This window comes from Melozone crissalis, unplaced genomic scaffold (assembly GCF_028551555.1).
Source record: "Melozone crissalis strain CALT ecotype California unplaced genomic scaffold, PUWL_Pcris_2 ptg000008l_1, whole genome shotgun sequence".
NCBI lineage: Eukaryota > Metazoa > Chordata > Aves > Passeriformes > Passerellidae > Melozone > Melozone crissalis.
Window position 1 is genome coordinate 8,272,899 of NW_026535786.1, and position 72,089 is coordinate 8,344,987.

The following is a 72,089-nucleotide window of genomic DNA, read 5'->3' on the forward strand; positions in this document are numbered from 1 at the left end:
ACAATGTATAGCAAGTGAAGACAAACAACTTTTTTTCAGTGATACTTTGCCTCTAGTCTCATCACACTCTGATGCACTTCCACACCCAGGCAATCCCTCCTCCTGGTTCTCTACAAGCCTTGGTTGTTCCTTGTGTAGCAGCCCCCCAAGCCCATCTGTACGGTGTGTCCAGGTCCAGCCAGCAGCAGTGCTGGGAATGTCCTGGAGCGCACACAAAGACACACGCGCACGTACTCGGTCCTTACACAGCCCCAACAGCCCAACTGCACAAGCCAAAATCAGCACTTCACTGGCACCACATCTGGTCCAGCAGAAAAATGTATTCATTAGTGGACGCACACTAATGGACAGCTCCATTGGATATCACTGGATAGCTCCAATGGATAGCTGATGGCCCCCAGACATGCAGAGACCAGCTCTGTGGCACCAGTTGCAAGGCCACCGGTTGCAAGGCTCACCTGCAGTCAAGCAGATGAACCTGCAGCCATCTTATTCATGTCTGCTTCCCCTTCTCTGTTTTATATCATGCCCATAATGAGATCTAAAGGGAATACACGTTCCCAAAGGACTTCTGAAAGCATGTGTCTTTCAAATATTGGTTCTTTTACCTTACAAAGTCAGGTGTGACTGGTACAATAATCCTATTTAAAATAACTGGATTTGCATTAGATTTTCTCTGGTTTAGAACAAGGCAAATATGTCCATTTTATAGTAGTTCAAACACCCAAGGAGATGTGGAAAATTGTTTGATCTTCTTGCAGATAGAAATCGGAAAAGAAGAAGTGAAATTAAAAAATATATTTTGGCCATTCATTTTCCAAGTACCTTTGTAAGGCTGTTGCCCATAATTACACAGAGTGTAGTAAGCATGGTTTTGCTAAAGCTGTTTGTTAATTTTGATGTAATTTCTTTTCAAGAGCACATAGTAAGTAATTAAGGTATTTTATAGTCTGAAATCATTAGTGTTATGTGGAAAAACCTGAATTTTTTCTTATTTTAAAGTAACTAAACAAGAACATACTTTAACAAAATGATGATCATCTTAACTATAAAAAGTTTAAATAATACATCCCATTTATTAAATTTAATACTTTCAGAATGATTTATATTTCTGCCATTAAAAGGCTGTGCAAGACAACACAGAGTTAAAATGAATTCCTTTATGCCCAGTCACTAAATCTGTGATATACACATCATTAAAATAAAGTATGGGAGGAAATACATGACTCCATCAGAAACTGAGGTCAATTAGTTACTGATTATGAAAAAGCAGTGAAATTGATTTGTAACTGTATCTCTTCAGGCTGCTGCCATTCTGTAGAGTTAATAATAAAGTCTGAATTCTGACAAGGAGAGTCATTAAAGCACTTCATAGGCAAGAGTTATTCATTACTTTAAAACTTATTATCTTGAATTTATTCCCTTCTGCTAAAAAGATTTGTCATGTCCAAGAGATTAATGATTCTGAATACAAAAGGGATGGCTGACATAAGTTGTAGTTCTCTGTGTTTTCAAGTGATTTACATGCAATCTGGGTGCTTTGTACAGTTTTTAAAAAATTACTGCTCTCAAATTTTACACCTTTATTTATTAATTTCCCTTCAAGAGTGTGGCACCAGAGGGCCTGAAAATCTCCTGCTTATATTTAATAGGGATCTTAGAATGTACTCTATTTCAATCAGTTTTATTTCACTTGAATTTATATTTTAAAATATTCAATTTGTTTAATTTATTATTGACCTAAATATATCAGGAAAACTCAATTTTCATCTCTTTGTCTATGTCTGCCTAGGAAAGCATTCTCTAGATAACACTAGTAAGATTGTAGTGATGTTTTTATCGTTGAATTGCAAAAGTTTTAAGTATGTTGGATGCGTGTTTAAGATTCCTGTGTAAACATCTGTCCAGAATGAAACATTTAATAAAGCAAAAATTAATTCCCATTTAAGCAGAAATTAGCCAAAGCACTGTAAACTTTGGGAAAAATATGAATAACATACTTGTATGGAATTAGAAAATTGCTGGTCAAAAATGCACAGAGAATTTCCTGTTTAGCACTATGGCACTGCATAATGCTGCAATGCTTGATTTTTCCTGCTAAAATATTATTTAATACTGGAATTTTGACTTCTCATTTTTATTAGGTCGTTCATCCATATAGGATATTGACAGCATCTTAATACTCCTAACTAATGAACTGAACTTGTTCAGAAAAGGTGAGTGGCTTTAGCACTCACACTTTGCATTTAATTTCTGCTCTGAACTCAAACAGATCAATTACAATGACACAACACTTCTAATAAAACTATGTATGTAATAGAGTAGGGAGATTAAAAGAAAAGTTTCCTCCCTTGAAATTCCCCCAAATACACTTTGTGTGCATAATGAGGTTCAGTTCCCCACAGCAGTGAATGGTGCTGGTCTCTGACCGGTGCTTTGGGGTTGCACTCAAGAATTGCTTTGCTGTACAAATGTGTAATGAACCCGAAAAAACATGATCTGCAATTTCCAAACTGCTGTAGGGTTGGGAAGAGAAGGGAGAATCCCTGTTTTTCAGATAAAAACATCAGCTGCGTCATCATAGGAAGGACATAGACCTGCTGGAGTGAGGACACAACGAAGATGTTCAGAGGGCTGGAACAATTCTTTCTATCAGGACAGACTGAAAGAACTGGGATTTTTTGACATGGACAAAAGAAGGCTCCAGGGAGACCTTAGAGTGCCTTCCAGTACCTAAAGGGGCTGCAAGAGAACTGGAGAGGGACTTCCAGGAAGGGCTTGTAGTTGTAAGACAAGTAGCAATGGCTTTAAACTGAAAGAGAGGAGGTTTAGATTGGATATTAGAAAGAATTTCTTTACACTGCAGATGGAGAGGCACAGGCACAGGTTGGCCAGAGAAGCTGTGGCTGCCGCATCCCTGGAAGTGTGCAAGTCCAGGCTGGACAACCTGATGTAGTTGAAGGTGTCCCTGCTCATGACAGGGGGATTGGAACTAGAGGGTCTTTAATGTCAATTCCATGAATCTATGACTTTCACAAATCTCATGCTTGAGAGCACCAATTGAAGTATAAACCATACCAAAAATTAGAATCAAGGGCCAAAAGAGTCAGGTGAAGGCAAGAGTTCAGTAGACTCAAGGCCTGAGTGACACCTCTCTCTGCAGGAAGGAAATAGGTTTGATTTCTAGAAGCAAGGCTTGGTGAGTGCCAAGGTAGGAGATTTTAGGACATGTTAAATCACACATTTCATCATAGATAATAATCTCTGAAAGTGCCACCTACTATAGTAATGGACTCTATTTCTTCATAATTATCTGTGAGTGTATGTGCACAAAGGTGTGCATTTCTACATGCACATCTGAGGGCTGACTTGTCCAAACGTGATTTTTAGAGTCTTTTTTTTGTTTAGAGTCTTTTGTGTGGTCTGCAAAGGATGTGGGCAGATCTCTTTACAGGCACTACCTTGGGGCCAGGAAATTTTTTATGCTTGACCACTTGCATTAGAGAGCTGTAAATATTACATATCCTTTTGTGAAAGCTGTCACAGAAAGTAAACAAGGTTTTGGGAGAAATGGTTCCCTTGTGCTGGATATCCATAATGAATACAGACAAAAAATAAAAGCTTGTTCCAGTTTAGAGCTGAATCCTAGTTATAACCCTCTATTCTCTAAGAAGAGTTCTTGGCATCAAGAATCAGCTTTTTTTTCTCTTTTCATAGGTGGTTAGTTCTGTTTTAACAAAAACTTACATTGCATGATCTAGAGCACAGTAATACGATTTTCTTTCGTGTTTCAGAGCATGATGGATTTAGGAAGTGTGAGAGTTTTCTCTTTTGTGAATGTAATTTCTGATTAATTTCTGCATTTTGGTCTTAATGTGAAGCAATCTCTGAGAAAGTTATAGTAAATCTGTCCATGTCACGCAAGATTGCTGTTCCATTAATCTTCTGCAGCAACTTTTCCTCTTACCCTGGTCACCCAAACAAAACAACCCTTCCTGACTCTGAAAATGCACTATTCAGGATTATATATATGAGAGGCAAGTGGCATACTTGAATAGCCCACTGGATTTTAGTTTCAGTAACTGAGAGTAGTTTTTCTGCACTCCTACATGGACGGTCCTAGCATGGAAGATTTTTCAATTTTTAATATCCAGAGTGCCTTTTTCCTTTGAACAAGAAAAACCTTATTCTTAAAATATTAGTCCCTGTACTAGCCTGAGCCTTACTTATTAAAAAATAAGATGATAGAAATCTGTCGGGACCAGATTTCCAAACTCTCAGAACAGCTCAGATACAACGTGAGAAAGAAAGTTAAAGCAGAATAAGAGGAATATATAAAAAGTACACTGTCTCTTCCATACAAACAGCTTGTGAGGGTATTGCCACTTGACTCTTAGGAAGACTTTGGGGGAATTTTTTTATAGATATAAATAAACTATTTTAAATTGCATATAGATGCAATGATACAATAATTTAGTGATTGCACTCTAAGCAACCCCCACATCCTTTTTTTGTGCAGCCTTACTTCTGTCATTTTCTTGTGCTAATTATTCTAGTGGAAAAGTTACTAGTACATTTGCAATAAACTGAAATTTTTGACAAGAACTGGGCCAGAAGTCTGCAAACCTTTGCTTGCAGTGATTGTCTATGGGAAAAAGATGTGCACAAGAGAAAGAAATTATTTTAAAAAATTTATATGAGCTTTATTTACTTAGGGTTTTAAAACAGAACATTTTTGAGATCAGATCTGTGCAGGGAGAGAACAGGAGGCCTATTCAACATGTACTGACCTGTAACTATGATGTGGATGCATTTAAAGTGGAAAAAAATCCAACAGAAGCCAATTATTTGCTTCTTGATTTAATTCTGTCGTAAATATGCTGTTTAACATGGAAGTTTCTCTGTTCATTTGTACCATTTTATTAACAGCTATCAAATCTAACTGCTTACCTTCTGGTATTGTTTCAGTTGACTAATTCCCTTTTAATTAGTAGGACTTTTATGATCATCTTCCTTAACATTTTAGTTAATCAGTTTCCAAATGCCTGGGAAAGTAGCAAGAAGGAGAAAGAAAAGTAGAAATGTACCAACACAATTAATTTTGTTTAGCTTCAGTATCCTCTAAAAGTGTCAAATGGAGAAAGTGTCCTTCAGTAGCCCATTCACCTTCTGTAAAGCACTATCATATCTATATTCTGATATGGTGCTGATTCTAATCAGTGGATTCTATTATAGGCCTTTAAGCAAAAAAAGAAAGTGCTGATGAAGGCCATAAAAATAAATGAGGCTTATTGCTTCTTGACATCTCTAGCACTTTCTGAGGTTTCCTGAGTGAGCAGGGGTAGCAGACAATAGCTGGAAGATTGTGTGTAAGATAATGAGAAAAATAAATGCATCCTTGGAAGCAGCCAGCAGTAACTATGGCTAACATTCATTACACAGCATCTGGGCTGCTCCCAGTAGGATGTTATTAATTTATGGAATGAGCTAAGAGGTGTGAAAGAAAGCTGATGTTTGCTCCTAACCTTCCTGGCCAGCATTTTGAATATTAACAGAGAGGTCAAATGCATTATCTCCTTGAAATCTCCTCTCTCTCTCCCTTTTGTTTTCCTTTGGTAAGAAGTGAAGCAAAACATAGCACTTCAAAGAGAGGGATGTGGGAAACAGCTCCTGCCCTCACTTTGGTCAAAGAAAAAAAAATAGGACTGAAGGGATTATAGGTGACGGACATCAGGATGTGTTTTAGAGATCATATGGGGAGAGAATATTCTTCAAATTCCATCAGTTTTCTTTCCGGGACTGTTCTGGGAGTGAGAGTTTAATAGCAGAATATTTGAGAAAATGAGTATAGTATTTAAATGTGCAGACAGCAAATTCCAATTCTTGTATTCACAGACTCTCAGGAATAATCTGTACCATATCTACTTCAGCCTGTGGGTAGGTCAGTATTTAGTTGTTCTTGGGATGTAGATCAGATTTACTATTTAGTGGGATTTACACTTGTACTTTCATATGTGCTGCATGTATTCATGGCAGCTTCTGTCTGCTGTGGAGTTCATGTAGTTTAATTATTTGTATGAGTTAACTAACCAGAAATAGACTCAGACTGTGATTACTGACATAGCAAAAGAGCATAATCTTAATCACAATTTGGAGTATTTTGGAAGAAATCAGGTGATTGGTAACTAAATTTACACTGACTATGCATGTAGGTCATTTGGTGTGCTGGTGCAGCACACCAACAGCATGATCAGTGTTGTTGATTTAATAGGCAATTTAGTGAACAGGAATTCTACACCAAAGATATTTTAACTCCTTTCTGTACGGATCTCACAGAGATACACCCACACATTCAGTCTAAAATATACTAAATGACTCTGCTGGCTACACTAGGAATAAGTTTAAAGTTAAGCATACATAATTCCAAATCCAAATATTTTGTTTTAAATAGCTTTACATTCTGATCAGAGAAATTTTACAATCAGAACAAAAGGAAAAAATAATGATATGGTTTATTTTCTGTTTCTTACTCAATTTGCTGTACTTGAACATAAGAAACTAAGGCATAGATGTGGCAAGATGAAGTGCTTCCTTTCCTTTTACATTTGTACCTCTTGATCTTGAAGACCTAACAGGGAATGATAACAGTATGTACAATAAAATGGGACAAAATGTTAACATGTCAACCCTACAAAGGAATGGCTGGGAAAGTGTAAGAGAAATACAGTTCCTTTGCTCACTCATCTAACAGTGATTCTGTTCAACTGACATTAATCTATTTTCTAAAGCAGAGAAAGTGACAAAGGAAGGTATTTTGTCTTTGTTCAAATACTTTGTGACTGTACTTTGGCAGGTTGGTTTTGCTGAGCTGTGGAAGAAGTGTGGATATGCTCTGAATCTGGAATACAGAATGATAAGGAAGCAGTTAATGCTTAGACCAATCAAAATATTTGAGAAAGAAACCCAGTCTTTCCTTGAAGTTTTCTTTCAGTAGTTTTATGTGTTGGTTTTTTGTTGTTGTTGTTGTTGCTGTTTTTTGGGTTTTTTTGTTGTTGTTGTTTGTTTGAGGTCGTTTTTTTGTTTTTGTTTTTGTTGGTTTTTTGGGTGTTTTTTGTTAAAATGCATTCAGGTACCAATTCATACTAATTTGCAAATAAAGTTTACAGAAGTCACAAAAAGCCTTCTTCTCAATGTTTTTGCATAAGAAACCTTAAGTATATCTTTAGAATCTTTTCAAGTTCTTTCTTTACTTTTCTTTTATACTTGTACAAGGTTTAGATTGGAAGCCTAAACCAGCAGTTTCTGCTTCTGATATATTGAACATCTACATATTGAGTCCCAACAATTGATGCTTCTATTCTATTCAAGGAGTCTTCACCACGAAGACCTCAAAGTATTGAGCTTTTTCTTTAATTGCAGATTTTCCATAGTATAATTCGCTGAGATAATACAAAGTCTGTGAGCCACCAATTTAATCATTTTGAAGGAGAAGTGACTGACATTACATAGCAAAAAAAAAAGAGATGATGCAATTTGAGCAATTTGAAGAGGTAGATTATATCAGGCTAGATATCACACTAGATGGCTTTTACTGAAAATTAATTAATAAGCAGAATAAATGTGCTGCTAAATACAGAAAATAATTTGGTTTGGAAGCACATTTAACACATTTAAGATCAAGGCAATATTGCTCAGTGGAGAAACTATAAATGTGGGGAGTTGATAGGAAGCTCAACTGAAAGGGAAACATTAGCCTAGGAGGAAGATACTAATGAAATTTCTCAAAAATCAATTTTGGGAACAGTCATGTTTAATGGTTTTATTTATGATCTTGGCATAGCAGCAAAATTGGGAAGCATCATTTGGAGGACAGGAGAGTATTGCCTCATCATAGTGAAGGAACTAAATGACCTTGACATCAGAGGTAATAGGAACGGGATGAAATTCATAAAGTGCAAGGGGATAGTATAAAATAAACTTGGAAGACTAGTTTCAAACCTGTCCACTATCATCCAGGAATACATTAGTTAGAAAAGGTTGGAAGAGAAAGGCCTTGGTGGCAGGAGCTCATCAATGAAAGACTATTAATTTTCACTGTTCCAGCTGTGAAAAAGTCAAACATCTTAAGATGTACAAGTAATTTTTAACACAGATTTCACAAGATTCATTGTGCATAAATCCAAGGAATTTTCATCTCAAGAAGGGAGTAAAATTCTGATGACATGTATTCAAGAAAGATGTATTAACCTATACAAAGATTTCTTTTTCATTATTACAATGCTCAAATATTTGAACAGTGTCTGTCAAAGCCAGAATCTCAATCCCTGAGATTTTCAAAGCCTGACTAGACTGAGTTCTAAGCAACCTCATCTCATTGACCTTGACCAGGATTTGGGTTGACATCTGGATTTTCTGTTATTTTTTGATTCTAACCATGGTCTTGCAAAAACCATACTTATAAAAAATATTTTTATAACCTAGTGCACTAAAAGTGTCACAAGATCCAACACCCTTGCAGATAAAGCCTGATGAGTTTAAGAAAGGTATTGTATGATTTCTGGCTCTATAAGCTGAGACTTGCTTGGTTGTATTTCCATCAGTTCCTGCTCTAAAATTTCCCTAATGGGTGAGGAATTTATAATGTCAAAGATATAAACAGCTCTTACCAAGAAACCTTCTCTGTAACAAAAATCTTTAGTATTTTGGACATTTTTTGATAGGATTTGATAGGATCCTTCCTGATCCCAGATAAGGCTGTTATTCTGACCCAAAGCATTTATACTAGATGTCCTCATCAGTGAAAAAAGTCACTGTTGTGGGATTTTTGTTTTGTTTTGTTTTCATTAAAATAAACAGAAATAATCAAACCCTAATTCAGTTCTATCCTCAACAATCAATACTGGATGCTTTTATTCCTCTCAACCTCTGTTTAACACAAAGTCTTAAAAGTGTAAAAATAAATATTTTGGGGGCTGGAACAGGATGATTTTTCAGGTCCCTTTCAACCCAGACCGTTCTGTGGTTCTATGAAATCCAACCAACTGCAGTGTGATCTGGTAGAAGTGCATCACTGGGAGATGACAGTAGCAAGAGAATTTGTATTTTCATACAGGCAGTGTGAGAAGTAAGAGGTGAGAATGGGTAGTTGCCATTTTTACAAATCCATATAAAATTTCACAGATTTTTGAAAGAATTGCCATGAAGAAGCCAAGTTACAGCATGTGTTGCCAAAGATAGATTCTTTCAATATAAGTTTGCTGACTGGAAATAAGATAAGTATCTATCCAAAATAAATATTTTCCCATGTTGATAAGAAATTATGCTAAATTGCAAAAGTTAAGATTTTTAACTTTGAAGTCCTACCACTGTGCACTGCATGGTTTACATAGAACCTCTATGAATACATTTATTCTCAAACTCCAACTTTTTTTTTTTTTCCCTAGTTCCTATTTGTTTATGTAAATTAAGCTAATGCTTCTGATCCTGGAGTATATTAATTAACTCTGGAACAGTGATCTGCACTTCTTTCAGGTGTTTTACAGAGATTTAAAACTCCTGCATATGTCATCAGTAAAGGCTTCCTGTTGATGGGCTGTTGACACAAAATGTTCCATGTTGGACTAAATCCCAGCTATTTAGAAGATCTTCTAAAATTGTCATGGAACACCTTTAAGAAAATCTATTCTATCTATTCTATCAAAGCTACTTGCCAACTGGAAGTGAGAATTATTACAAAGTTTGAATACACAATGTGATCTATTTTGTGGTGATTTCTTAAAACATACTAGAGTTTGGGTTCTTTTAAAATTTTTAAATAAAGATGTTGTATGATATTAATTGAAAGCTGCAGAGAAACTGAGGTAAAGAATAACTTAAAGCTATCTAACAGATTGTTGCAACAAAATCTTTCCTGCATGAGAGATGTTTTTCATAAAGATCACAAGAATTAAAGTTTTTTAAAATCTTTGGTTCTTTATTGGTAAAATCATGAATAAAGCATGACTTTATTCACTGTATTTATACAAGTTAAGTAAAATTGTATTTCCATGATTTATGTCTCTTCAGACAAAGTAATTATACTGACTATTATCAATCCCTAGAGGTATTTTCAGTTTACTTGATTGCCAATTCACTGTTACCAATATACCATTACAAAATAAGAATTTAGTTTCAGAAATCTCCTTTAACTAGTTCTCTTGGGACTCATGCTTGTAAGTCAGCTGACTGTGTTGAAAATCTTCATGCACTTTTCCCAGAATTGAGAAACTTTCCTTTTTATCCTTTAAATGGAGAACTCTTTTTTCCTGTTTTGTAACAGATAATAAGGAAAAATATCTGTAGAACATGTCTGTCTTCTGTATTCCTCATGGCAGATTTTTCAACAGCATCTTCTCTTCTACCACAGCTTCCTTTTAGACAAAGGTGCCATCTTTTGACACACAACAGTAGAAAGAAGAATCCAACTTAGGAAAGAATAAATGCAAATAAGACAGGATGAAAAAGATGATAACAATAAGCTCTTTTTCTTTGAAGTACCAAAAATCTGTGGTCATCAAAGACCTGGAAGTGTGTTCAGTGTCATGAGAACAAAGTAATACATTGAAATGATTTTAGTAACTTTGTACAGTCTGTGTATTAAATTTTCCATTTATATATTCATATTATTACAGTCCAGAAAGAGCCATTAGATTATCTTGCCTCTTTTGATGTTGTAAAGTATACATTTCTCTGAGGAGAGTATTATTTTTACTGATGGTCCTTTTTTTTTTTTTAATCTAAATAAGAAAGCAGTTTCCACGCATGAATTTATTGTGCTAAGAAAAGAGTAAAAATCGTAGCTCAGACTAATTTTCCCTAGCACCCATTGTTATTGCTCTCTGGCACAGAAATGCCTACCAGCCAGTCCAAGAGAATGCCAAGACATTATTCATGGGTACACCAGCAACGATATCCAAAAGTAAGCTGGAAAAAAAACCCCAAAACCCACAAAACCCCCCACCTTCTCTAAATTTGTTTTCATTCATCCTCCAATGCCCTCCTTTGTGCTTTTAAACATCCCAAGGTCATTCTGGCATACCTCATAGCATTGTGAGAGCCTATGATAATTCAGATTGGAATTATCTTTGGATCATCTAATTCAGCCTCCTCAGAACATGCAATGCATGGCCACAGATGCATATTACAGAAATCTCAGCCATATTGGCTCCAGAGCAACCCTCAGACTATTTCAAACAGTTTCTGCAATCCTACAAAAAGAGCTCAGAGGAGATCCAGGCCAAATGTCATGTGCTGTGGATGAGGCTAGTCTATGAAGCAGTTCTTATGGCTAAAAGGGTCCCTGCCCTAAAAGGTTTAACATTGTAAAATAGCCCATACTTTTATATATATGAATTGATAGGATAAGGTAGCTCTCTTGGGATTTTTTGTCATTGATTTTGAGAAAAAATATTAGGTTTCTAAATCAGAAGCTCAAACTTCCATATTAGCATTTTATAACTTTTAGATACAGCTGTTCTTTTCACACTTCTAAGTGTTTCTTTCTCCATCGTTATCAGATTTCCTATCTCTTCCTAGATATAATGTACCTCTCACTTGCAATATCTATCTTGGCATTTTGGACACATAGTGCAAATTAATCCAGGAGAAATACCCAGAGAGACCCTGTCAATATATAGGCAGGTCAGATAGGACCTAACTATATTTCTATTTTTCTAAAACACAACTGTAATTTATTTTGAAAGCCAATTCTTTTATAGAAATTGCTCACTGGCTGAAAAATTCAGCTGGGTCTTAATCCTGTCCTCAGAGAACAATCTGAGCAGCCAACCTGTGAGATGGAGAACACTTCATGAAATCATACCCAGGGGCTGTAGATGGAAAACAAATATGGCTGAGTCCATGACTTCAGTCTCATGAGGGAATAGGGAATGGATCAAACAGATGTGGATGCAGAAAATCTCCACATGCACAGCTGACACTTCTCACCACTTACAAAGGTTTGATCTGTAGGAAACTCTCTGCACCCACTTCCATGTGCAGACTGTAACACAAATCAGTATTTATGTTTCTGCATGTTCTCAGTAAGCTTCTTTTTCTGCTTTAAATACATAAGTCAGTAAATGTATATGTATGGGACATAATAGGCAGTCCCATCTAAAATGGTATGATGTGCTATATATTTGAAACCAGTAAATTTCTAGGTTGACTGAATATTCTTTGGGACTTTCTTTAGCAAAATCTCCCTAAGTACATAATATAAATGCAATAAAATTCTAAAAAAGGAACATATGTCTGTATACTGCCTATATATGTCCTATCATATTATATTTATACATAATATTGTGGTTCTGCCTATATTAGTGAATGCACATAGTAAATGTTCTGAAGGGTTTTTTTTCAAATAGTTGGAATTCAAAGGAAATATAGCATTGGTGGCATAATAATAATGCCTATTTTCCTAGAGGTATTTTATTCTATGCTTTCATATAGTGTAGGTTAAGCATATGTCTAGACATCAGATTGAAGCTCTGAACTCTGAACGGATTGCTTTATCAGGGACAGGGAGCAGCCCAAAGCCATAAAAAATATCAAGAGCTAGCCCTAAGGAGCAAACAATGAGCAGCCACCCCAGTGTGGTGTGTATGTGCCATGGACTCTGGCCTTTGCATCATATTTAATATCCAAGACTTAGCATCACACTGGTATAGCTGTGCTGACACTGGTTCTGACACTGGCTACTCTTTGCAATGTGTACTTTGAAACTCCTAAATCACAAACATTTAGGGAGGACTACTTTATGCCTTGAGTTACAGTCTAGAGAAGAGAGTGAGGTCATGAGGTTTTATCCCAGGGGTAACATCAAATGATGCTGCAACTCAAAGGTAGAGATCATCTTGACATCAGCATTCTGTTGTCAGCAACTGGAGAAGAATTATTGCGTGGAACTGCAACCCTCCCTTCCATACAGCCATCCATATTAGGCAGCCCAGGGGACATGGTGACTGACACTACTTCTTGCCTATTTCCATGAAAAAAATGAGGGTTCAATGGTTTGCCTTTTGCTGCAGTTGGAGCCATAATCCAAGAACAACTGCCGTGCAAAAGGGTTGAGAAAATGGTCATTAAGCCAGTATGACTGGCATGTTTTTTATTTCTGACATACATGAAATGAAATTTATTTTGTGTGATTTTCTTCCAAGAGACCAGAAAAGCAGTATTATTTTTCAGGGAGCTGGTGTTCTGTGTATGAGAAAGAAGAAAGGTTGTAACTGTTTTCAGAAGTTCTAATTAGTTCAAATATAGCCTCATTTTCGGTAGTTATAGAAAAAAATAATTCCTTGCCCCTTATTTAATTGTCCCTTTGTACACCTCTGCATTGATTTCACCCAGTCATAATCACAAGAAGGTGTGTGCCGAGAAATTTTCTAAATGGGTCTTTTATTCATTGAATTCATTGCCTGTCTCTTATCAGCATCTGATAGAAGGCTGAGAAAAAAAAAATTAAAGAAAGCCATTCTTTTCCGTTGTTAATTATTTAACATTTACGGCTTTTAATTTGTATACCTTCCGTGAATAATATCCTGTGGATGTCTGTTGTATTTATTAGTGATGTACATTTCCCTTACAAGAAAACTTTGATGTGTTTTATATGATTCTATAAAACACACAATGCTGGCAAGTAAATAGACTCCCCAGGGAAAGATTCGTTAATGAGTCCCAATTAGCTAAAAATTGGAAAAACCCAACAAATAATATTGAACATGGAAAAATGACATGGATCAATCTCGCATGGATTAGAGGTTCTTATTCACTGTAGATCTTGCATATGGCCACTTAGGCTTTGCAATACTTTTTTTAAGTCTGCACTTTGGAGTAATTATGAATGTAATAAAATTTCTGTTAAAACTCACTAAAATGTTGCTCATGAACCAAATGACTAAGAAAATTGGTTAATGCAGAATATGACAGATTCATATAAAATTAGACAATTCAGTTCAATATAAAATTAACCAAAAGAAATTGATAAAAATAAAGCTCCAATTTTTCTTCTGATGTTTCAAAAAGACCATCTTCTCATTCAGTTTTAACCAACTATGAACTGTCCACTTAAACAATTCAGTACTGGGTTACAGTAGTATAATGTAGTAACCCACTATTCTACTCTTTTGCAAGTCTGGAGGCTTGTAATGTCATCTGAAAAGGTGAAATCTGAAAAAGTCATCAGTGAATAAAGAATGCAAATTCCCCATGTATTTGGAAACAGAGAGAATGAAAGTCTTCAAGCTCTTCTGTGACTCTGCTTTTGATTTCACAGTGAGGCTGGCTGAGAGAGATTGCTGCACTCCACCTCAGCTTTTTTTTGAATTTCTGTAAAAGAAAGACTATCAAGCAAGCAAAACATAAATGCCTACATGATTGAAGACAGATTGATGCATCTGTACATGAAGCATATTGAAGACACGCACATGTGACTTTAGGTGTTGTACAGATGCTCATGGAGGGAAAGTTGTTAAAAAAATCCCTAGTCTATTTGGATCTTTGCAAAGGATAATGCCTCTATGACGAATAAAATCTCTTGGTTTGGATGGTCAGCCACTATCTGGGTCATGAGCATTCTTTCAATGTTATCTCCAGCAGCATTGGACAGGACTCACCAAAATATTGTTCTGCTGGTTTCCTACATCCAACTGGCCTGAAGTCCTGGGTGTTCATTTCATCACAAACTGCTTCCACTGCTGTTAATGATTTTAAACTATCTGCCACCAGCCCCTAATGATCTTAACTATGTCCAAAAGCCTATTCTGCATGATGATTTCTGCATGTTTAGAAGTTCCTATTGAATATTTGGAAGAATCCTGCCAATGTACAGGATGGTTAGCTCTGGAGTATGAGCACCCTCTGGGATGGCAGTTTCTTCACCGGGTGTATTGTCAGAACCCAGGACATCCCTCTGACTGTCCTGGATGGCTCAAGCCATTTGGTAGGGGGCTCTGAGGCCCTGGCATGAAGCCAAAGGCACCTGTGACTTTGATTTTGACCCATGGAGCAAATTACCAGCTTTGTATAAAGAATTGCAAGTCAGGAGACTTTAAGCAGAATAATTGTCAGCTGTCACAGGGTAAAAAGGTAGAATGTTAAGGTTTTTAGAATGGAGGTTCGGGTCACAAGAGGGAGGAATTTGGGCATGTCTGGTCCTTCTTCTTTCTCCTTCCTAGCCTCCATGTTCTGTGTGATGGATTGGTTTCTGTGTTTTGGATTAGTTTAAAGTAGAGACTAACATAGGTGATAGGTATTGGAAAATAATTGTAAATTAAGTACACATAGTTTTTAGCATAAAATGTTAACACCAGCCCAAGGGTAGGCAGTGTGCCTCAGACTGACCTGCTGAGTGGACCTCAGCAGGCCAGAGAAAGAATGTAATAGATAACAAAAAATAAACATCCTTGAAAACCACAGCTGAAGAATCCTGACTCCTTCTTTGACTGCCAGGCTGGGAAAAGAGATTTTCTAATGCATCTCCGGGTCATTCTGACTGCAGAGATTCTGAGAGTATATGAGTCAATGCAATGGAGAGAAACTGGTTGGCACACAGACATGAGCTACCAAGGGGATTTGTTATCACTGCCTATAATAACTGAGGGCTCCCATAACACTTACTCAGTTCCTTAGTGAATACAGTGGCTCAAGGTTCAGTCCACCACCCTTTCTTAAGCTGGTTCAGTGTTTAAATTGTGACATCAGGGAGATAATTAACTGTTTTTATGTGCAGACACACCCCACACAGACATCTACTTAACAATTATAACTGTAGGACAGACTTGTATTTCATTCTTACATCCCATTTATAACTTAGGTTCTACATCTCTTTTATCACCAAGAGAGATGGCCAGGAGTACTTTAAATGAAAAAGTTTCAACGAAAAAGGACAACTTTCCCAAAGTGTTTGCAAACACTAGAAATGCAAGAATTTTTTTCTTCTGCTTTGTTCTTATTGTATTTGTCATAAATGATGATGTAGGACTAGTGAAATTCTATCAGAAAGAGAGACAGTGGCTTCAGGAGAACCTGGAATGGATCCATAATGAATTATTGTAAGGCTTATAGTCACACTTAATTTTGTCCACAATAATAAGATAAGCAAATTCTGGAACTGATCCAGGCTAAGTACACAGTCAGTAATAGGCCATAAAGATTTGGATTATTTGTGCTTTAGATAAAGGGACAGGACCTTCAAACTAAATCAGAAGGCTTTATCTTCAGGGAAACTCCAGTTATGTGCACATAAGCAGATGCTTAAATATAGAGTCAATATTTAAGGAGCTGGCATCTGTTCCTAACTCATTGCACATTTGTTGTTCTACTCATAGGGATATTACCTACCCAGAACTCACTTTTGCACCTTTAAAGTAAAGCTGGTTCCATTTCTTTGCTGTCTGGTACACTAGAGGTAAATGCACTGTAAGGTGGCAGGGCTTAGAGTCTGCAGGTGCAAGTGGACATGCTGAACATTGCACAAAACTTCAGCAGACTCTGTGATGAGACAGCTTCTCAGTGAAGGGGCATTTTGCTGCCAGACCTTTCTGAAGACGCCAATTTACTAGGCACTTGGCAAAAGCCATGTCCATAGCTTCTATATAAATTAGAAATTTTAGTGAGAATATAAAAATTAGAGTTGCAAAATTAGGCCATGACACAAACTGCAATGTAGAGTCTTCATTTTTTGGTGTCTTCAATGTTTTTGTTTTCATTGTGTTGTCCACAGAGATTTCTGAAATAGTCCGTGTTATTCAGTTCTGTAGAAGTAGAAATAACACATGAAGATTTGAAGAGGTCATTAAAAAAAACTGGATATCAATCTGTGTTTGGGTAGGTTTTTGTTTAATTTTATTCTGACATGCATGACCTGAAGACACTTTACTTTCAAAGTAAACTCTGTAACAATAAAAGAGCTTATGTTCAGTATGGGGATTCACTGATTTTATTTGAATCCTGGCATCCAGATAAGTTTCCTATTCTTTTTCTTGGTACTCTAGGTCTCTATTTTGAATATGGAGTTTGTGTCATTCACCCTTTAGAATTATTTTCTGCTACATTAAAAGCCAAACTTGTTTTCATACTTCATTTTTTCAAACAATTTCTCCCATGAACATTAACTCTGGTAGAACAGTACTAAGGCAGAGAAAATACTCTGGATAATTCATGCACAGACTGAGACAGACTTAGCACATCGTGCTGCATGCAACAATCCTCATATTATAAAGCAAAATAAAGGCCTGTGTGAGGCTACTAAACATAGGTTTCTTTCATGGAGCCTTTCATGGAGACATTATTCTTTGTGTTCCATGACTCAAGTTGAATGAGAAAGGCAGGGTTTATGTAACCTGTTAGTCAATGCAAGTGACATAAAAGCTTGGATGTGTGGTTCCTCTGGAACATTCAGGCTCTCTGCATGTGCATGGACAAATTGTCCCTTCTCTGAACCCAAGCAAGTCTCTGGCAGGCATCCTGGGGACCCTGGAACATGGTACAGTAGTCATCCCTGGAGATCACACCACTCACTCAGACACCCATCTCTCCTGGTTACAAGCACAGACAGGTTCTTGCACTCTGAGGAGACCAAGGGTGACTGGATGTGGCAGCTCTGTCTATTCTTTCTAAACTGGTAGCTATAGACATCTCCTTTAGTTGTCAGGGAGAGATTGTCATTAATAGTGTCCAATTCCTTCAATGCATCTTGGAGGCCAAACACAGAAAACAGCCAGCTCTCTTGACCTCGATGTCAAGAAGACATGAGATAGCTTCATTTAAGAAGCCTTTAGGTGTTTAAATGGACCTCACATGTAATGACAGTCGCTCTTGCAGTGGCTGAAGTCAATGTAAAACTACAACCTATCAAAATAAAAAGACTAATGTTTACATCGTAGAAGCACAGAATTCTGATTTCTACCTAAGCATTGAAGCCAGACAGGTCCCTCAAAGTTTACAAAACCCTTAAACTATATTTGCAAGCATTTTTTTTCACTCTTTTGAAGTGCCTCTGCACATAGTACAAAATGACAGCTCAAGCAGTGTAGCGCTATGTTATAAACAGCCCTGCCCTACATACAGCAACTCAGCTCCATTTGGGAAGGAACAAAACTTTATATTTGCTACATTAAAGCCCATGTTGATTTACAGCCCTCTTTGATCAGATGATCAAAACTCACTTTTACTCTGCTCACAGAACAACCTCACTCCTCTCACATGTATCATTCATAGCTGGCACAGACACTCAGCATCCCAGTGCTTCCTAGACTGTGATGCAGCCTTGGGCATCAAGGATCATAGTTTGCTGTCTAAAGAAAATAATAATAATAAAAACAAAACAGGTTTTCTCAGGACTAATTGTGACAACTTGGCCTAAGCACAAAGATCATGGTTTTTCCTCATGGTGCCTGAATTAAGGCTTAAGTTCAGATTTCAGGTGCTAGTCCCAGGCTAGCATGGACTACTAACTATATAAATTTTTTTATTATATTTCTCTAGTACTGGAAGATAATAATACAGATACTAGAGTAAAATTATAAAGAATAATTGTACGGAATTATAATGAGAAAATAAACAGGAATAAAAGGGCATTCAATGAGTATAATGAAGCAATAACAAATGTAATATTTATTGTAAAAGGGTTACCAGAGATACTTCAAAGTTTTAGATATCGATTTTAAATTGTTGCCTTTTACCTCATCATTCTAGGGTGCTTTATTTAAATGCTGTGTTAAAATCACAAAACATGCTAAAATGTAGGTATTATAAAAAATGAAAATAAAAAAAACCCCCTCAAAATAACAACAAACCAAAACCAACAAACCTCCCCCTATCCCCCCAAAAAACCCAAAGCAACTGAACAAACAAACACTTCCAAAAACAAAACCAATATTGCCACTGAGACTTGGACTCACTGATGAATTGCATCACAAGCACTAAATTGTACAAAATACACTGTGAGTGAATAAATAAGTAAATAAATGGTTATGGGCTGAAGACGTGACAAAGGAAGTCTGTTCCCATCTGGCCACATTGGTTGTTTCATTGAAGTCACTAGCACAGGCGCAGAATGTCAAGGAATGGCTGTAAGGACCTATTTGTACATATTTTCTTTGCTTTGTCACAATCTCTGCTTTTGTGGTGTCACCAAGGAGGCTCTCTGTCACTGATGTAGGTCATCCCCGTGATCATGGCCAAAACTTCTTGAGGTATTTTAGCTGACTCATCACATAACTGGCCTGGAGGCACACAAGTGGCTCCTTGCACTCAGAGTGATGATATCCCCTGCTCCCAGCTATGACTGTCCTTTGTGTGCCACATCTTGTTACTGAAAATGTGGATCTTAATGGAAATGTCTGGATTGCAAACTTCCTGCTGGAGTGCACACACACAGGGCAGTCTGGGTAGAATTGGTTTGCAAAGTACAGATGGAAAATAAGCATTTTAATTAATGCTAACTTTTGTGTACTTGGAGGGCCCTCATGATGTAGATGTGATTCTATCCCATTTGGTCATGTAGAAGCTGATAGCTACTGATGAATTCAGTAATTTTGCCAAAGTGAATTCATAGCTGCCTCTTTTCACCCTGGTACTTTCTTGTAATTACTGTTGTTTGACAGCTGTTGTTCTCATGCAAATTTGACGATGTGGTGCATGTGTCTGTGAGGTGATAATAGCTGTGCAGATCATGCTTAGACAATACAAATAAGAGCAGACAATACCTTCATATTTCTGAGCTGCAATGTGATTTAAAGTGTTTGTCTACTGAATTTTGATTTCTGCATTGTAAACTACTTTCTTACTATAGTATATCACTGCTTCTAAACTATAGGTAGAACACAATAATGGTTGCTGTTTTTCAAATCAAGTTATTATTTCAAAAGATAATAGAATATTATCACTGGAAATGATTTGCAGTAAATAAGAGCATTAATTTTTCAACAACTCAGTTCTTTGTTCCATAGAATCACTGTGTTTCAATATTTGAAAACTCTTTCCTAATGTACAGTCTAAACCTCCCCTGGTACAGCTGCAGGCCATTTCTTCTCATTCCCTTGCTTGTTACCTGAAAGAAGTGGCTGATCCCCACCTCCTTTCACGTAGCTTAGAAAGTGATAAGGTCCTGCTTGAGCCTATTTTTTCTCCAGGCTAAACACCCCCAGCTCCCTCAACTACTCCTCACATGAGTAGAAGAGTCATGCTCCACACTCTTCCCCAGTCTGAGCATGTGTGTCCATGCTCAGACACACACACACACACACACACACACACACACACAGAGTTTGCTTTCTTTTGTGTAACACTTCTCTAAAGTGTAGACTAGAGAGTGTCTTGGATCTGCACTTCATAAGCAGCCAGGCACCCCTTCCCAGTCAGCTGCTGAATAACCAGTCCCTGTTAGCAAAGTCCTGGCTTCCCTTGTCACCCTGTGAGTCTTGCTTCTCTTGCTGAGATGAACTGGTATTTTCAGCTAGGCAAACTAGCATAGCTGGCACAGAATTAATAATTCTTACTATTTCTGAGTGTTCGACTGCAGTTTGTGGGGTAATTACTTTTAGAAATGCCAGTTCAGCACAGCCAGCAACAAGCAGAAAAAGAGATGCAGATTTTCCCAGCAGGGACAGCTGGGGCCGCTGATTAAGGATGGATGAATCTGTTTGGGAAAACAAATCTGCCTAAGCCACAATTCTGCAAAACTTCCGTATTAATTCCTGTGTTTGCCAAAATGTTTGTCTCCCTTCCAGGCAGAGGCCTGGGATTTTTTTGCTTGTTTGTTTTGCATTGTTCCTTTGTTGTTGCCACCATACAGTTTTCTTCCAAGAACTATAGTCTGCTGACAGAAAAATGTTAAATTAGTTGTCTGGTCACATTCATGCAGATTCTCTAATAGTGCTGTTCTCTGACAGCATCTTTGGCAGCCCCATACAACATCTCTCATGAGCAGCAGTAAATGTCATGGCACAGAGAATAATGGTATGCAGTGAACCAGCAGGGAGATTTAGAAACTGCCAACAGCCTACATTGTTTTCTGTTGCATATCTTTATCAAGGATCCCATTAGTGTATTTTATCTTAGAAAAAATACAGTTGCATATTGGGATTCTGAAAACAGAAGACTGCCCAGATGACTGTGAGGAAAAACAAAAGCCCCAACCAACCAGCCCCACCAAATGCAGTAGGTTTTAGTGAAAACTCTCTTGGTACAGCTCATAGAGGTAGCTTCTTCTTGGGTCACACAAAAAGATCCAGTGTCTATTCCTGAAGATCTGGGGATACCTTGCTCACCATCATGTTCAGTATTTGGAAATTGATGTGCTGTCCATCCTGCAGAATCCTCAGTAGTGTGGGGCAGATGTGCTAATGTATGTGTTGATTTCTGGTAATACTCCCCACCAGCCTCACAACTTATCAATCACTTTTGTATCACAGAAGATCTAAAAGGTGATTACAGAACAGAATGAAAACAGTGAGTCCAAGTCAAGCAAGATAAAATACTATTTCATTACCTGAATGGAACAGTTTGGAAGTAATATCTCACATTACTATATTTGGAGTATTAACATTAAACAAGGACAGCAAAATATTTTTAATAGTATTGCCTCTGATTTAAGGGTGCTTCATAACCAGTTATCATGATAAAATATTTTTAGGCAATAAGCTTCTCTGTCATCTATGTTTTCCCATCAGCTTTGACATATAAGGATTGCTCAGAGCCCATATAACCTTTACAGGGGAGGTGGGTTTTGTGTTTTTTTTTTTTTTTTTAGAGATAATATAGCTTAGACAGACTGCATGCATTAATGAAAAGGATTCTAGAGGTCTCACTGGAAGCTAGTGCCTTCAGAAATTATATTTAGCAGATGCAAAGAAATGACACCTCCTTAATGTGCAGGATTATGCTGAATCAGAGCCCTGAGTGAAGGAAGCACTTCAAATGTCCACCTTAATGTAAAGTCAGAATTCTTTGTGTGGGAAGAATGGTGACCAGCTCCTGACACAGCATTTCCCACAAACACAGGAGATGTCTCTGCTTGTTTTATAACCACCTGTTAAATGGAAGTTAAAAGGAAAGGACCAGGATTAACTCAGTCAAAACCCGAGTCAGAGCCTAGCCCATCACACCGTTTGTCAGGATGTTCAAGTGACATCTGTACAATCCTCCTCTGTGCCTCCAAGTTATCAGTGACTCACTTTAGCACTTTTCTTCCCAACCCTTTTTATGCCTCCCATTTCCCAATGAATTTCCTGCATGGCAAATATCATTGCCCATCTGACTCCATGCTGATAGAGGCAAAGGCACTTCTGATTTCTGTAATAACTGAACTCTGTGGCAGAACTCCTGCCTGTATGAATTCATATATATAGTTGTGGTTGAGAGCAGCACAGAAACTTGGGCTCTTCTTGCAGACTGGAGGAACCTGACTCAACTAGATATCACAAAGAGACAGAATTAGTAAAATTTTATTTCAAATATACACACACACACAAAAAAAAAAAAAAAAAAGGTATGTTCTAAACCCATTGCGAACCAAAACAAAACCTGAACAAATGCTGCAGAAAATGAAGTCAGGCCTGCAGGACCTAGATGGAGAGAAGAATGAGAACATGTCACCAGGGGGCAAGTTGGTATCCAATAAGAGGATGGATGTTCCCCTGGGAGACAGTGAAATATGGGGACAAGAACATGCCACCACAGGAAGAGAGGCTTAAAAATAACAAGGCAGCCTGGTGAAGCACAGCAGAATGACAAATTGGGTTTCACTGTCCTTAGTCATCAAATTGACCTTCTGGCTCATCTAAAAAAGAGCGTGGAATTGAAGAGGAGCATGTAGCTGCTGTGACTTGATAAGCAATCCCAACTGTAAAAGTCAGACTCAAGCCTTTCCTGAATGAAGGAGATGTGATTGAACCATATCCATAATAAAGGTGCAGAAGGGGAGTGGGGATGGGAGAGAAATAAATATAATGTACTGGCTGTCTGGGTTTCAAACAAACCTCTGGAATTGTTGTATCTATAGCTTAAATCAAAATGCTTCCAGTGTCTCACAAAACAACTCTGTAAGCTCTCAGTCCATAAATTTTTTACTTGATTCAAATCTCTGCCTCTCAAATACACATTGAAAAGTTACCCCTTAAATCACTGTCTGTCTAAGAGTGACAAAAGAAGGGGAGAAATTTCTGTAACTTCTAATATAAGTTTGGTTAATTGAAGCCAACATTAAGCTTCTGAATTGGTGAAATAACACTGTTTTAAAACATTAATAAATAAGCTTTTATTTTTGAACCTTATATTTAACCAGCTTTGAATAGAGAATGAAGATAAGTAGAGTGGATGAAAGATGAGTCTGGGATAACAGACAGCTGAGGGTTAGGTTTTAAACAGCATTTAAAAGCTTCCATACAGGGACTGTTATTTTTAATCCATCCAGAATGTGAACACATTGGCCTAAGCGGCTTAGTACACACAGATGGATTCTTGGCCCTACAGCAAAATAACCAAAATGACCTGGTGTCTCCACACAGAGCAGATTGGCTGGATCTACAGCACAGAGCATCTTTCTTGTCTGAGGCCCTGGGGATCTTAAGACAAAATAGTTAATTGGTGCCTGAAGTTGTTTATGAAACACTGTGAGGATTATGTTGCAGCCTGCCAGAAGCTGCTGTTGCATATTTGCGTGGTGCAGTTGTGTCCATCTGTGTGCCCGTGTGCTGTGGATGTAAAGAGCAGCTCCATTTTGCCCTCTCTTCCCCCAGACCCTCTCCAGCCCTGCTCTCAGCTGCACCACATAGGAACTTGCCTCTGGGGCTCATCTCAGTGCTTTCACTGAGCTGATTGAATTTGCTGGGTTTGCAGAATACACATACTTGTTTCGGAGTGTAAATTTTCAGTTCAGTGAAAAAAATCCCCACAATGGGGAACTAGCTGGGCACTAGCTCTGGCATAAGCAAACCAGCATCATCTGGATATGCCAGCATCATGCAGGATAAATAAATCATTCTCTGACATGGGGAGACATTGCACAGTCTCATGTGTATCTGAGCACTAAATTGTGCTTTAATTCTACTTTTTTTATTAATAAATTATCAATGTGTAATCTATGTGCACTGAGACAATCTCAACAATCAGACCTGTCCAGCCATGAAAGCTAATTACAGGTTTTGATATTCAGAATTTGAAAAAAATCTGTCAATGTTTTTGTGGTATTCCTACTCTTTTCTCATCCCAAATAATAATAATAATCTTTAAAAGTTGAAGTCCGGGTAAAGAAAATCTGCAGCAAAGATCCTGGAGAGCATTTTAAGCTTCTTCTTTCCCAGTGAAAGTTATGGATTTAGACAGATGTGCATAGTAAAGCTAAATGCAAAATAGTTGAACACTGTTGGAAATAGCATCTAAAAGAAGAATGAGATGTTCTGCAACAAAATCAATAATTGAGTCTGAATTGAATAACTAATTGCCATTTCTGAAATGAACTTTATTCTCTTGTTTACTACACTGTAAACCAAGAATAATTCCACTGTATTTTACTGCGCTAGTCATACAACTGAATCAGAATTTGAGCTTCTGTTTTATTGTTGGATATGAAGAGCAATGAGTTGAAACAGCAGCGTGAATCTTTCTGAATGAACAGAATTGTTTCATTTGGAAGGCCATTCTGAAGCCAATAAAATTGTAGCTGGAACTAATTTTGTCCGTATGCTACATGGGACAAAACTGCTCTTACTGGTGTGCATGTATTCACAGCCTTTGGTACAATGGGATTAAGCTGTTTTCTGGGATTGAGGTCATGTTCATTTCCTAATCTAAACAGAATCCATCACAGAATCATAGAATGCCAGGTTGGAAGGGGACGTGAAGGATTATCTGGTCCAACCTTCCTTGGCAAAAGCAAAACCACAAGTCTAGACAAGATAGCCCAGCACTCTGTTCAACTAAATCTGCAAAGTGTCCAACATTCAGGAATACACCTCTTACGCAGGCAGATTACTCCAATGGCTGATTTTTCCCACTGTGAAAAATGTTCCTCTAGTGTAAGCCATAATCTCCCCAGGAGTAACTTGTACCCCTCATCTTTTTGATGGCACTTCCTTGTAAGAGGAAGTCTTCTTTGTAGCCAGCCTTTAAATACTGGATTATGGTGACATGTATAAGTCTTGTTTTCTCAAGGCTGAACAAAGCAGTTCTCTCAGACTTTCCTCACATGGCAAACTTTTCCTTGGATAATCATCTTGGCTCTTCTCTGGACCCTTTCCAGCCTGTTCGCACTTTTATTTTTGTATCAAGGGGAAAAAAAAAATCCAGGTGTTGTGTGGAAAGCACTGAGCAGAGTGGTGCAGTGATTTCTTTACCTCTGATGCTGAAGCACTCTTTGATACAGGGTCCTGTTGACTTTATTTGCTGCAGCAGCACCCTATTCACTTAAATGGAGCTCGTGTTCATCAGAAGCTCCTGGTCCCTTTCTACAGAGCTTCTCCACAGCCAGGTATATATACCAGCCTTGCTGCATTCCTGGACTATGTTTTGTCAGGTGCAAGACTTCATTCTTGTTGAACTTCATAAGCTTCTCATTAGTCCACTCTTCCAGCCTATCTTGCAGGATCACTATCCCTTCTGAAGTTCTCCCTTCTACACAGATATAATGGTACCTGTAATTATAGATGTGGCACCAGGGCTATATTTTTTACTTGGACATAACTGAAACCATGATTTATCATAATTTGGAAACTGTTAAAAGATATAATGAGTCAGGATAAGACAGTAGCATTATTTCAGTCACATTGTTTGGGATGAAAGTTCTGCCTTTGCAATTACCTCTCCTTGATAGCCAGCAGAGAGCTAAGGGAAGGTTGCACAAACTGGGCAAATATAAATTCTACTTGCTCCTATTACTCTCCCAGACATTAAACTTTTACAGGAATTATGTGAACCAGAAATGGTTTTTATGTATTTAAGTAACACCCAATTGATTTCATTCCTGTGTGCTAGTCTGTTCATCCTTTGAATCCATGCAGCCTTTTCTTGCAGATATATCTTATGACAAGGAGTTCCACATCTTCCCTCTGTGTTAGGTGGAAAACCACCTTATTTTGTTTGCTTTTAACTTCTTTTTCATCTGATGTCACCTATTTCATGTACTGGAAGAGAAAATAAATCATCAATCCTATTGGTCTTCTTCATATGAGAGTTTTTTATGCACCTACAAATTTTAACCTCCACAACTGACTATTCCCCCTTGCTGAAGAGTTTAGTTAGTACTTCACTTTATGGTAGCATGACTATAACTGTCCCAGGAAAAGTCCATATGCAGAAATTAATTTGTGATTGGATAAATTGATCTTATGTTTTTTGCATTTTAACCTAAAACATAGGAAAAAAATGCAGAAGATTTTTGTGATTTTGAATATATTCCAAGTCAGTCCTAAGAAGAGACCATCATTTGTCTCCATCCTTCTCACCTGGGAAGAATGATATTTTTTGCTCTTTAAATGGAGTAAGCAGATGTGTCATTGCGCTGAGCACTTTCTCAAGGGTTTGTCAGCTCTCTTATTCATACATCATTCACTCCTAGCTCTAGTAATCACACAAAGTAACATTTCATGACTGTGAAATTAAAAAATTAAACAATGAAAAATAATATCTGGACACATTTGTGTTGGGTTTCATTCCACTGAGCTACCCCAAGCAAGTGCTCCCAGCAATGTGATATTTGCTTACTGCAAAATAAGTGACTGAATTGGAGTTTATTTTTTTATTTTCTCTATGTTTGGGAATCCAAACTAAAAACCTGAGTGAACCCAGCCTCAGCATTGTACAAAGACTGTAACTGAGATGGTGTGCATTAAAAAAATATTATCAGGATACACACTTTTTCTTTCTTCATACTGCTTATGAAGAGGAACTCCAATGTGAATTTTTCCACACAGATAACACTCTCTCTCTGCTGGATTCAGTGTTAGTAAGCCACAAAAATCAGGATTAAGTTAAATTTGCATCACAGGTGGTGCAGAGTATTGAAAAAGGGATTTGAATTGCAGTTGGCTGTCAAAATGGCACAGTGGCTATAAAAATATAAGTGAACCCAGCATCAGTCAGTGTGGGGCTGTTTGCCAATGATGCTGAAGTGGTGATGGCCTTCAAAAAGTCTTATGCTCTTAGTACTTACACATACTAAAAGGCACATTTACATTAAAGTTATAGCTTTGGCAAAAGTAAGCACTTAAAATTTTTTAATGAAAAATTATTTATTTGCAGTTGTCTATGCAGCATCCTGATGGTAAATGCTTTAATGATATCATCACACAACATTTTTCACTGAGTGCTTCTATTTGATAGATTCATTGCAACAGGAAGCATAGATTTATATTTTCTCAATTTCAAATATAATTTACAAAGACTACAACAGCATTCCTAAAACAATGTCAAAGACCATTTCTTTTAAGTGTAAAATGATATATGAAGCAGTTTACATGAAACTAATTTACCTGAACATTAAAAAGTATTTTCATGAGGCAGGTTTTTTTACATTTTAGAAAGGGATTTAATTTATCCATGTGTCTCCTTTCTTCAGTCCACCACTACACTATAAAAAGACTAAAGTAATTTTTAGCATTTTATACTTAATTTCTTTTAAATTATGGTTTTTTTATCACTTCCTAGTGCTTTTTTCATTATTCAAGAATAAATAGATAGTGAAGAAAGCCAGCTGACGTGGTAGTGGAAATGAAAAGATGGGTTCTCTTTCATGTGCTTTATCTACACAAACTGTGATTTAGTAAAGTAACCTAAATTGTGACAAAAATCCACTATGAGGATTGTACTTATCTTTGGGCGCTGGCAGTTTATTAGCAATCTTAAGGCAAGGTGTATGCTACAAAGACTGTAATGAATAGATGTAGCTTTTAAGAATGCTATTTCCAAACTGGGGTCATGAAACGGGCAACTGCTGGTGATGGCGGGGTTTCTGAAACAAAACACAAGATGCAGAAACTTGGCTCAAAAAATATGCTCCAATATACAAGTCTGTCACCTGTGTAAGAAATGTGTATTTACTCTTTGGATGAAGCTAAGCACAAATTGTAAGTGCTGAGTCTAGTGCAAGGATCACTGCATGAAGTTCCACTGTAGTCCCTGACAACTTTGTGAACAGGAAAATCCAGTGGTGCGGAAAGCATGCACTAACCATAAAATGTAACGGATATGGAAAATAAGAGCCCTTTACTTGCAGCTATGGTTTGGGAAAATAGAAACCAGAAGCAGCTGTCTAACCTTTCAGTCTAGTTAAGGACATATGAAAAATAATTCATATTTCATCAACAAGAGTTGTTTAAGTCAAAGAGATAAAGCTTCCCTTGAGGAGGGGAAAGAAGAAAGGAAAATTTCCTGAATCCACAGAGTAGCTGGACCAGTGTAGAATACTGTCAAAAAGAAACTCACTAATTGTTCAATAATTTTTCAACTTTTAGTGTGCAATTTTAACATTTTCCTTAATAGGGTAACCAAATTCACAGCCTTTCTTTAATCTTGTTTGATTTGTAGAGAAATTCAGCTCAGTAAAGCACACCATTCCTTTGGACATATTGACTCCCTTAATATCAAGAAACAACACGATCAGAGGAGGTCTACAAACCTTTCACACTTTGTGTCATATAAACCATAAACTCATCTTTACAAATGCTGTCTTGAATTAATGAACATCCATATTAACCTCCTTTTGACCATGTCAAGGAGCAACTGATAACCCTCATTAGCTTGTACCTATTGCCTGCTCCTTGCTTTTGCACTCAAGTGTGTGCATTCTTACCTCTCTAAAATTAAAGTTGCATCTTCCTTTTCATGTGTTTCATATGATTTGATCTTCTTGACCCCTTGCATGAATTTCAGAGGATTCTTTCCATCACTTGAGCCTGTTGGGGTTTCCATCTTGACAGTCATTCCTAAAAGAAACAATAAATAATTTTGTGGTACTGAAATTACCAGTACATTATCTCCAGTACAATAATGACAGCGGCATGACAACTTGCAAATTAATGGTAAAATAGATTATCACCCTTTCACACTCATTTTTGAGATATTTGCAACATTACTTCTTTGTACAATATAAAGTCTGGGATGTGCTAAACAGCGGCATAATTTATTGCTGCTTTCCACAGACAGGATATTTTATTGAGGTTCACAAGTCTTCTATACCTCGTCAAACATCTGAGGAACACTTGCTAAACTATTTTTAAAAGTCTTGAAGATGCAATCAGCCATTAGTAGAACCAAAAATGCTCATTCTGTCCATGTTTGTTAAACACAGATGTTAATGGCTCTCCTAAAATATTTTTGCAAGTTTTCTCTTGTAGGCTAGTTTGTGCATCTTTTACAAGACATATTCTCCCATGTTTTGTTTTACTCAATTAATTTGGTGTAAGGATCTTAATAGCAGCTGTACTTCACTGTCTTATGCTGGTGTTCAGAGGTTTCCATTAGAGATGGACTTTATGATACAATAAATGCTGTGTGCAATTTACTACAGGTTGTAAAAAGCTTATTTGCTAAGGAGCTCATGATGTAGAGGTGAACAAATGTCATGATGCTCTTATAGCCTCTTACACCACCAGAATTTAGTTAAATATGATTGTCTGGAAAGCAGTGTCCTTCCTCCAACACAAAATAAGCAATAACAAATTATTCTCATGCCCTTGTCTCTTTTCATCAGGAAATGGAATCTTTGTGAACAAGGTAATGCTCATTCTTGGTTTCTTGAATTGCTTTGTGAATCCTGCAATTCAGTTTTTGTAGAATTACACACTAGTCATCAGCAGATGGTCAATACTTGCTGAATGAAGTCATAATATCATTAGGATCTAAGTAAAAAGTTAAATTCTTCTATGATTTTTCTCTCTGGATATAATCTCAAAATGAAATTCCAGGATTACATCTGGGTATTCTTTTACCTTCAGATAGGAGACAGGAGGAAGACTACAGGATCCCATCCGTGATGGAATGGAATCATGGAATTATAGAATTATTTGAGTTGAGAGACACTCTAAAGACCACCTAGCTCCAACCCCCACTTCCATGGGCAGGGACACCTTCCAGCAGATCAGGTTGCTCAAAGCTCTATCCAGCCTGACACTGAGTAGTGGCAACAAATTTAAGAGACGAAAAATCCAGTGGGATTGGACACGTTGTAATTTCTTCTATCTTCAAAGAAGCTGCTTTTCACTAAAAATTGTGAAGCTGTGATCATAGTTGGATGATTCATTAGCTGTGATGGTGTTCACAGGGGTCTTTGGATGAGGGAAGAGACGAGGATTTGACTCCATAATTCAGAAGGCTTTATTTATTATTTCATGATATATATTACATTACAACTATACTAAAAGAATAGAATAAAAGGTTTCATCTCAGAAGGCTAGGCTAAGAATAGAAAGGAATGAATGGTAACAAAGGTTTGTGGCTCGGACACTGAGTCCAAGCCAGCTGGACTGTGATTGGTCATTAATTCCAAACATCCACATGAGACCAATCACAAATGCACGTGTTGCATTCCACAGCAGCAGATAACCATTGTTTACATTTTGTCCCTGAGACCTATCAGCTTCTCAGGAGAAAAAAATCCCAAGGAAAGGATTTTCATAAAAAGATATCTGTGGCAATTAGCAACATTTCCAAGGCATGCATTTTTCTGAACAATATCAGATATAAATTACAGTATTGTATTCATGCAATTCTTGCTAACACTAAAATACCAAAATATTTACCAGATACCACTAACTGGTGCATTGTGGATCTTGTATGAGCTGAACAGACTCACAAGATTTGAGCTTCACAAGATTTGAAAACTGCTTGTTCTGCTGCAAAAGTTTCTCTACTACTTCAACAATTAAAACCCTTATATGGATTGTGTGAAGCATATTTATTACTGTTGTTAATTGAAATGCATGAATCAAAGGAGGAAAGGTGCTATCTGTGAGCTGAACCTGACTTCTCTGGGTCTTCTCTATTCTCATAAAGTGAGATTTATGTTTCAAGGGAAATTGTTGTATAAATTCAGACACTTTTCTCTAGTATTTATAATTTGCTCATGCTAACATTGTACTGTGATTATTTTCAAGAAATTATGGTCTGCTTTACTTTGTGACTCAATTGCTCTTATTAGTTCACTCAAGTGCTCTCTCAGAGGGTAAGTTCAAGGCAGTCTGACATATTTTAGGATCTCTTGTGTCTCCTCTGCCAGATAAATCTGGCCTGACCATGATGATTAACTCTGTGGCCCAAAAGGAGGTCTGCTAATGAGCATAAATGTGGCAACCCTATCTGTGAGGTCAGGAAAGAGCAGTAAGGGGAATGAGCACTTTCAAGGATCTGCATACCAGGGGCTGAGATGATAATAATTTCCAGTCTGGACCAGCTTCATGTGTGGTCAAGTTGCAGTGACACACAAACCAGCTTCTTGTATTTTGGTGCCTGCCTGTGTGTGTCACCAGCATCCATGAGTGAACTCATACTCTGGGGAACCCTTGGAGATCATAGCAGTTCGTTGTGGAGCTCCTGAGTTACTGAGGCACAAAGCAAGACAAAATTCAGAAGCCATTCCTGAGAGCAGAGCACATTATACTGAGGTCCCTGACCGAGCACTGAGCAACAGGCTTTTTCCTCTACCTGAGTTGAGGATTAAATATCACTGGGGTGCACAGGTTGAGTGGCAGCTATTTTCTGAAGGAGCTGGTGGGAGTTCACCATGGTGGAATGTTCTTTTGTAGGAACATTACTTTGTTCTCAGCAAATTGCTCCCATTTTGGGGCTCATATACAGGAAAATCAAATAAGCGGGTAGAGCTCAGATATGGTTGTCTTTCAAATTTTCGTTTTTGATACAAAGATAGAACAGAATTTTGGAACTGTTGGAATATCTGACAATTTGCTTCAATCATGCACTTTTCTAGAATGTATTTTCTGGTTTAGATTCTCCCACTTCATAATTGCAGTGCTGTTTTTTCACAAGTACGTAAAAATACAGTGTTACTTTCCTTTGAGAAACTTAAAAACCACATTTTTGAAGTAACTGACTACTATAGTTATGTAATGCACATTCTGTATACAGGAAGCTGTAGGCATATAGCTTTAAAATACACAGCAGTCATTGAGTTAGGCTTTGTGATTTTTTTCCTTAGTAAAATGTGTCTTTTCCACTCTTGAATACTTCTGGTAAAGAATGTTAAAAAATGTAAACATATGAATTTTTTTTCTTTTAAATTTGTTTGTTTGTTCTATTCTTTTAGGCTTTTTAAATCTGAAACTTATACACAATGTTTTGTAAATATGTCTCAATTATTTTTTACAATTTGCAGTGTTGTGATAACAAAAGTATGTTCAGTTTTTAGAGGAAAAAGCTCCTAGTTTTTGAGATTGCAAGGACCGAAAATGAAATCTAAGCTTAATGAAACTTTGATTGACAGAAACAAAAGCTATGAAGATTTTAAATCTAGCTTTTAATTTTAATAAGTTAATGAATAACTATTAACTTATTGTCTTCTTAGAAATTCAACAAAAACTTGAAGCATGAAAGTATTGATAGGAAGCAAATCCAATTGACAATTCTTACCATGTCCAGATTAGAAGCTCAGTCTTTGACTTTGAAAGATTTTACTCTGTAGAGAAATGGACCCCAGAAATATATATCAACTTTCCCACAAAATCAGTAAATATTTTACTGCCAAATGAACTTTAAGACTTTTTCTAGTGGCCGAATGATGTCACCTGCTTTTCACCCTGTAGTTACACTCATCATTGTATTTAATATTTCGTTATTTCATTAAATAATATACCAGCAATATAAATTTTCAAATATTTTATTCATAACTTGGATTCATGAGTCTGGGATTGAGAAGGTGAGGACACACTGTTCTCTAAACTAGACATATTTGTTTATAAATAAGGAATAATGACAGGATGCAGATCAGTAAGGCCCACCATTGTTCTGGACTTTGCTCCTTACAGCATCAGATAAAGACATGGATGAAGATGGATGACACATTTTCAGTCTATAAAGAAGAACAGGTCTAAATTCAGTATCAAACTGTGGCATGCTGGTGAGATAGAAACTGAGACAGTGAAACAGCTGCAGAGAGTGGGATTTTTAACTGGGTTCTGCTAGGTGGACTGCTCTACTTGACTAACCTGTCCTCTGCACATCGGCTACTGTCATCTTTCAATCCCATATATGTGACTACATATAAGAAGGGGTCAGCTAAATGCAGCAATGGTCCTTGGATAAAGACAGCCTTGTTGTCTGGAGTGCTCCTCTAGAATAGGGATGGAGGCTGTGTAATTTTCTCCTTGCTAAAGTGGTTGCAACTAATTGGTCTGGTTATAATTTAATAAACCTTCAATGCAGCCTGAAAGATACTAGTTACAATACAAGACATCCTTGCTGAGATATACTGGTGCCTCTGTTGGGTTTCATGCTGCAACCCCCTCCACACAGTCAGGTACTGCTGTAACCAGAGAGCCACAGGGCTTTCTGTCACTCTAGACAAGAATATAAACAACTGGACACAAGGTGGCTTGTTTAATACAGCTGGCTATCTCACACCCCTAAGTAAAAGCATAGGCAAATCTTATGCATGTAAAAGGTTGGAATTAATTATGAAATCTTTCTCTGCTTTGCACATTCAGGAAAAACATCAATAATTTCTCACTACCATTTCCAGATCTGCTGTCATTTCCAGATGTCATTTTGTTCCTAGATATAAGGTGAGCAGGCAGGAGCTGGGACTAGCCAGATACCATCAGAACTGCTCAACCTCCTGCACAGCTACACAGGCTAATCAGGCAGAAGTGACCAAAGCAGCAAGATGCTGCCACCACTTCTTATTGTTTCAATAAGCATTGTAGCTGTTGAAGTTGTTGTTGGATTTATTGGAAATGGATTTATTACAGCTGTTAATATAATTAATTGGATCAAAAGCAAAAAGACATCTTCTGCTGATATGATCCTGATCTTTCTGAGCATATCAAGATTTATCTTGCAGGTGATGGTTCTGATGCACATCCACAGTCTCTACTTTGCTGACGTGTTCAAGTTGGCTTCAGTGTACAAGGACTTTGCTGCTGTGTGGATGTTTGTAAACCATAGCAGCTTGTGGTTCAGTACCTGGCTCTATGTACTGTACTGTGTAAAAATAGTCAATACCACCCACTGGCTGCTGCTGCAAATCAAGTGCAGAATAGCTGGGATGGTCCCAAGGCTTCTTCTTGGATCGCTGGTGATCTCCTCTATGACTTCTCTTCCTTTGGTATGGATTACACCCAACACTCACCTATGCAGCTCAACAGGAAACTGCAGAGAAAATAGCACAGCTGATATCATGGACTGGGATAGTTCATCTCTCTATTTGCTGCTTCTTTACTTTGTAGGTTGCTTTTTCCCTCTAGTACTCTCTGTGGTGACCTCAGCTCTGTTAATTACTTCTCTGTGGAAACACAGAAAGACAATGCAATCTTATGCAGATACTTTCACGTATGCTATGATAGATGTTCACCTAAATGTTATTAAATCCATTATTTCTTTCTTAATCTTGTATCTTTCCAGTTATGTAGCTCAAATTCTGTTGATACTCTCTACATCTCAAAGTAAAGATCTGGTGAAAGTTGCAGTATCCTTAGTTGTAGCTGAGGCATATCCTTCCGTGCACTCAATTATCCTGATCATAGTCAATTCAAAACTGAAATTGGTGTTTAGGAAAATTTGCTTGCATTTTAAGTGTCATTTGGAAGATAAGCCTCCAAGCCCCAGGCTTGAGAGAAACACTCTCCAGTAAGATACATGAAATCAATTGTTTTACTGTCTAAAACAATATGATTTATCAATCATATTGTTTTACTGGTTTTTTTCTTAAATGGTAACTTTCATCTTCCAGAGACTTTTGTGACTAGTCCTCCTTAACATTTCAGTGCATCTGAAATAAAGTGCATTTTTGCTTTACTTGTGCACCACTCCAGATTCTTCCTTCCTGCTTAATATAGAGTGAGAATAAAAATGTACTGAATGGAAACAATGCACTTAAGTAAGAAACCAGTTTTAGGTTGCTTTGTGATTTCAGATTATCAGTTTAAGACTGAAAGTTTTATGACCTGTTTGAATTGAAAAAAATGGGGACTAAGACAAGAATGTACAGAGCTCACAAGTATCAGCTCTCAGGTAAAGGATTTTTTTTTACCTGAGAAGGTTGAAATTCGACTAAAAACATGTTGTATAAGTCATAGCTGGTGCTACATGGAAAAAGATTGTGCTTTTAGGCTGGAAAAGCTAACTGGATTATAACCTGAGGGAAAATTAAGATTTGGAAGGACACAGACATTTAATATAATCAAATTGCATTCTGAATGAGGTTTATTTGTTATTTGTTAGAATTCCAGTATGTCTGTAACAATGTTAAATACCTATTTATAAATCGATACTTTTGTTTGAAATATATGTTATGCTTATTTGTTTGGTTTTCTTTTAAGTGGATTACCAAGATAGTAATTACAACATAAGGTGATGTACCTGATGTACATGTAGTACATAGAACTACCATTAGGAAATCTCGCTCTTGTTAACTTGACCATTCTGATCATAGATTTGCCTTTATTGTCATGATTTGCTATTGTTTTGAGCAATATTGCTATGAGTTGTTTCTAAGGCTGTTTTCTTTAAAAATTTTATGCTACTTTGAAGTTTCACATGAGGTTGGTGAAATATATTTAGCAAATTCAGTCATGCTTTATCAAATGATGTGTTTGATAAATCTGTTCTAAAGTTCTCAGCTTATAAATTACTGTGGTGAGAGTTTCAGGCCCACCCATAAAATTAATGAGCAGAATGATACACTTATTCTTGGAGTGTTCTCAGTTTTTGAAACATCAGAGTAATAAGTTTATAAAATTCTTTGAAAAACAAATTACTTTTTAACATTATTAGATAAAGAGTGAATATAATGGTTTTAATTGGTACCTTAAATTTTTTTGAAAATTATCTATGTGTTAATAGGATACATAAGGGGATGTCTGTGTGATATGAAATGATATGATTACTAGCATGTGGAAATCACAGGTTCAGACCGCAGAGCATAAGGGAGAGTCATTAACCTCGCAAACACAGCATTTGGAGGCACAGTACGTTGTACTGTAAAACTAAAGCTTCTGTAATGTCCACTGTGGTGGACTACTGTGGTGCTGAATCAAGAGAGACACAGAAGTCCCTCGAGGGAAGCAGGTGGGAACCGTAATGCTCATGTTCCAGCAGCACTCTGCTCTGCTCTGCTCTGCTCTACAGCTGCAAGCCCTGCCAGCATGCAGCAAGGTTAGAGCAGTCACACAGCGATAGCTATTCCAGCTGGCAACATCGTGGAAAGTGTTCTGTAAGAAATGAGTTTGTCTGAGACTGTTTTATTGCGGGGTGTATGATAGGGGTATTTGGCTTTCCGAAGCTGATAATTTCCCCAGTGAGCTCATTTCTCTTCAGGTATTTCCAAACCCGTTTCTAAAGACAGTCTGAAGTAAAGGGATCAGAGCCAAAGATGATAATAACAGCCCTTGCTCAGCTTCTTCACCTTCAGGAGAAGGAGATCTGAGGCAGGCACAATCATTAATAATATCCTCCAGTACTTCCAGGGGAAGAGGAGGACAAAGCTCAAGGACTTGACATCTTTATGTTGTATTGATGAAAGTTTTGTTACACACAGCATAGAGTGAGATAGATGGGTACATAAATTAGAATTTTAAATTACTGGATTGGTAAATAAATTATTAGCTTTGTCCTTTTCCATTCCATCCTTCCCTCAAGCTTCAATTTATTTTCATGACTTCTTCCACAGTATATACAGATTTCTATTTGTTTTTTGATCTTACCCTGCTCTTTGGATTTCATCTTATCCCATCCTAAAATAATCTTCTGCATTCTCTTCGGATCTAGCCTGCTCTTTCAGGTACATTTTAAAACAGCTTTCTCATTATTATTTTACAAAAAAAATCACTCACTAAATTACAATAGACTTGTCTCTATATCTAGTTTATTTCAGAAAGCAGATCAATAAACCCGATGAATATTTTGTCAATTATTATTTGTGCCCCCAAAAATCATAAGAATAACATCATTGAGATTTCATTATCTAAGAAGTGTTTATACGATGATTGCAAATAAGACTGAGCTCACCAGTACATTTCTCGTGGAACTTTTCAAATTACATGAAATAGGAATAACATGAGTAGGAGAATACTGTCTGCAGTTTCTATAAGGCCAGAAATTGTGGCAGCTCCAAGATCATTGTGAGTATGAAGAAAAAAAGTGATTAGTGCAGTTTTTCATACCCACCGCATGAAAAATCAAACCTTGTCTTCATTGTCTTCTCCAATTTTTATTTCTTTTAGTGCCGTTGTTCTTGCTTTTTCTGGGTCAGAATTCATCACAATTTTGTGTCCAGAAAAACCAGTATTTTGTTGGGCAGAAATTAACAGACTTTTGATTGCAATCTCAGTAGCATGTTCACGAAGCTGGCAAGTTTCTCACTATCATTCTCAGCATGAGAATCAGAAAGAACTACCAGAGACATCCTGAGTTTCAGTTGATGAAACTTGCTTTGTCATGTCTTTCCTTTTGCCTGCATTATTCAGAGGCTCTACCCGACCGAATCAGTAGCGGGGTGGTGGATATGAACTCTGCTATCCCTAACCTACTGCCTCTCCTCTGCTAGCCATGCAGTCATCCTTTCCTCTCTGCTAGGAACACAAGCCAGCACTGCCAGCTCCATGGAGCCCAGAAGAGATGTTCTTATAAATGCCACTAAAACTCCAATCGTCACTTTTGCTGGTTTTCTAGTGGTAATCAGGAATCTTTTCACCTTCTTTGCATCTGACAGCACAATGGTGCTAACTTATTCTGAATAATTTTGGGTAATTTGAAAAGTAAAATAAGTGTCAATGGAAATGCCACAGTGTACCTATCTTTTCTTGAAATATGACTTCCCACCTTTGTGCAAGGTCTGGAGAAAACTTTTCCTTCCTGTAAGAGTTTATAATAGGATTATAACCTGGGATTACTTTTATCCCTATTTATTTACTGTCTTTACTGTCATAATACTCAGCCTTCATTTCATTAGTATCACAAGGACAGTTTCTCCAATGTTACAAAACACTTCTGAAGGCTAATCCCCCTTCCTCTTAGTATTTCTTATCCTGTTTGTTCCTCATTTGAGGACATCTGGGAGGGAGGTAGTTGGAGCTTAGTTAGGTGTATAAATAATGTTTAATATAAATCTTCACAGACACATGGGTTTTAAGGTTTATTTAAAAAAAACCTTTATAAATTAATGTGAAAATGGCTTTTAATTCTTATAAATATTAAAAATATAACCTAGGCTCATGTTAATATCACTTCTAAGATTTATTAATTTCCAAGTGCCATTTTTCCCTCCCAATATCTAGGTTTTTTGCAAGGATCCAAACTTTACATTGGCCAAAGTAGTCATAAAGGATATCAATTGCATCAGAGAAGAGCATAGGCCCTCTTGAAACCAGAGTTCCTGATGCTCATAAGCTTTTCAGTAGTCAGAGGCTTTTTCATTCCTAAGTTTTTCTTGTCTCCGCATTGAGATATATCCTTCTTGAGTATTCAGCCTATCTGTGTGTGAAAGGACAGGGATATTTTATCATCAGAAACCAGAGTAGTAGTATGGGTGGTGGCTACAGTGGGATTTAATTGGGCTTTTGAGAGGTGAGGAAAGTGAGGAGAAGTCTCACAGATCCATGAGATTTACTTTGGCTGGTCTCTTTTCCCAGTACAGGTAAACAAACTGGGGCAGCAATGCAGCCTTCAGAAGCTGCTGTTGCTGAACTGGGATCCATGCACTGAATGCTCCACTACAAAACAGCTCTTTTGCTGCCACAGGAAAAGCAGAGGCAAAGTGCTAAACAGGAATAATGACTTGACGTCATCATCTCTTAATTGCCTCTTGGGGGAAAGGGGTAAAATTAAACCCTCTCTGTCCTTTAGGCACTCATATGTGATATTGTGATGAGATTAAGATGTATGATATAATTCCTAAGTTTTAAAAATGATTGGTAGGTAATTATATTCTATATTTTATCTTCTTCCACCCCCTTCTCCAGTGTAATATTTGAATTTCATTTTTTCTCATTTTGTATCTTTTCTTTTTCCCCTCTCCTTTGAATAGTTCTTTTTCTTTTCCTTTTTAGGAAAAAAATAATTATACATTTATCACTCAAATGTCTTCCCACTTCCCCTAAAAATCTCCACTATTTTTGCTGCTATTGCTGCTGTTATTGAAAATATATACCAATGAAATCAAGATGGGTTCATTCACATATTTAGTTTATTATAATGACCACACATTCCAATGCACCTTTTTGGATTTGGCAGACTTATACTTCTTCTTCTGTGATAACACTGCAAATAAAATTTCTCCCTTTCCTTGTGAAGGCATTTAAAAAAACATTAAAAAACCCTCAACAAACAAAACCAAAACTGCTGAGACCCTGAGATATGTAAAGCTTTCCTTTCAAATCCCACTTTAGTCAGTTCTGCTTTGTTGTCCTTTGCCATTTGCTTTCTCTTACTCCAGTGTAGATCCCTTTTTCTTTTACAGACTGGTATTTTCTTTCTCATTTTTCCCTGTCTCCTTTAAGGTCATTCTTAAAGTCTTTACTTTGCTCTGTTTAGTCTTAATCGCCACCTTCAATCCCTCAAACACTTGTTCCTTTCTATGTTTACACTGTTTGTTTCCCTTCCAGAACAGAGATGACCATCCAAATGTTTTCATTGTCTAGGACTGAGATAAGGAAAAAGAAATAGAATGTAGCTGCACGTATGCAAACAGCAAAGTGGAAAACACTGAGTTCAAATACTGCATGTGTAAATTCTACGTTCATGACTAAAATTATTTTAAATGCATCCTGAGAAACTTGCTCACTCTCTTAAAGAAGAAAACAGAAGTCTGCCCATTGGAATTAATTCTCACCAACAGAACAGAAAGAAATCAGCTTTTTTTTTTCCTGAGGAACTTCTCAATCTCCTCCAATAAAGATGTATAACAGGAACTATGAATAGATATTTATTGAGCTCATTTGGTAAATCATAAGAAACACAACATGAGCTTTATATAGCCAAGAGAGGTTCAGAACCCTAACATAGCATGTGGGTATAATTTGACTTTCCATGGTCACAGATATAACGTTTCTCTTGCTTGAGGTACCCAGAGCTTTCTTTAGGAATCTGAAGCAGAGTTATTGCACATGTAGAGAAATATATCTGCCCCTGTTGAATAAGTATCTATCTCTCTGCTAAATTCAGCACAAAAAGGGAAAAGACATAATATAAAAACTTTGTCATTCTTAAGTCACGTTTAGACTACAGCAGCAGCCAGTTTCCTTTTTCATTGCTTTTTTACAACTGGGTGAACTTGTGCATTTTTCTCGTGCCATGGCTCTACTCAGGCATGCAGGAAAAGGGAGAAAATTTCCCAAAAATATCCCTGGGAAAAGGTTATTCTGAGATATAAAATCTCTTGCCTTCAATTCCCTGATGTTGTGAAAAGCTAAAATCTCAGGTCCCCCATCTTTTGGCTCTTACAAAGCCAGTCTGCTATTATTTCAAAAGTCAGCTCCAAAGCACATTCCGTCAAAACAGAGTTTGGCTTTTGGAAAGTGAATGACAACTCAAACTTTGTATTAAGATTGAAACTGGCTGAACACATATATAAAAGCTCTTGATATATGTAGGCATTGGACCAAGGGACTGGGAAGAAGGAGAAGGTTCATTAACTATCTGTAATGAGTCAACCCAAACTTCTCCTTCCCAGTCCCTTGGCCTGCTGCATCTCATCAACATGGACATGACTTGATTTGCCTTACAAGGTCAGTGGGAAAGGTTAAAATCTCAGGCTGGCCTTGTGGAAGCTTCCAGAAATCCCTTGCTTTTCTTGCTGACTGTAGAAACAGTCTGAATACATTACCAAGTTAAGGAATGAGATGCTTAACAGCCTTCAAGTAACCTTCTCTTGGAACCTCTTCACCTCTATGAACATCTTGAGTTCCAAACTGCTGCTCTGACCAAAACTGGGAACTTTTGGATGATTCTCAGATCACCCCTCAGAGCACTGATGGTCTCTTACGTTATTTCTTCTCTCAATACTTTGGCTTATTTTAGCTTTTCCTTCTGTACTTCAGTAATGAATCCTCTAACAGAAATCAGGGTGATAGATGCTGAGGTTTTTCAGCTCTCCATATCATTCCACTGGACACCATTGGGATGTACTTACCTGTCACCATTCCTTTTGAATGTAATCAGTTAGTTATCTCTGTCCTCAAACTTATCAGAAGGAGGAGACAGAAATCTCACAGCTCTGGTAGCTCCAGGACACCTAGGCATGTAAATATCATCCAGTTTCTGTCTTTTCCCCTTTTCCTTCTATGTTTCTACTGTTTTTTATTTGTAATTCAACTGGTGCAGCTAAATCACCAAGATGGCCTTCACTGTCTTTGGGGATCACTGCTTCTTGTTTAATACACTATACTCAGTTTATAACACATTTAAAACAAAACATTGATTTGATGTTGCATATCCTCCTCTAAGTCATTATAACACATAAAATTCCATCCTTATTTTAAGGGGTAAGTTCTAAGAAAAACTTGATACAAAGTAATGCAAACAGAAAAGTAGGAAAATCCCTGGAACAGATCAAGTTCTTATACATCCATACTTTGAGGAGAAGGGCAGCGACGCAAAATACAAAAAATTTAAAATTTGTGAATATGCAGTATATTTTCCTTGCTTATTTTGGAGGCAGAGATAAATACAATTCTATATTTTAGTTTCATGGTGAACTCCTTTGTATCCTTTCATCTTTCAGTTGAGCAGGCTGTTGAGTTTTCATGAGTCAAATTGTTAAATCTCATATTGAAATACTAAGAATCAAATATTTCACTCAAGACACTTTTTCCTATAGGAGCTTTGTGTAGGGGTCTTTTTTTGTATTATAGCCTATTATTTAAAAGTTGACAGCAAAAGCAGTGCAGTTATCTATAAGCCAGCTGTCATAATTTCTTCAGAAAATCACTTTTTGCATTGAACTGATGTTGTGATCATATACTTTGCTGTCGTGTGGCTTGATAAGTGATTGCTTGCTGTGAAGAGCCCACAAACTTCTAGTACTTGAGCTTCTTACAAAATATATTTACATGCAGTTGCAAGCATTGTACTTTCATAGCACTGATAGAACAATCTTCATCCAAATACATTATTCAACAAACGTTTCTATGGAATAACTTCTTTCCAGACTGAATTTAAAAGAAATTATTCTGGCTCTGATCCTTACAAAGTTTAGTAGGTTCTATGAAAAAGCACTGTAAGTAGGGCAAGAGGGACTCATACCTAAGGTGCATCTCAGTTTAGTTCTATTATCTGTGGGGCTTCGAATGATACATCAATCATCTCTATGCTTCATTGTCCTGCAGGAATAAAAAGGTTTTTATTTGCCACTCTAAATTTGTTTGAAATAATACATAGGATTTGCTGTATAAATGCAGAATATTTTATTTCCTATTTTTATTTTGTTTGCCTGCATTTCATACAACCTGATTTATTCCAGGTTGTGTGCTTCAGCCCATGCCTGAAGTGATGTTGCTATACAAACAATTGATTTTCTTGCCTTTCAACAGTGTACCCAAAGAGCCTCCAGTGCGAATCTTATTTGGAGCATTTTCCACATAAATCAAAAGCTTAAAAAAAAAAAAAAATCCTGAATAAACCTTATATTATCTATATAAACCCTATACTGTATAGCAGCTATATATCTCATCCTGAATGTGCTGTATATTTTCATTTGTCACATTTTTGATAGAAACTTACAAGAAAATTGAAGTTTTAAAACAAAAATGCGAAAAGCCTGTGATGCTTCCCTTCTATCATCTCTTTTCCTTTTGAAAAATTTTGGATGTCCAAAGACAGGACAACTGAGAAAAGAAAGCAGCAAACAGACAGAATGATGGTACCTAAGGCTGGTAGTGGTACTTTCCTGCTCCCCACAGTTCTCTGATGACTTCTGTTGGGCTCTGACGATGTTCAACTTTTTGTGGAATTATACTGGGGTGAAAGCACCAAGGAGAGGAAAGGTTCAAAAGTGCAGTTGACTGTCTAAACTTCAGGAAAATTTCACTAGAATATTTCTGTAGGAGACTGAAAGAGTGAAGTAACTCAGGCTAAGAATGTTATCAAAAAGAAAGTCGGTAAGTCCTGCACAGGGAAAAGTTCTCTGGTAGGAAAAGGTTCTTTAAATTGAGCTTATTGAGAATGCAGTGACTGAGAGGTGAAGAAAAACAAAATTAGACTAGGAACAAGGTCCTCATTTCATCTGGAAGTGTAGCTTACCCCCTGGAGCAAAGTGCATTAAATTGTGATAGATTAACTACTATCAGAGCTCTTTTAAGCTAAGGTATAATTCAACATGAGGTTTTACTTTTGATAAAAATTGTTCTTTAGTGAAATTCTGCTCCAAGTGCTGTGCAGAGGAACAGAGTAATTTGTCTTTATAGCCTCATACACTGATGGAAACTCCACTCACCATTCCAGCTCCTAGTCTCTGAGAAACAAGTTCTTGTTCTCCAGAGTGAAGTTAACATACAGAATCACGAGATTAGTTAGCAATGCACACAGGAAATTTCTTTCCTGGTGAGAAACATCCATTCCATTTGTACTCTGGTATAACTTTTTTGTTGTTTTTCAGTCAGCAGAAGTATGGGCAGTTTTGTCCTAATGGGGTTTCACTGGGTAAGAAAATGACTGTGATGTCAATATATTTGTGGAGATTAAAGTACACAATAATCTTATTTCTTTCCATCTGAATTCCTTTTTTACTTTTTGGGGTCAAAATTCTTTAGTAATTCTGGAAAAAATCTAGCAGGATTATATCAGTTACTGCTCAAAAATTGTTATTATTACTGAAAGAGAAGTTGAGACCTTAATCAAGATATAGACTTTTTGTCAGCAAACAGAGGGAAAAATTTTCAATGAGCTAGCAAAAAAAAGTTGGTATTTAGCAGAGTCCAGAAGAGAAGCACTGCACTAGGGATACATAATATCTGATGAGGTTTATTCCTGTAAGGTAAATGAGAATCCTCCATATTGTTGATATTGTGGAATTACTCTTAATTATAACTTATGAAGTCATCTGCAAGCAAAGTCTGTTAACAAACTTAAGTGTGAACAAAAAAGCAAGAGAGAATTTTGGAGAACAGAAGGTTCATGAAAACATGAGCAGCCTAAAGCCACAGTGGAAAAATAGGGATGCTAATTGAAAGATACTGTTGTAAAACAAAATCAAATTAAATAAACCAGACAGAAAGGTACTTGAGTAGCAGCTCCCCATGGAACTCTTGAACTCCTCTCATCTATCAGCTTAAAAAAAAAAAAAAAAAAGATAAAACTCCCAAGAATCTTTCAAACAAAGATCTAATGTCTATAATCTCTACAAGAAATTTAGTGAGCTTGGTTTTGGCTTTTTCCCCCTCATTAAATTCAATTATCATACATTCAAATACAGGAGGAAAAAGAAAGATATGATATGAGAAATCTCTGACCAAGCACAGCTTTATTAATAATTTAGATTTCCTAGTGCCTACACTTATTTTGATTTTAGATAATAGCTTTGTTTTCCTTGTTGCACAGATAAGTCAGGTCACTGAGGTTCAGAGTCTTTAGCCACCACCAAAAAAAGGGGCTGATCCACTTAACAGACTAGAACTTGAAACCTCTCAAACTCAAATTTAATCCAATAAATTATGGCTGTTTTTCCTGTACATCAGATTCACAAGACAAAACTACTGCTTAGCTTCAGAAACTACTGAAATCAGTGTACTACATCCTAATACTTTATTTTCCAGGTCCTCCAAGGGCAAAAAACAAAGAAGTATCTCTGTTGTTAAGGGTTTACTATAAAACCCATTCCTGATCTCTATTTTTCCTGCTTTCAGTTCAGTGTAAACAGAGCAAGACACATATATAACAGACAGGTTACGTCTTCAAAAATTCAGGGTCTCTCAGCAGCATCACAAGTCATAGATCATTATGAGATTTAGGGACCAAGGCATCACATGTATTTGTGTATTATCCCCCAAGTTAATTCCTTCATTCCCAAACACTGAGAGACAAATTTAAATAATCTCTGTGTAGAGAAACCCTGCCCTCCAAGGTTTAAACATGTGCTTTTAGTATCATTCATATGATTTAAGGTTTGCAATCTCTGCCCACAATGGAGATTGGTGCCAGGGGTTTAGTGGTTGTGCCTATCATTTGAAAAGGTGGCCAATACATCTCCAAGAGGAAAAATGGGTCAGGATGGAATCTTGGTGTGCCTTCTCGTGTTTCCATGGGCTGTGTACAATTCTCTTTGATGGTTATCTCTATTTTTTCCTGGTAACCTCTGGTTACTGGACGGTAAATTACAGTCCAGTTCTATACTGGCAGGAGAAAAACTTAAAAATCTTTCTCCTGGTTTATTTTTCTGTCTGTAAAAAAGGGAACCATAGTATTACTATAATTTGAATGGAGTCCTCAGTATAGAGCCAGATTTTGCCAAGATAGAAAACATCTACTCTCAGGTTAATATTTTCTAGATATGCTCAGGCCTATCAAACCCATGCAGTGTTGCTGCTCCTGCTTGATTTGTTTGGAAAATGAAGCTGAAGCACAGTGTGATGGGATTACACCATCAGCACCCACAGCTGTCCAGGAGCACTGGGCACAAACCTTTAAAGGTGAAGGAACAGAAAAGCAGGTAGTGGTGGGTAAAGTACAGAAATATACAGTTGTCTATAAATCAAACCCCACTTACAAAAGTATCAGATTCTTTATTTCCATGGTACATACCTGATAGCTTTTTAAATATTATTATTATTATTATTTTATTGCTGTATTTGTTATGTGGCTTTCACCTAGATTTGACCATTACTGTTTCTTTTCCATTTTTTGTACAGTGTGAATAAACTTCATAATAAGGGTATTTATTACCTGTCATATTCAACACAGGAAAACAATTCTACACAAGTCCTGACATTGGGAAAGTGTTATTTTTGCCATGAACTTTAGAGTTTAAGATGTTCCTCTTCATTGTATGACTGTTACCAACACAGCCATAGTTTCATTTTTAAAACCATTATTTTTTCACTTGGGAGCATATCATACATGTTCAGTTTGTATCACTAGAATTCTTTGCAAACAACTCTATGCAAACTGCTGAGGCTGTGACAAATCACAGCAGCCAACAGTCCATCAACAACCTTTAGCCAAACTCTATGCCATAATGGCTGATAGCACTCTGAATCAGAAATTAAACATAAAGACAAATCCTTGAAGGATGACTAGTGATAAAATGATTCAGTAATTACTGTAATAGATTAGTATTTTGGTAACAAATTAATAAAACAAGCAATGAAGTAATATTGTCAGCACCTGAAGAGGTGTACCTCCTTGAGAAAGTTTCTCATATGTAAGTGAAAAACTTTGATAACTACAAAGAGTTTCATTCAGAGTTATGGACGATGAAGAAATATGCTGATATAGTTATGAGTTACTAATTAAATAAACAAAATAGTATAGCATCTGTAAAACAAAAGTGTATCCCGTCAGAGGCAAGTAAAAAAGCTGAATGCATTTTTGAGGTTGCTTGTGCATCATGCAAATGAAGGAGATTTTGCTGTTCCCGGAGTGGATGAAAGTTCAAGTCAGCTCTATCTCTAGGATTCACTACTTTCATGTTCAGAGTACACTGGATTTTGTTCCTCTGGATACGGAGGAAGATACTTGGGGTACCTGAGTACCATGGTCAATTATTTTCCTGTCCTTGTCATAGATTTTTGTCAGCTCATACAGAAAATAAGAACACAAAAATATATTTTCCTAAGTAATTTCATACCGCTACCTTCTTTGGCTTTCAAGTCAGACAAGCATGTTCTGCTGAACAACATATAATAGGTGGGGTTATCTATTTTTAACTGTAAAGCAGAGCTTTTCATACTGACTGATTGTACTGAAAAGGGAAGAGAAAGGTCACAGATGTCATTTTGTGGTGAAAAGATGCAGAAGTTTATTGTAAGAGATGTCTAGCATGCATTACTTTTCTTATCCTGTTTTATTTTTCTAATTCAATATGAAAGCTACTTACATGATAATTCTCTGAAATTGCATTATCCAACTGAGCCACTGTTATGGCAATAATAACAAAATAGAAAAGACTTTGAAGTCTATTATAAGTCTGCCTTGACCCAATTAAAAGCAATGCAGCTCAGACCTGAGGATAGTCCAAAAAAATAACACATCTCATTGTTCATCATAGGTCATGTCAAGGTCTTGAACTAATATTTTGCTGCAGAGCATTAGACAACAATGAAAAAAATTGCTTTGGAGGTTCAGTACCTAATGCTGTAATTAAAAATGATATTTCTTTTTTTCACCCACTCTATGGGTCAAAAGAAGCACTCCGCTCTTTTTTACTCCTTAGATAACAACATCAACTAAAAGCCTTTCAGTAACGTTATATATTCACCTGATCTATAAAACATTATTAGATGTAATTTCTATTTTCTGTTTGTTTTAAAAGTGACATATTTCACACTTATACATGTTAGATGCAATCACCATGTTTTGAACTCTAAAAGCACGTGATCTATTGAATGAATTGATTGAATCCAATTTGATCATAACAAGGCAAACCTTTAAAGTTGGAGAGTAACCAAATTCCACTGGCTGCAATTTCCTTCTTGTTAATTGTTGTAGCTGTTGGGGGGAGCTTTTAGTTTACTTGTTTTTTATAGTGAGTAAAAGTTACTGTGCCTCATTTGTCCAGGAGCAGCAAGTCCATCTGTCAGTGAAGGGTAAGGATGTTTCATAGCCATGTGTTGTAGCCATAATCTTTTTAATCTTATCATTGTGACCAAAAAGAAAGTTTATCACAAAGCAGCTGATAACAGCCTTTCCTAGTTATTTGCATATATCCTTCAGAACAAGGTATTCACAATAACAGCCAAGCCCTGCTGTAGTGTGGCATAACCAGGAAAGGAATTGAGACAATGATAGTGAAAGCAAAAAGAAGCTATTGGCATAGTTTTAAATCTAATAGTAGAAAAGTTTAGCAATCTTAGAGGACCTGTATGTGGAAATTCCACATAGTCTGTCCTACAGTAGAGGAGCACTGCAGATTTACAGCCTTCATGCTTTTGCTAAGTATGTCTAATGTTACAACATGTAACATCCTCTTATCTTGTTCCCCTTCCACCTTCCTGCTTCTCCCCTTCCTGAGAGTATGAAAAAAAATAGAGAAATTAAAATATCTTTATAACTTCACCAAAATTTGGTGGTTTGTGCTTTAATCCTCTTGATTCTTTTATAAATGGAAAAGAAACTGACTTCAGAGCACAGAGATTGGTGGGAACATCATTTTGGGATCTCTCAGGAGACACTCACAGGCAATCTTTTTTCCTTTCATCTCAATGTGTAGGAGACATCTACAATTTATTCACAGGATGGACAGGGAGGAAGTCCTTCTCTCTACTCTTTTAGTTTTAAGAGGTTATAATTTAGAAAAAGAGGTCTGATGAGAAATTAATTAGTCAGGGTCTTATTCCTCACCAGTTCAGTCTGGACCATGCACCATCTAAGCTAAATGAGTTCCATTTTGTACCTTGCTAGATTTATTTTTACTTCTAATACTGTGATTGGAAGTCTGATCTAAAATCACAGTTTTCCAATGTTTAGACTATCTGATTTTCAACCTATACTTTTTCATATTTGTTCTTACATCAGTTTCTAATCTCACATAACTCATCTAACTCTCTGTTGTTTATCCCATTGGTATAGCTACAAAGAAGAAATATAGCTCCATTTTGCCTCTTGCTTGCCAAACAAAAGCAATCTCTTCTAGCAATATTCCAGAGGCTTCCCAATCCTGGCCTAACCTATTTCTCTCTTTTTAGACTTTTTAGTGAAAAGTACTTTTGGACAAAATAAAATACTAATAGAACAAATTTCAAGTTTGGAGTCTGCTTAAATCTATATAAGAAGACAATGAAAAATTTCCATTGTTGTCCATGGCCTTGGGGTTGGCCCTTTGTTTTCTATGTGGTAGTCACAGGCTTTCAGTTCAAAGTGAGAGAATGGCAATCTCCAATTGCTCCCCTCTCGACATCCAATACATCCCATATGGATATATCCCATGTCTATACTTATCTATGCTTGCCTGGGTTGGATGGCAGACCTCATATAAACCCAGAGCCTAGCTAGACTGGGTTATTCAGTAGACTCCACCAGAAGGCTCAAATACAATAATTCTTCATATTTGATGCATGGATTTGTGGTGAATTCTCAGAGCAGTTGTGATGACATCTATTCCTTTTGAGATGAACTAACTCCTTATAAAGCTGTCTGTAAATGCTCTTTCTGTGTTTGAAGTGCAAACCTGACAGGTTCTGACAGTCTGTCAGCCTCTTGTGTACAGCTCCACTGGAGCCTGCTTTGCTTCCATATATTGTCACCAGTTCATTCATTATTTCTGAAATGTTAACTCTGACTTCTAGCTGACTGACTTGAGGAGGCAATAATCAAGCTAAACAAACTGAGGGTGATGGCATAGCCCACCTGTTACTATACAACATTTATATAACAAAGTTTGAAAGTTTTATTGTGTAGTTTTTCAGTTAGATCATCCACTGTCACAAGTATCTCAGTATATCAGTAGTACAAAATATTGAATATTGGTGTTAGACCATAATACCAGCACAAATGAGATAATTTACATGGAGGTTTTAACACATTGTCATTATGTTATTCACCATAACATAACAGTGAGACCTGTTTTACTTTTAAATTCTTTGAACAAAATCAAAACACTGTTATTCTAGATGAATTAAGAGTCATAAATATAATATCTCAAAAAAACCCTAAACAAACCAAAGTAACAAAACCAAACACAAGAAAACAAACCTTCCAGTTTTAGCTATATACACTTTTATGTCACTTTTATTTTACACTTTTATTCCTCTTCTGACTTTGATAATACAACATTTTGCAATGCCTCCTTTTTTTCTCAAAAACCTAATCCATAACATTTTTTATAATCAATTACAAAACTTATGCAAAAGTAGTGTCAGATTAAGCCCGGTACAAATAATGGTGTTTTTCATATATTGAAAAACCAGGAGATTATGGATCTGTGGAACATTTTGGTCTCTGGGGTTGGACAAAACCTGTACAAAGGGCTTGGGATTGTAGATTTAAACATAAGTGGATACAACCCACTGGAGCTCCAAACATGCCTAAGACTGTTCTTGTGTCTGCAGTTGTGGATTGATCTGTGAAGATCTTAGTAGGATTCCTTACTTGCTACAACCCACTTCCAGAAATTGCTTAAAATATGACTCAAGAAAGGTTAAAGTGTGGAATTCATTCAGACAATGTTGTAAAGCTGTAACGATACATAATATAGGTATTAAGTCATGTTGCCTTATTCCTTTTGAGAGACAACTAGGTCTTGTGTACTCTTTTACTTGTGTACAAATGCCTTTTATCTTTCCCTCTTGTCCTCTGTCATTTGCTGCACTGATTTAGCAATGCAAAAGCGATTCAAAGCACCTGGGCATTTATTAATGCTGGGTAAATAAAAATTTAAGCCCTTTTTAAATGTACTTTTCAACCTTGTTCACTGTCATTATGCTTGCTTTCAGATGAAAATGTTTTTATTGGCAAGAAGATCTGCAGAAAACCCAAGCTCAGTAAACAACAATGGGAACAAGTCTTCCCAAGAGAATTAACTCTGCCAGTTCTGCCCTGACCGTACTAGAAATTTAATGTACATATCTGCATAATACATTTTGCTGAGGGACTGTGAACTTTTTTTCAAGAGGAACATGAGGTTGTGACAGTCACAGTTCTCTGAGGAATGCTTTGAGTGTCCAAGTTCTTGTGTGTCTCTTCCATATGCATCTATTAATCTGCTGAAAGGTCTTACCTCTCACTGCAAACCTCACCCTGCAGGCATAATGTAGTTTGAGTTCTGACCTTGAGAAAGACTTGCTGCTTCTCTGTTGCCACAGGAGTAGTTATCAAAATACATATTAAGAATAACAATAGTGGCCATCAGATACTATGGTAATGTTGAAGTATTCGCATTCATACAGAAGAGTAAATTGTACAAATAAGAAAATCTGAAGAAGTCCTAAGAGACAATAAATAAAGAAACTAACAAACAAATAATTGAGTGCATTGATCATCTGAAAAAGTTTAGAAGGATTTTGTCTCTATGACATGGGCAGCATGACATAATTCTACCTTGAACAGAAAGTCCAACAGTTTACCAAAGACTAGGCCATAAAAATGCCTGAATTACCCACAGACTTATAAAAATTAGTTGCCAGAAGTAATGTAGGATTGTTAAAATTCCTTTTATGTGATTGATGGTATCCATTATGGCAAATACAATAAACCAGCTTCATATTAAACTGCTATGGTTTAAATTAACAGAACCTTGTTATTCCCATACTTCAGCACCTCTGAATATCACCAGCACTAGGTCACTGAAGTGCAGTTTGGTAAGAAAAGGTGACCTGAAGATATTTCCCAGGAAAATTTGCCCTGTAAAAAAATCTATATAAATTAGAGTCAGTATAAATTACCATAATCTGTTATTAATATATATTGAAAAACAACTTAGGAGGTGAAATTTATCTGGCATCATTATCTTATCCATTGAATTATATCTAGTAGAGAAGAAAGAACATGAACTGAAACCTTTTGAGTGAAACATTTACAGATACTTAACGTAATTAAGCAAAATTCTGATTTCTTCTGAACAGTTAACTATTATTTGAAGTGTTGGGAGAGAATGACATGGTAGAGAAGTGGAGTCAAATCACCTAAAAGATATATTTATGTTTTAGTAAAGTGGACAAAAGGCAGTGTTTTCAGGGTACAATTCAACTTTCACTCTATCCAATTAAGTGATATTTAAAATATCGCTGCATCTATAAGAGTAGAGGAAATTAATCTTCCAACAATTCTAAATATCTTCCTTCCCTTGTCCATGAATTCTGCCAGGTTACCTGAGTTAAAGGTCAGATCAGATGTGGAAAATCTTGCTGACAAGCACAAGTCCAAGTGATTCAATGCTCTGCAACGTCCCAAACACATAAAATCCTCAGGATTTGAGGCTGGCTTTGGTTTACTTTTTAATAAAGATGAAGTCAATTTTGAAGATAAAGAGGGGTAGCATGATATATAATCTATCATTTATTTTAGGATTTCATATAAACTCTCTGTAAGAGATTTACTTTCTCCTCCCCCCCCCCCCCCCCCCCCGGCTTTTTTCTTCCTTCTGTAAATTCTGCAGACCAGTAGGAGAATTTTGTTTTGACAGCTTATCTAGTCTCAGCAAATGCAGTTTAATTTACTAATTCATTTGCATAGTTTTACCTTTGCCTAGCAAATTTAAAGCCTGTAAATTTATCAGTAAAAACAACTGGGAGAAAAGAAAAAAAAATAATTCAGAGGAAAAAAGGAAGAAGTTGATGCAATAAAATTTGGAGGCTGGTCTAAACTTTAACAAATCTGTAGATTACTGAAAATTATGAGGAATTTAAGATATGATTTTGATTTCAGTTTCATATTTTCCAAGGGAATACATTTTGTAACATGCAATAATAAAAATGTCAGCTATCAGAAAAAAAATGTGCAGAAAAGAAAACCTCAGATAGCTAGATCCACAGTGAGTCGGAGTTAACCTTTTAGGAAAGCATATTATTAACTTCTTTGGTCAAAGACTATTAATCATGTTGAATTATTTTTGGAAAAGTCTGTTGTCTGCATACATGTACTCCTCAAGCTGGTCTTTAAGAATAGTAATTTATTCAAGAGGCAACCCAACCTAATGTAAATATTTGGCTTTCATGTTGTCTTTGCATTCAAATATTATTATTAAATACAAAATTAATTGCTATCCTTTGAGAGGATATTTTAACAATATTGTTACTCCTTTCTCATAAAGCAGCTATTTTCCTACTTATATAATTTACTAAGGAAATAATATAGAAGTCATACTATATATTTGTGTAGAAATAATAATATTAATCTGTTAAATTTTCAGAACAGAATTTTTTTTTTAATTTGGTAACATTCATTAATGCTGCATTTCCAAGTTCTTAAGAGCCAATGGTTCTCATTCAAGACAATGGAAACCACTGTGCCTGTTTTGTATAATTAGACACGTACCCAACAGGACTGGCTATTCCAAGAGCTCCATAATCTGATTTTTTTATCAATATTATTGCTCAAGCAACTGTGCTATTATAATTTCATTTAAAATACCACCACAGACCTAAGTTTTCATATGAAAAATGCAGGAGGATATAAAGAGTTGGTTATCTTCAGGATAACTAAATCCTTACTTGTAATTTCAATACTGAGGATTAATCTTGAGAATTTAGAAAAACAAGGAAATGTTCCTGTATGTGCCCAAGAATGTTTTGTTTTCTATCCAAAATTTCAGGAGAACATTCATGAATATTTGCTTTACTTCTATTATGTCTTTGTGTGTATTTTTCAGATGTATTTAGCACTTCCTTTAATGGGAAGAAACAAGACCAAGAAAGGTTGATTACCTCCTGTACTCTCAATGCTCTTTTGCCCAGTACTAATGCCCAAACCAAAAATTACAAATTTCATCACAGATTTTTTTTTTTCCTTCAGTAATGTTATGATGCATAAAGTTCAAACGATTATCAATCCTTTGGAATAGCACTGGGACTAGGAATAGTGAGGATTAAGAATACCATCTTCAGAATTTGCATCACCACAATACTTATGAACACAAAATGTTAATTTGCAATCCCTACATGTCTCTGCTTGCAAACCCTGTACTTAGGATATGTGTTCAAACAAGAAGGGAGGAATGTATGGTGTAATGAATTTTTTCCTATTAGACAAATTTTAGGTTTGTTTTGTGCTTAGGTTTGTTTAAGATTTTTAACATTAATCAGAGGAATGGAGAAGTAGCTTTGGCTTTTTCTAGTTCTGAAGGAAATTTTAAAATGTAAAATCTCTCTACATAGAAATCATTTAGGGGGGTTTAACCTTTCAGGCGTGGTATCAGATATCATTATATCTACATAGTACTACAAACAGTTATATGGTCTGGTTTTTAAGAGTTAGAAAAATGTGACAAAGTCAGTTTTCCATGTCATGCTTCTCAGTTAACTAATACTGCACTGCTCAATTGTCTTCTGAGCACTTGGGTTTATAATGATGCTGAATCAGATTTCTCCTTTGTTATGAACTCCCTAACATGCTTTCCAGTGGCAACTCAAACTAGAGATCTAAAGGGAAAAAGAGAGGGTCACTGAGTCCTCCACAGTCTCAGAGAGATCCCCTATGTGCCAAGAGCTTAGTGTTGAAGTAGGGGGCTCTGTGAAGCCCTGCTTCACCTTTGTTACCTCTGAGGAGTTATGTTTTCAAGTACTTATCTATGTTCACTGATAGCTAGCAGGAGATAATAAATCTGCTTAATTCTCTGCACATAGGTCATTAAATAGTGGGTGAAGATGAACAATTTTACCTATGAATTCTACTATTCATAAGCAGAGCTAGGGTTGTCTGGCCCAGCCTTCAAGCTTTTAATACGTGCTCAAGAAAGGCATTGCTTTTCCATCAGGTTCCCTCAGCAACTGACGTTTAGTGAATACTTTGATGGATTCCCTGAAAGGAGTTATTACAATCCAAAGTACAGAAGGATAAATGCCTTGACACATCTCTATTTCTATGAGATTTTTAGACTCAGGTCCCCAGTGAAGCAAAGGGAACATGTTCTCCTTTCTAACATTGTCAACCTTCACTATCACAAGCACCCAAAATTAATAATTGTTTAGCTACTGAACAATTATGATGGATGATTAATTGATCAAAAGGAGCTAGTTCTCATGGTGCTATTAATCAGTATGTCATCAAGCAGAAAGGGAAGGTAAGCAATCTGTATCTGTTACAAATCATGTAAGGGACACATTATTCAGTCAGCATGAAAAGGTCATTGTGGAGCAGAAAGCAGGATGAGGAGACTTAGCCAGATTGATGAGGCAGTGATATTTTGTGTATTTATTATCAAGAAAAAAACTCAAAACAACAGATCTGTCTATACAAACACGGTAAATAACTGGTTTACTGAAACAAAATGCTAAGACAAGGGCAGGTTGCTGAGCTGTCAACAAGGCTTTAGTCTTCTTTTGCTCAAAGATTACCAAATGCGGGATAAGGAAAGAGACATTTCCCTCCTACATCTCTGTGTGCACTTGATAGAATAATGCTCTGCAGCAGTGGCCTCTGGACATGACAAGCCTCTCTCACCTCCTCTCCTGATGATTACCGTGCAACTCATTGGACACTACTTGCTACCATCTGCTGAAGGGAGAAGTCTGTTTGGTAAAGGAGTGCAGGATGAAGACTAGGCTGAGAAAGAAAGAGTAAAAGGGGATTTATAAATAAAGAGTGACTTTTTTTCAAAGTCAAATAGTGGAAGGTAAAGGCGAATGTTTTAAACTGAAAGAAGGTAGGTTTGGATTGCATGTTAGAAAGAAATTCTTCATTGTAAGGCTGGTGGGGCTCTGGAACAGGTGCCCGCAGAAGCTGTGGATGCCCCATCTCTGGAAGTGTTCAAGAACAGGTTGGATGGAGTTTATAAGCAACCTGATCTACTAGATTACATCCCTGCCCATGGCAGGAGGGTTGGAATGAAATGATTTTTAATGTCTCTTCCCAGCCAAAGCGCTCCAGGATTCAATACTTTTTGGAAAGCAGTTACATGTCTTCCATGACGTGCTGGAGTTGCATGCCGATGGGAGAAAACATGAATGGTGTTGACTGTAGGACAGCTTCCTTTCCTCCCAGGTATGACTGTGCACAGCAGCTTCAGGCAGATGTGATCTTTTTCTGCCAGCATTTCAAGCTAACCAGAAGATACTGTGCTAATTGCATGGCAATTAACAATAACCCTGAACCAGGAGGTGATAAAGAATCTTTAAGAATCATTAGAGAAGGGGTGAAGAAGGCTTTGTAAATCTGCCAGGCATTTAACAGCTGTGATATTTTGTACCTGGTGTGGTCTCCAAGGACAAGCGTTTCCTACAGTGCTCTGGATAGCCTGCCTTGGTGGTGGGTGTGGGCACAGCTGATGTTTGTGCTGGATGGAAATAACCATCAGAAAGGTTCTCCCAGGGGTCTACATAAATAAAATTGGGTGGGCATGAATGCCATTGTCTCCATGGCAAAATATATTTGTTTTCAGGCTTCTCTCACCAGGAATTAGTGGCTTAAGGCAGAGGAATACATACTTAGTTTAACCAATACTTACACAATAGCCAGTCTCCCCCTGCAGATAAATTCAGTTCAGCCACTAAAATACAGTATAGATGTCTTATTTGAAAATGGTGTTTGGACTAATTTATTTTGCCAAGAAAATGAATTTGCTTGAGCATCATGCTGTTGCAGACATTGTTTCTAGATGTGGCTGCCACCCAGCTGACTTGGGACAGCAGCAGAAAGAGTCTGTCCTTGATGGATTTGCAAAGCTCCCTTAACTATCCCATAAACTATTTTCTACTTTGTTTTGTACTTCAAAGTGACAGTTTAAGAAAGTATGGGCAATACATGGTAGCTATAGATGAAGAAAAACCTGGGTAAAAGTTTCCAGGTGTGATGTTCTCCAGAGATTACAAGGCTTTTTTTCTGTATTCCTGGAGCTGGTGTGAAAGAGGACAAAAAAGCATGAAAGTACAGAACTTGTTGTTGTGCCTTCTTCAGACAGTTAAGCCAAGCAAATCAGTCAAAGATATGAGACACTTTTCCCTCTCCACTCTTCACCTATTTTAAACTCTAGAAAAAAATATTTTCTTTACTAATTACCTCATCTTGAGTTTCAGATAAGTAGACCATGCTTCTGGTAATTATCTACTCAGTCCATTTATTTACCTATTCAAAATATTAAAAGTATTTCAATTGTCTTAATAAACAGAACTTTAGATTTTTTTTTCTTGTTGAAAATGCCAATTTTACAGGCATTTTTAAATGGAAAATCATTGGCGTATAGAAATTGCATTTTTCATTGATGTAAAATTTCCAAGCAACTCAGTTATTTGCTTATTCATTTCTATCAGACAATTTGTTCACTGAGCATTTTACAAATATTTAGATAGACATCTATAAAAATGATTCTATAACAATTTTAATGATGCTTTCATTATGAAAAGATTTTACTTATCTGCCACTCTCCAGTCAAATAACCTCACATAAAGAGTTCTACTCTTGTTCTTAGATATCATTGTTTAACTTGATCTTCCCTTATCCTTCTAGTCACAAAGGTGTCATAGTGTTTGAAGAAATTTCTGGTGAAGAAAATGCAGCCACTTGCCTCATGGAGTTCATACATCTTCCTCCAGACAGGAATATTCAGAAAGTAAATTAGAAAGACCTTGGAATAAAAATACTAATGAGAATTGTGAAAATACAAAAATATGATCAAATTTGCAAAACACAGACAGGAGAAAAAAGCCTTGAATTCTAAGGACAATCCAGTGATTAAAATTGTAAAGTCAGGAGATGAAGCTTGTAAGCTTTTGGCACAGTGATGGAATGATAGGAGATACATTAAAATCCAAAGGACAAAAAAGCAGCAAGAACAAAGGAGGGATGGGGGGCACTGAGGAGATGACCTGAGATTTGACAAGCATGAATTCTACAGTTTCTGCATTACAAGTTTAGGTGATTCCTGTCAAAGCTGGAGGAGGATTCATTTGCACATACAGACAAATATGAAAGGGCAACTGAATTTGCACATAATCAAATGTCCAACATTGAGCTGACCTGAAAGCTGAGTAAATTATTCCAATTGGAACATGTTTTCATGCTGTGTCCTAACCTAAAGCAGCACAACATCACCTGAAAGTAAGATTATATAAATCACAGTAAGCAATGATGGCAAATTTTATTTTTTATTTCTCAAGTATCAGTTGTCTATAGGTATTACTGATGGGAAATAAACATGGTACTACTTTCTCCAGTTAGGCATTTTAAATTACTAGAATGTGTAATTTCTTTCTTATCAGAAACCCATATGTACGCGGCATCTGCTTTATGTTTCTGTAATGAAATGAACAGGACCTAATTCACCACTTGGCTACTCCAATCTAATATCACTGTAATTCCTCTGATATCTCTGTAATGAAATCAGAAGAGCAGAGGATAACAGACTTGCTGGATTTGCTTAGAAAGAAAAAGATTGTGTATTTTTGAGCTCTTTTACTCAAACTTTTGTTGATATTCCAATCCTTTACATTTCATAGACACAACCTTTCCAGGTAAATAAAATAGATCTATAATGAAACATGATAACCACTTATTTAATTGTTTATCATAAATATAAAATGCTTTAAAGGTTCTTCATTAATAAATAAGACCATGTTATGAGCAGGTAAAGTAACAGAGATCTGCTAAGTATGCTGGTAGGATTTGGCTGCTAAGCTCTCTTCCAAGTCCATATGCTTTTCAGAAGCAGGTGTAGAGGAAGCCATGCAGATGACATGTTACTCAATGATAGGCATTTATGTTACTCAATGATAGGCATATTTTTGTGCTACTGCAATTTGCAGTTTGGAATAAAATGTTAATGTCTACAGAAAAAAAAACAACCCAACCTCAAAATCTGACTTTGAATCTTTTCAAAACAAATCCTTAACAGGAAAAAAAACCTGATAGCTATGTAAATGCTTGGAAAACAGGATCCTATTTGCTGCTCATTTTCTAAAGGGCAAAAGGACTTGTGTCCTTCCTTTCTTGCTAGGGGCAAACTCATATGAAAGCAGAAAAATTGCAATTTATAATCCATCCAATATCGTAATCTTTTAAAACATCACCAGCTGAGGTGCCAGAAACCCAGGCTGATGTGGCTTTAGGTAAGGTATTAACAGCAGGAGCAAATGAACTTTTAAAAAGCCAAGATGCTGTTTTCCTACAGCTTAATTTGCTTCTTTCTAATCCAGAGCATTACTTCTCCAAAATTGTGATGTTTTTCCGTTTTTTAAATTTTTTTTTCCTAAGCACCCGAGGAAGGCATTTAAATTTAATCACATTAAGGTTCAGTACTCATCATGGTGACAGTAAAACAGGTGTGGACTAGGAGGAAGGCAGGATTTGCTGATTTGCGAGATCCTATCACTCAGCATCTGCTAGCCAAATTGCCAGCTAATCACCTGTGGAAAAAAAAAAGTCTTGTTTTGACAAGGAGAGCATTTCATCACCTGTGGAAATTGCCTTTTCAAATCCATAGCCTGGAGCCCTCAAGGCACTGAAAAGAGAAATCCTCATCTGTATTTCTAGGCTCTTCTGTTCAAAATTCAGATGATCAAGAGGATACCCTAGCTGAAAAATTCCCTGTATTTTATTAGTTAGCCGTGCTTTCTGCCCTGAGGGTGGCATTTCTCAGCACACATGAAAGAAAATATCTGCTCCGTAGGGGAAAGTAAAAGAACTTTACCTGTTGTTTTGTACCAATTGAGGCACTCTGCTCGTCCATCATCCAGCCTGGCCAGGCACAAGGCCATTCTGGTCCAGCAGCCGGGCAGTAGCAATGCTAATGAGCCCTGCTGAGACAGCAAGGTCATTATGCATGTTTGAAAGGTCTCAGGCTTGGATCTCGTTCATACATCTCTGGCAAGGAGAGTAGATGGACTTGGGAAGCAGCTGTCTGTGCCCAGCTATAGGAAAATGTCCAGAGACCTGCACAGTTGAACCGGTCACTTTAAAGATTTTGACAATTTTTTATTGTAACGTGAAACAGGAACTTTAAACCAAGGAAAATGACAAAAACAACAAAGCCACACAGTTGTCTGAAACATAACACAGGCACTTCCTAATGGGAAAACTTTAGTAATTTCCACTCTGGCTTCTTCCCCTAAAACATCTGTTATTAGCCACTACACAAAAGAAAACTCTTTACTAGGTGGTGTAGATATTACTGTGTCCCCTTCTCTCTTGGTTTTAACCCCTTTCATCTTCACAGGTACTAGTGTGTGTGAAGAGCAAAATAAATAATACAGGGAAATTCACATTTTATTAGGAGAGAGCAATAACAAGTCCTCCCTCATCAGTTTGCTGTGCTGTGTGCTTTTCTCCCCTCCTGCATGTGTGAGCCCTGAGGAAGTGGCCTAGGTCACTGGTAGCTCTAGTGCTTACACTGAATGAGATGCACAAGAAACCTGGCAGATCCTCAGAACCACAAAAAAGAACATGAGAAGATTCAAGAGAGTTGCTGTGATGAAGTGCACCAGCTTTGTACTTCAGGCAAGTAAAAGACTGAAACCACAAAATGAAGGGGTTCTTCCCTCAGAGCTGGGTATATAGCAGCCAAACTGCCTATGTGAATTAGGACAATATGTTAAATTCCTAAACTTGTCTTCCACAAGCCAGCTGCTCCAGCCCCAGCTTGGCAGATTGGTATAGAGATCAGCTCAGTACAAACATATTCTTTCTGAAAATAGGTATTTCTTTCAAGAATTAAGAGTCTGGCAAGGTGGCATTGCAGACTTTGAGGAATCAATAAAATCTTGTCTATTGTTGAAAAAAACGAATAGCACAACCAGATAAAAGAAGACCTTGCTCAAAATGACAGCTTTGTGCAGCTTCCAGAGAATGACTTCCAACTTTCACATGGATCACTGTGTGGGCCTCTTTACTGCCCAACTAATAGGTTACTCAGCATAAACAAATTTCTCTTACATCTTACACCTCCAAACCCTACCTAAAATGGGGAGGTCTGTAGAAAACAGTTGTGTGGAATATGCACATTTATGAATTTCCAGACAATCTGTTGTTACTCCAAACAGTGGCAGGTAGGAATCACATATGGAGAAGATCTCTGCTCAGAGCAAGTCACGTGAGCTGCTTTTCAATGCTGTACACCCTAGATGAGCTTTGGAAGTTTGCTTAAATACAATTTTTTAATGTTCCTGTTTATCTGTTTATAACTAAAGAAAGAAAATGGGCCTAATGCATAAGTATAGAGGAGTTTTGCAGTTGAAGCTGATGTAAGTAATGAGACTGATCTAATTTATTGGCCATGACCAGCAGATTACTATGTGTTTAGCAAAGAATTTTTCTGAAAAACATGATTGCAGTGTATGTAAATATATTTTTTGATTGTTTCAAATACTTTTACTTTCAGGTTAATTATTTAATTTACATTGTAAGCAGTCTTATGCATGAGAGCCTGTAATGTGAAAAAATTAAACTCATTTACTTCCTTGGGAAAATTTCAACAAGAAAAGATTAACAATGAAAGTACAATGTTATCTGTAATTGATCTCAGTTTCTTTACAAACTCATTCTCCATTTCTCTCTTAAATAAATACAGAATTACAAAAGGTGAGGTTTTTGTTATATTTTTTATCTGTGGTTATTTTTTATTTAAATGCATATTTATTACTCATAAAATTCTCATAAATTTGTTACTATACATTTCAGATTACTAGACAAATGTATTGCATGCATGGTACAGCATGCAATACATTTAATTCCTGAATTTCCAGTTTCCTCAGATGTAAATTTTTATTTAACATGGTTCGTGGTTAACCTGAAGGATTTTGTGCCAGAAGAAGCTGTGTTTCAGCAGTGGCCAAATTCTGTAAAGGGCACAGTATCCTGTGGCTAACATACTCATCTGTGACTCACGAAATCTCTTGATTGATCATAGTCCTTCTATTTCTCTATCTCAAATATCTCATTTTTAGTGTAAAAATAAAAATGTTTTCCAGACTCACAAGGAACTTTTTCAGGAAGTTGCTGGAGGAAGGTGTACATAAATATTGTAGCTTTAGGCAATCATAGAGACAAAACGTTGTATTTCAAAACATGTAACCTGCAGTAAAACTGTATTGCAACAAGTATGTTTTAGCACCATCTAGCTATCTTGTCAGGTAAAATCATAGCTGTAAAACACTCGTGAAATCCAATCCAGTCCTAGCAATAAAACCCACCATGGAATTCTTTTATTTTTTAATATTTAATACTTTTTCCCCAAATTAGTGCAGAGTTGAGACTGAAATACCTGTAAATATTCGTGCACTTACAAATGACCAATATTAAACTGTGTTAGTCCTCAAATTGATGTCTGTGTCTTGGCTTAAGATGAAGGATGCTGAAGTGTTAACAGCTTGCCTCACAGCTGTAAGGATTTAGCAGATATGACTGAAATACAATAGTTTTTGCCATAAAGCACTGCTGCAGCTCAAGCCATGACATTGTTTCAGCAAGCAAAATCAGTGTATGCTCTTTGAATTTGTTTACTGCTGCCCTTTGGTATGACTTTACTCTGATCGAGCTCCCCTGAGAGGCGGGGTGGGGAGGAATAGGATACGTGGGGACTGGTATTCCTACTAAGTTTAACCTCTGTAAACTATGAATAAAATTTAAATAAAATTGTTAATAAGCCAGTGCAGCATCTAAGATCAGTGCTTGTGAGCTTTGCCTCTCTGTTAAGATCAAAGATCAAAGAGTACTTTTAGAGAAATGACCAGATGAACAGCAACTGTCTACACTGAAAACTGAGATGATAGGCAACTGGATAAGAGATGTGCCCTGGTCCAGAGCATAAAAGTATCCAGGTCTCCTTACTACTGCCAGTGAGGAGATGACTAGTAAGTCACATGTGATGGTCTTTGTGTGCAGTGTAGGGGTTGTGAACAAAAAGGGAATTTAAGGCGAAAATATATCTGGTTGACTGGTTTCCTATGATGTGACTTAATGAAAATTATATACAAAAATAGTAAAGCTAAGAAGAATCAGCAGGTGCAAAAAGATGCTGGCACAAATATTGTCAGCTGTATATTTCCTTCCGAGAAGTTTCTGTGTTGATTTGGGAGTTGTGATGTTAATTGTTCTGGGGCCCGATCAAATATTCACTATGTGCATCAAGAATTTCCAGAGACTCAAGTGGCATGGGTTATTTTTATGCAATTTATTCATTTGTATCCTAAGCATTTATTTTAATTTAATAATTGAAATTGCATGGTTAGTTTTGGGACCTACAAAGTAGCTTGGTGGAATCTCTTCAGGCATTGGAAATATAATTGATTTTGTGAACAGCTGAAAAATAAGTGACTCAGTTCAAATACATCCCATTCAAAATTTATTAACGCTGGTTAAATGTCCAATATATTTTAGAATTGCATTTTTTCCAAATAATTATTCCTATAAGTATAGAATGGTTTGGATTAGAAGATTATTTTGTTTCAAGCCCCTTGCCATGGGCAGGGACACCTTCAAATAGACCAGGTTGCTCAGAGCCCCATCCAACCTGGCCTTGAACATTTCCAGGAGTGGGGCAAAAACAGCTTCCTTGGGCTACCTGTGCCAGTGCCTCATCACCTTCACAATAAAGAATTTCTACCTTTTATTTAGTCTAAACCTATTCCATAAGTTTACAGCCATTCTCACTTTTCCTGTCACTACACATCCTTGTAAAAGTCCCTCTCCAGCCCTATTTTAACCACCTTGGGTACTGGAAGGTACTTTAAGGTCTCCCTGGAGACTTCTCCAGGATAAACAACACCAACTCTCTCAGTTTGTCTCCATTGCAAAGGTGTCCCAGCCCTCTGAGGACCTTCATGCCCTGCTCTGAACTTGTTCCAACAGATCCATGTCCTTCTTATGTTGAGACCCCATCACTGGATGCAGCAGTTCCTGGTGAGGTGTCACAAGAGCAGGGTAGAAGAGGAGAATCACCTCCACTGATTTGATTCATAATGGTTCTATGAAATAGCAGTTATGAGCCAGTACTTATTTATTACACTGTTAGCAGTATGTGGGGCAAAGCAGCTGCTGACAGATACAATTGAGACTTCAGTACTCAAAGAGGACTCTAGAAAAAAATCTAAAGGCTCTGAGGCTTCCTGGTCTATTGCTCAGCACAGAAGTAGTTTATACGCTTCTGAGGTCCATCTGTGCTGGTAAATCATCAGGCAAAACCCATCAAGAATATATAAATGAAAGAGTAGCCATCACTTTTCTTCATGAATAAAAACAGGAGGCTCAGCTATAACAATAAAATTGTCTTGGATCAAAGCCCAGTGCTCTTACTTTCTACTGGCATTTCTCTATGTATGTACATTCAAGGGAAATGTTTCTGTTGCTATGTCTTTGATAGTATTCCTTTTTTTATTTGCTTATCTGGATGTTATTTTAGTAGCCTTTTCTTCTCATTCCTCATGTAATCCGTCCAATATCAGCCACCATGCAAAGTTTCCATTCTCAGAGCAGGTGAGCAGGGACAATTCCTATTATTTCACTGTTCCTTTCTGCCTGGAGTTGGTAGATATATTATTATTATTATTATTATTATTATTATTATTATTATTATTGTTGTTGTTGTTGTTGTTGTTGTTGTTGTTGTTGTTGTTATTTCTGGTATTTTATCCTGTGGGAAAATAATGCTGGAATTTTTGTGTTGTGGATTAATTACACTGTATCTGACATTTCACAATTTTTTCAATATGTGATGCCTTCAAACTGTGAGGGATGAAGTACAATGAAACAGGAAGTAAATCCCCATTATACATCGGAGATGTTCCATAGTGTAGAGTGCCCTCATTTTTAGTGTTGGTATAGTGCACTCAGAAAAGCTTTGTTTAGGAAAAAGCAGAAACAAAATACAGAGGACTAATTTTATTTGGGGAAATAATTATATTTAGGTCTCCCTATTAACATACTATTAGACAAAATAGGAGTGGTTTTAGCATACTGGAGAGAGCTAAAATAAATGTAAATAGATTTAGGCTTGCCACATGCTTTGTTTTAGGTCTTTTAAATCCATTTGATAAAGAATATTTTTATTAAGAATGGGAAAGAGGCAGATTATGCAACTGGAAGGGAGTTGCTCTTTCTTCCCCCCTACCTATCCACCTAAATGTTACCTAAGGGAACCTTCTCACCAATTCTTGATCTTATCATTGTTAGACAATCTCAGCTTTGGACCTTTGACGTTAATATCTGCACAACTTCAATACCAAGAGCTTTTTCTGAAGATGAAAACAGCAGTAGCTGCAAAAACTGAGATATCTCCTATTGGCATGCGGTTCCTCTAGATTCCCTCTGAAATCAGCAGAAAGAATAGATGGGCTGAATCCTCCTTTGAATGTGGATGGTCTTCTACTCTGACTGTAGCTTGGTACAGCTACATCGTTGCCTTAGGTTTTTCAGACACTTCCTTGACTTTAGCTGGGATTTGGGTATTATACTCCAAATCCAAACACCACCTATGGGTATAAAAGTGTTTCTGTTACTCCAAACTTGTTCTGAAGACAAAAATGTTAATAATTTTAACTGTGCTTTGGGCATTTTTAAGGTGGTACAATTCTGTTTTGTCCTTAAAAACAAATTTAACATCAATTGAATGGTATTGCCTAGAGAAACTGTGGGCTAAATTAATTTCATGGGGGAACAGAAAAGAGCTGAGCTTTGTGTAGGTTTCAGAACTGATGGAAACAACACAGTTGTTCTTTAGACAAAATAATTTCTGTTCCTTGTGGAATTTATTTGCCTTATGGGGCTTTCATTTATTTCAGCTCCAACACCAATGTATATCTGTTCCTCTCGGGAATTAGCGTGTCTGAAAGAAAACTCAATCTTATCCTTCTCTTTTCTCAGTGGACTGAGATTTTTAAACATGAAAGCTGTTGAGGGTCTTAGTGGGAAAATATAGAATAATTGGGTCACCTAAAAGCTGATTTCATGTTACAGGTATGTAATACAGAGCTCCAGTTGTGAAGCTAAATTTCTTTCCTGTGTATGTACAGTGTATTTTAATAATTTCCTCGGTGCAGTTACTGTTATTGAGCAGAGATTTCTCTGCTGTCAGGATAACTACAGGTTTATAGAAACTCAAAATGCATGTAGTGTCAAATACTTCAGCCACTAAAATGTTAAGCCTGAAGCATTACAAGGCTCATTCATTTCAAATTTGGCAATTCACGTTGTTGCAGTTAACAGAATTTTGCCACATCACGTTGAAACTTTCTGTTACAGCAGCAGATTTCTGAGAGTAGAACTTGCATTCTAAATTATTTTGATTTATTGAAGGTTGGTGAATGATGAAAGAGGGAGGTGTGCTTAAAGAAGCACCTGTTAAGCATATCAGGGAGCTACAGGAGTTATCTTCTTTGGGAAATGAACCAAAAAATGACCACTATTTGTACAGAAATTGCTATTTATATATCGGAACTATTCTCTCGACACTTTAGGAAAGCCAGATAAATCCCATGTCTTAATATGAGACGGTGCTCTTCTTCTGCAAATGGGGAAAAGTGCAAGCCTGTATTTGACAGATTAACAAGCTTGTATTAACTTTGAAGTTCATGGCTCTTATATGGGGAAGAGATAAATCTTTTAAGATAACATTTGTATTTATCATTCTCTTGTCATTAATCTGGTGCACACAAAAGCACTAAAGTAAATACTGGTTAATAGCAGGGAAAATAATATTTCATACGAGAGATCTCAAATGACCCAAACAGCACTATTTGAGCTTGTGTGTCTGACTGAGTTAATTCATGTGGCAGCAATACTTTATTTGAGTATAATGTACTTTATTATATTTCATTTGTTCTGCATTCTGATAGTGTATAGAGGCTGAGGCTGTGTATATGGAACTGTGGGACTTTTACATTGCTCAGAAATACTCTTTGACAAGACTGCACATTAGCAAAATTGGTGCTTTGCAGGTCAATGCATTCACTTCTAATTTTGGGGTGAATTCTCCCACTTAATAAGTACAAACAAGTCCCTACACACCCAGTCATGCACTGTCTCCTGTGGGAGAGACCCCATGTTAGAGCAGGGGAGGGATTTCTCTCTCTGAACAAAGTGAGAAAGAACATGATGAACTCACCATAACATCTATGACATATCTACCTGCTGCATCAGGAGGTTGAGCTGGAAATAAGGGAGGGGCGAGTGGAAATTGGTTTTAAGATTTGTTTTATTTCCCATCATCCTCATCTGATTTTGTTAGTAATAAATTCAATAAATATCTCTAATTCTAGCCTGTTTTTCCCATATTGATGTTTACGAGTGATCTCTCCTGGTCCATATCTCAACCCATAAGCCCCTCATATTTTCTCTCCCCTATCGAGCTGCAGAGAGATAGAGAGGCTTTGGTATGTGCCTGGCATTCAGCTAGGGTGAAACCACTACAGATGAGAGTTTAATTAGTGCAAATATTGTGTCAGGGGAGAGTTGTTGCGCTCATGTGTGGCAAAGAAAGCTTTAACAAATTGCTGCCCTTGCTTAAATAAGTGTTTCCTCTCTCATGCTCACCTATACCTCTTTTAACAACATTATATTGCAAGAACACAGAAGAGAGGGAAAGGTCATTGTACTGAACTATAAGTAGCTGTAATTAGGTATATGTTTAGTAAATATTTATATTGCAAAATTTAATGCATTTGTATATCTAGTAAGTACATATAAGATACAGGTTTAATTTTGATGGGATAATCTTGCTCAAAAAAGGGCCTTCCAACCAAGACAGAGGATAGAAAAGATGCAACAGTCTGCAAAAGATATTAAAAAAAATGGCCCATAAGAATGTTAACTAATTGATTCATTTTGGGAGTAATTTTGCCTGCATCAAACACTGTTTCTGTGCTGTGACAGGCAAACTCTAAGGGGTGTTATGGACTGACCAAGTCCTGAGCCTAGCAGGTGAGTTGTCCAAACCAGAAAATTAATCAACTCCTCAGACTAGAATCTTCTTAAAAATCTTCATGCCATGAACAGAAATGGAAGACTTTGTTAGTGTCAAGATGGTTTTTAAACAGCTGAAAAGAGCTTAAATTGGGATCAAGGAGGATATAAATATATTAATATGTGTAATTTTACTTTTCATTGTAAATTCTTTCCCAAGAAAAATTGCCCTCCAAGCAACATTTCCAAACTATGTGTGTCTCCTACATAAAATTACTTTCAGTGCAAAGTGTACTTTATGCAAATAGCATTTCAACCACTTGTGGCCATTAATCAAATTGAGCTGTCCATATAAAGGAGTTGCATGCCAAGTAAATACAGGACTGCTACCCCAGCAGTTGCCAGTTGCTGATGTCTGCTGATGCACAGCACAAACTGCGCTGGCTCACAGCTATCCAGGCTTTCATGGCTTTTCACAGTGACCCCGTGCTCAGATGTCCCTGGCTGCCCGCTTCCTTTCAGGGTTGTAAAGTCAGATTCACCTCCAAGCTGCTCCATGGGTAGGAGATGTCCTGAGTCTTTCAGGAAAAAAGCAGGCATCATCAAACCAGCATTAAAGGAAACAAAAATTGCTTCCTTTGAGCAACAAATTATACCAGCATTAAGCAACATTTACTGCGATGAAAATTATTGAAGCAGCAAGGTATCAGACAAGCTGTGTACATCTGGTCTGTTCATCTGCTTCTTTGGAGAGCGCTTCATCGACAGAGCACAGTGGTTTTTGTCCTATTTTGCTAGAAGGAAAGGAGAGGATGCTGTTTTCTCTCATTAGGATCAATTTTAGCCTCTTGAAGGAAAAAACTCATGAAGTGTAAACACATCCTTGTTTTTCTGTAAGCACAGGCTAAGCACCTTCATGTTGTAATTGCAGCAGATGTAAGTAAGGTTAGATTGAGAAAATCTAGGTACTACAAGAGTAAATCTTTAATCATTTAATAGTTGAGAGCATGTTGGGAGGCTTCATGCTGCTAAAAGATGCCATCTTGTAAATGAGATGTAAATTGGAGGTCCTGACTGTTTGTGATCATTAAAGATTGTATGAAGAATAGTGGTGATTAACTCTAATGTCCTGCCAAATTCTGGTGTGAATATTTTTTTTTCCAAGTGGAGAAATTCCCCTTAGAACTGCAGTGAGACTATTCATCACCCCCCTGCTAATATTTAGCAGTGTTAATTGCCAGCTTTCACTCCTTAAATCAATGCAAGCTATTTTCTGTCAAGTCACACAAAGCTTGCTTTCTACATTCAACTGGTTAAACAGGCAGTTTGATGATTCTTTGGCTGAAGTGGCTTGGTACCTTATAGTTTTCCCAGCTAAGCTGCAGTGCTGGAGAACTCAAATACGCCATAGTTTCTATGACTGTTGAAGGAAGTTGTCAAGATCTGGATTTGGACTAGGGCAGGTGGGGTAGTACCCGAATGAACCCATGCTTGCTGCCTTGCTGCAGAAGCAGGAATCCACATCTGACGTGCTGATGAAGCACGTCACCAAGCACTGAGGCTTGGTGACATCCAGTGTGATGCGCAAAATGACTATGTAGTTATTAGTTATGCCTTAGGGAAACTTTCAGGGATAATAATTGACTGAGAAACACAAGAGGGAGAAATAAAATTAAAAAAACCATCATCAATATCTTCTAATATATTTCACAGAATCATAGAATCATTAAGATTGGAAAAGACCTTTAACATCATCAAGCCCAAATGTCAACATAGAACCATCACTTTTGGTTGATCAAGTGATCAGATTGCAGAAAGCTTTTTTATTTTCACATCTTAGATTAGGGGAAAAAAGGATTACCAGTGTAGCAATACATGACTGGCCTTTTTTTTCCCTTTTTTTGAAAATATTTCTGAAGGAAATGAAAGAATTCTATGTATTTCCCATTGAGATTTCTTTTGCTTTTCATGTCTTAATAATTTTCTTTTGTCCAAGACTGGTTAATGGCTCAAACTGAAATGTCATCCTGTCACTGTCAATTTCACTTTTTCAGACAAGAGCTTGACTGTCTCTGATTATCTCTGAGTTTTCTGTTACCCCCAGACTAATTCCAGACCCTTACATGGGTTCAAAGATAGACCCTTGCTTAAATACTTACATAAAGATTTGATATTTTTGAGTTTTAAGGTTCAGATGTAATCCACATTCAACTTAATCTAAATAAAGCACATAGAATGAAATACCTATGGGTAGACAAAACCACAAATGTCCACCACAGGCTGAGGTTTTGCTGACATCCTGTACAAAATTGGAAAAAAAAAAAAAAGAGATGATGTACAACAATTGCACAAGACTCTAAATATTTGTATATTCAAGATCAGGTGTGATCTTTGGCCAAGATATGGTCCAGCTTTCATTTACACAGGCTGTTTATTTTACTCCACTTTCTACAATTTCTATATTCTTTTTTACAAACATAATTGACCTGACTTTAATAATTCCAGGGAAAACCAACACCAACCTTTTCCTTATAACCTAATATTTTTGCTGCTAGAAAAGTTACTTTTTTTAGCTATTGAGACTTTTCAGAGTTTTGTCAGCAAGACTGAAATACTTGCCTCCACTGTCAGAGATATTTACACCAACACTATGAAATGCTTGATTCACTTCCTACCTTAATAAGACAAACTCCTGAAATTTCACTCCTGGAGTGTCTGCTTTCCAACCCCCAAGCCACTTTTTGTGGCTCTCATTTGACTTCTTGATAACACTGATGTATTCATGATGCTGGTCCTCAATTCAGTATTCTTGTAATGGTACCAAAATAACTTTACAGTAGCAAAATTTAAGTTCCTAAATTTTCCATGATGATCTTCTTTTCATGCATCTAAGGACCAAACTTCTTCCACTCTTGTTTTTTACTGAAGTTTAGTTATTGAAGAGATAAGTAGTGAGCTCTACTGCTCATAACAGGCTTTCAAACTTAAGTACCATGTTTCTTCATCTTGTTCAGTGAAATGTATGGAGACTTTCTCCTCCAACTTCCCTAGAACCATGTTTGTTTTCTTCACTGTGCAGCCCAGGAGTGCAGAGAAAAGTACTACAAACATCAGTGAACAACTCCTGAAAAGCTACTTCAGCCTCAGCTTTGTAGGAGGTGGCATTTGAAGAAGTAAACCTTGCAGACTTAACTGTAGAAGAGTCTATCATTAACCAATCAGATCAAGGGGGGAACAGGTAGAAGGCAGCCACAGGAGCACTCACAGCACTGACTTCGCTGTTGGGTCGTTTATTGAACAAACATAAATTAGTAGAAAAGTTTTTGCTGTCTATTGAAAAATAAGAACTCAGGTCAGAAGTGTGTTGTAAAGGACTGACTAAGATTGTCTAACATGATCAGCTCACAAAACACTCTTCTCCTTTAGTATCGTGTAGTGTATCTCCATTCCATGCAGCATTCAGTAGTTCATTGTTCTGCTTCTGTCAAGAGCTTGTGAGCTGTAACTTGGGCAATCAACAAGTACTGAAGGTTTCTGTTTGGCATTTTGTTTTGTTTTGGTTTGCTTTCTCTGAGCAAAATATTACCATTTTTGCTTGTGTCATGTTATCTTAGGATGCTACACAAAAGTGGAAAGGAATTGTTTATTAAGGAGTGGTATGATTCCTCCCTTGTGTGAGGGAGAGCTGTCTTTAACTTGGAAATATGTTGTTGAATACAAGGGTTTTGTCACTAACTGCAGTGAAATTTGTGATTTAATAGCCCGGTTTTAGGTTGAAAATACTCTCTTTTGATTTAATATGTAAATCAAGCTTTCCATCTGCTGATTTACATATATGGAGTACTGACCAGGGCAGGTTGATATAGCTGATATTTATAGAGAAAAGGTGGGGGACTGCAAATAAGATGCAGACCACAAAAAGCAGCCTTTGTCAGGTTTTATTTTCTGTGGTTTGTTTTCAATCAGCAGCTTTACAAGTCCATTTGTGGAGACTGTGGTTTTGCATGGGCATCTATAAGAGCATTCAAAGAAATTTCTTACCTTGTGTAATATCCATTCCTGCAAAATAAAGCTTTCAGTGTATGGGCTGTTAGCTTTGACTGATAATTTAATGTCCTTCACGCTAAAATTCAATAAATGGACCTTGAATATCTTTAGATGAAGGACAAAAGGCAAAAGAAAAACCTTTGTCTTTTTGAACAAGTTATTTCTGTAATGCAGTACCTTTTGAATTAAATTTTTAATATCTAGCTGCTTGTGTA

The 72,089-nt window shown here is 36.9% G+C and overlaps 1 protein-coding gene across 1 annotated transcript; it reads left to right on the plus strand.

Moving 5' to 3' along the window:
• Positions 1 to 33,871: 33,871 nt before the first annotated feature.
• Positions 33,872 to 34,837, plus strand: LOC128933202 (taste receptor type 2 member 40-like). The gene has a single exon (XM_054270131.1). It carries the CDS (start codon positions 33,872 to 33,874, stop codon positions 34,835 to 34,837), a length of 966 nt encoding a protein of 321 aa, XP_054126106.1.
• The last annotated feature ends 37,252 nt before the right edge of the window (positions 34,838 to 72,089 follow it).

Coding starts and splice junctions, on each gene's coding strand:
- LOC128933202 (XM_054270131.1), top strand. CDS start 33,872: ATGCTGCCACCACTTCTTATTGTTTCAATAAGCATTGTAGCTGTTGAA.